At 35.8% G+C, this 64,442-nt stretch overlaps 4 protein-coding genes, 1 long non-coding RNA gene and 1 pseudogene across 5 annotated transcripts; all 6 read left to right on the top strand.

The window, feature by feature from the left end:
* LOC109132914 overlaps positions 1 to 655 on the top strand; it is a 5,535-nt pseudogene extending 4,880 nt beyond the window's left edge.
* On the top strand, positions 7,965 to 9,437 carry LOC104787586 (E3 ubiquitin-protein ligase SINA-like 4). The gene is given in 4 exon segments (XM_010513192.2): positions 7,965 to 8,302; positions 8,625 to 8,807; positions 8,809 to 8,854; positions 8,857 to 9,437. Coding segments are annotated over 4 exon segments (978 nt in total). The 5' UTR covers positions 7,965 to 8,014; the 3' UTR covers positions 9,318 to 9,437.
* On the top strand, positions 16,188 to 18,277 carry LOC104787584. Its single transcript, XR_767986.2, has 2 exons — positions 16,188 to 16,330; positions 17,911 to 18,277. It is a non-coding gene; the product is annotated as an uncharacterized LOC104787584 (long non-coding RNA).
* LOC104787583 (E3 ubiquitin-protein ligase SINA-like 2) lies at positions 27,592 to 29,104 on the top strand. The gene is made up of 2 exons (XM_010513191.2): positions 27,592 to 27,738; positions 28,263 to 29,104. Exons 1-2 carry the CDS (start codon positions 27,682 to 27,684, stop codon positions 28,959 to 28,961), a joined length of 756 nt encoding a protein of 251 aa, XP_010511493.1. The 5' UTR covers positions 27,592 to 27,681; the 3' UTR covers positions 28,962 to 29,104.
* On the top strand, positions 53,908 to 55,398 carry LOC104787582 (E3 ubiquitin-protein ligase SINA-like 2). The gene is made up of 2 exons (XM_010513190.2): positions 53,908 to 54,220; positions 54,475 to 55,398. The coding sequence occupies exons 1-2, from the start codon at positions 54,044 to 54,046 to the stop codon at positions 55,225 to 55,227; spliced, it is 930 nt and encodes a 309-aa protein (XP_010511492.1). The 5' UTR covers positions 53,908 to 54,043; the 3' UTR covers positions 55,228 to 55,398.
* LOC104787581 (E3 ubiquitin-protein ligase SINA-like 2) lies at positions 59,334 to 61,092 on the top strand. The gene is made up of 3 exons (XM_010513189.2): positions 59,334 to 59,595; positions 59,899 to 60,105; positions 60,240 to 61,092. Exons 1-3 carry the CDS (start codon positions 59,428 to 59,430, stop codon positions 60,900 to 60,902), a joined length of 1,038 nt encoding a protein of 345 aa, XP_010511491.1. The 5' UTR covers positions 59,334 to 59,427; the 3' UTR covers positions 60,903 to 61,092.

Raw genomic sequence — 64,442 nt, 5'->3', positions numbered from 1 at the left:
ACTTTGTTTCATTTACTCTGTTTCTATCGGTTTATTGATTTACGTTATCAGAAACGTATAAATCAGCCATCGGAGAGAGAGAGAGGATTTTGAAAATGGCAGCAAGACGGGCGTGAAATCGGGGATATAAGATGCAGAGCCATGGAGAAGGCTATTGAAGCATCGATAGTCCCATGTCCGAATGCAAAACATGGGTGTGAAGAAACCACCACGTACTGTAATGATCAATCTGTCCATGAGAAAGTTTGCTGTTTCGCCCAATGTTCTTGCCCTGTACCAAACTGCAATTTCGTTGGCACATACACGAATCTCAAAAGCCACGCTCGTCATGCACACATTTTGTGGTGATGATGATAATGATGATGATATTCTCATGCCGTTTAGGTTTGACTGTTATGCTATCTTTAACATGAACCTTTGTAAGCAGAAGAATCTCGTTTTGAAGGAATTGAAAGAGAGCTATTTGATAGTAGTTCAGGCTTTCAAGGGATCGGAGGGCGTGTATGTGACTGTTAACCGTATCGCACATATGGCTCCGGGGATACGCGACGTCTCTTGCATTCTGGCTAAACTCAACCAGCATAACACTCTTAACAATTGGAACGATGGTGAATAAATTCAGAAAGTGAGAGAGCAGATACACATGCAAAGATAACATGGAATGGCAGATAATATTAATACCCGAAAAAATACACCAAATAAATTTTTAATTATTTTAAACATTTATGTTCAAATTTAAGTTCTACACAACAGTAGTAGCTAAAAAGAACAAGGATTTTTCAGTCATGGCTGACGTGGCGAGAGACAAAAATGGCGATTTAGGGTTTTGGCGTTCAGTGCAAGAATCATGCCGCCGGCAGCTTCTCCGACTCTAGGAGGGGCGGTTCAGGCGTCGGAGGAAGGGGTTTCATCACAGGTGGTGGTGGTTTCCCACGAGATTGGTATTTCAGGATCGTCGCAGGAGTCTAAGGAAAACACGTTGGAGCAGGGTGGTGTAACCAGCCCGAGTGTATCTGTGGGGGATGATAAATCAAAGCGTTCTTATGCTAATGTCGCTGGCAAGCATGTCTTTACAAAGCAACCGTTTAATGTCGTCGAAGTGGATGGTCAGCAGAGGGTGATCGTACCAAAGGATGTTCTGCTTGGGGCTAAACCTCTTTGGGAGGATTTTCTCCTTGGTAAGTTTTTGAGCACAAAGGCACCCCATGTGGGCAAGATCCACATGATCGTTAACAAAATTTGGCGTTTGGGAGATACTTCTTCTCATATAGATGTTTATCAAGTTAATGACACAACGGTGAAATTCCGGATCCGCAATGAAAATATGAGGCGCAGGGTCTTAAACAGAGGTATGTGGAACATTATGGATATTCCAATGGTGATATCGAAATGGTCTCCTAATGCGGAGGACACTCAGCCAGCTTTGAAATCTATACCTATGTGGGTGATTTTAAAAGATGTCCCANTGTGCGATATAACAGCTGGAGGAGTAACGGATCAGAGTTTGTCAACGTCACGAAAGAGAAATAAAATGGGTTAACGCTGTTTGTCGGTTTGTTAGCCTTCTATAAGAGCACATGTTAGTCCAACTTTTTCGATTATGCAAATTATCTGAATTGGTTTTCTATTTTCTGGGTTCGGTGATCTTTGTTCCTCATCATTGTTGCTGGAGATCTCTCTTTGAGACTCTTGCAGATGAGATGATAATGCTGCATTTCTAGAGAACGTTGTGTTATTTGTTTTCCGATATCAATCAATAAAAACTTTGTTTCATTTACTCTGTTTCTATCGGTTTATTGATTTACGTTATCAGAAACGTATAAATCAGCCATCGGAGAGAGAGAGAGGATTTTGAAAATGGCAGCAAGACGGGCGTGAAATCGGGGATATAAGATGCAGAGCCATGGAGAAGGCTATTGAAGCATCGATAGTCCCATGTCCGAATGCAAAACATGGGTGTGAAGAAACCACCACGTACTGTAATGATCAATCTGTCCATGAGAAAGTTTGCTGTTTCGCCCAATGTTCTTGCCCTGTACCAAACTGCAATTTCGTTGGCACATACACGAATCTCAAAAGCCACGCTCGTCATGCACACATTTTGTGGTGATGATGATAATGATGATGATATTCTCATGCCGTTTAGGTTTGACTGTTATGCTATCTTTAACATGAACCTTTGTAAGCAGAAGAATCTCGTTTTGAAGGAATTGAAAGAGAGCTATTTGATAGTAGTTCAGGCTTTCAAGGGATCGGAGGGCGTGTATGTGACTGTTAACCGTATCGCACATATGGCTCCGGGGATACGCGACGTCTCTTGCATTCTGGCTAAACTCAACCAGCATAACACTCTTAACAATTGGAACGATGGTGAATAAATTCAGAAAGTGAGAGAGCAGATACACATGCAAAGATAACATGGAATGGCAGATAATATTAATACCCGAAAAAATACACCAAATAAATTTTTAATTATTTTAAACATTTATGTTCAAATTTAAGTTCTACACAACAGTAGTAGCTAAAAAGAACAAGGATTTTTCAGTCATGGCTGACGTGGCGAGAGACAAAAATGGCGATTTAGGGTTTTGGCGTTCAGTGCAAGAATCATGCCGCCGGCAGCTTCTCCGACTCTAGGAGGGGCGGTTCAGGCGTCGGAGGAAGGGGTTTCATCACAGGTGGTGGTGGTTTCCCACGAGATTGGTATTTCAGGATCGTCGCAGGAGTCTAAGGAAAACACGTTGGAGCAGGGTGGTGTAACCAGCCCGAGTGTATCTGTGGGGGATGATAAATCAAAGCGTTCTTATGCTAATGTCGCTGGCAAGCATGTCTTTACAAAGCAACCGTTTAATGTCGTCGAAGTGGATGGTCAGCAGAGGGTGATCGTACCAAAGGATGTTCTGCTTGGGGCTAAACCTCTTTGGGAGGATTTTCTCCTTGGTAAGTTTTTGAGCACAAAGGCACCCCATGTGGGCAAGATCCACATGATCGTTAACAAAATTTGGCGTTTGGGAGATACTTCTTCTCATATAGATGTTTATCAAGTTAATGACACAACGGTGAAATTCCGGATCCGCAATGAAAATATGAGGCGCAGGGTCTTAAACAGAGGTATGTGGAACATTATGGATATTCCAATGGTGATATCGAAATGGTCTCCTAATGCGGAGGACACTCAGCCAGCTTTGAAATCTATACCTATGTGGGTGATTTTAAAAGATGTCCCACCGTCGATGTTCACGCATAAAGGTCTGCAGTTCTTGGCTAGTGCTGTAGGAAAACCCACTCGACTACACTCAAAAACTGATGCTTGCACAAGTTTTGATGTCGCTCAAATAATGGTGGAAGCTGATTTAACTAAACCTCTTCCACGAGAGTATGTGTTTATGGGGGAGGAAGAGGGGGAACTTGATGTTGTCATTAAGTATTCTTACCCTTGGCTACCGCCAAAATGTGATACCTGTGGTAAATGGGGCCATTATAAGGATACTTGTTTGGCTTCACCTATCACTACACCAACAATTAGCAGTCCAGCGAAGGAAATTGAAACCGAGCCGGTGCAAGTTCCGTCAACATCTCCTGCTCCTGCGGCCACAGTTGCGCCAGACACTGAAGCATCTGCTGCACTCAAAGATGGTTCTTTGAATGCCGCTGCAGTGGAAGAGGTTTGGCAAACGCCTAAGTCGGTCCGCAGTCCGGGGAAATAGAAACCTTTTGAACTTAAATATGATGATCTATCTCTTCTCTCTAATGCATTCTCCTGTCTCATTGGCAAGGGGGATGCAGATGAGGATGCCTCAGAGGATGTTGAGAACTTCTCTGACGCGGATACAGAAGAGGCGACCAATAAAACAGAGACGCAGTCGGGGGCTTCTCTCATCCCTCCGCTTCGACCATCTCTGCCTCGTGGTCCCAAGACTGCACATAAGATTCTTTCAAACCCTTCTACTCAACCCCCTAATACTCTTAGGGATCAGAGTAAAAGGAACCCCTCCAAACGTGCTTAATGTCCGGGTTCTTTTGGAATGTTCGCGGCTTAAACAGAACTTCAAAACATTCCATCATAAAGAAGTGGGTTGGTGATTCGGGACTGCGGTTTGGTTGTTTATTGGAGACGAGGGTTAAGGAACGGAAGGCACAGTGGTTAGGTGCAAAGTTATTTAAGAATTGGTCGGTTCTGTCAAATTACGAGCATAATGCTAGAGGACGCATCTGGGTGGTATGGCGTGACAATGTCAGACTTACTCCGGTGTATAAAACGGGACAACTCATAACTTGTTCCGTTAAACTAGAGGAAGATGCGACTGAGTTTTTTTTGCTCATTCGTCTATGCGTCAAACTTGGTGGAGGAGCGTAAAGCCTTATGGGAGGATTTGCGTCATCATAAGGATTCACCCTGACTTATTTTTGGTGATTTTAACGAAACACTGGCTCTTGATGAGCACTCTCGCGGCACACGGTCCAGGGATAACGGAGGGGATGGGGGACTTTCAGTCCGTTGTCAACTACTATTCTTTCTCGGATTTGACTGCCCAAGGTCCTCTGTTTACTTGGTGCAACAAAAGGGAAAACGATTTAATCTCTAAAAAATTAGATCGTGTGTTGGTTAATGATGATTGGCTTGGGATTTATCCGCAGGCTTACAGTATTTTTGAAGCAAGGGGATGCTCCGATCACCAGAGGAGCCTAGGCAGCATCGTAAGCCTTTTAAATTTGTAAATGCTATGGTAGACATGCCTGAATTTGTGCCTTTGGTGAAGGAGTTTTGGGGGGAGACAGAATCTATTCACATGTCAACTTCTTCTCTGTTTCGGTTTACAAAGAAGCTTAAGGCTTTGAAGCCAAAGCTAAGAGATTTGGTGAGGCATAAGGTGGACCACTTAGTTAAGAAAACTAAGGAGGCATATGCACTGCTTTGTGAAAAGCAGGAATTTAACCTCCTGCACCCCTCTGATATCGCGATGGCTGCAGAAAAGAATGCATACGATCGTTGGTGTTTTGTTGCTGGTCTTGAAGAGAAATATTTAAAGCAAAATTCTAAGCTTCACTGGCTGCAAGTTGGCGATCAGAATAATAAAACTTTTCATCGTGCGGTTCAGGTTCGAGCAGCACAAAATGAAATCCGGGAAATTATGACACCAGATGGTCGGGTTGTGTCGGATGCAGCAGGGCTCAAACAGGAAGCAGAGAGACATTTTTGAGAATTTCTACAATTCGCTCCAACAGATTTTGAGCCCAATTCGCTCCAACAGCTGAGCTGCAAGATCTTTTGTCCTTTCGGTGTTCCGTGGAGGACAAGGAGAGACTTGTTCGACCAGTCTTAGTGGAAGAGGTGAAAAAGGTTGTGTTCTCTATGCCCTCAGATAAATCCACAGGTCCTTATGGGTTTACAACAGAATTTTTTAAAGCGACTTGGGACATCCTCGGTGGAGAGTTTGTGACTGCAGTTCAATCTTTCTTTGTCAAAGGTTTCCTCCCCAAAGGTGCGAATGCTACTATTTTTGCTCTGATTCCAAAAAATCTTCAAACTCGGGAAATGAAAGACTATCGCCCAATATCATGTTGCAATGTGATATATAAAGTCATTTCTAAGATCCTAGCTAATCGACTGAAGCTGCTTTTGCCAAAGTTCATTGCTGGGAATCAGTCGACCTTTGTGAAGGACCGTTTACTGATTGAGAATGTACTTCTCGCTACGGAGTTAGTTAAAGATTATCACAAAGAGTCAATTCCAAGTCGATGTGCTGTTAAGATCGATATTTCAAAGGCCTTCAACTCTGTTCAATGGCCTTTTCTGCGAAATGTCCTCTCCACATTGGATCTTCCACCTGTATTTGTGCAATGGATAATGCTTTGTGTAACAACGGCCTCTTTCTCGGTTCAGGTTAACGGGGAACTAGCCGGTTTTTTTAACAACACCAGGGGTTTGTGACAGGGATGCTCACTTTCACCTTACTTGTTCATCATTATAATGGATGTCCTCTCTAGGCGGTTGGATAAAGCGGCATGAGTGCAGTTTGGTTATCATCCAAAATGCAAAACTCTTGGTGTCACTCACTTGAGCTTTGCTGATGATTTAATGGTTCTCTCTGATGGTAAGGTTCGCTCCATAGAAGGCATTGTGGGAATTTTTGACGTTTTTGCTAAGCAATCGGGGTTGCGAATAAGCATGGAGAAGTCTACTATCTACCTCGGGGGTTTGTCTGCTGCAGCCACTCAGGAGATTACAGAGAAGTTCAGTTTTGAGGTTGGTCAGCTACCAGTTCGGTATTTAGGCCTGCCATTAGTCACCAAACGTCTTACTCTCTCCGACTGTTCACCACTTCTGGAGCACTTGAAGAAGAAAATAGGTTCCTGGACAGCCCGTTTTCTCTCATTTGCAGGCCGTTTAAACTTGATTCAGTCAGTATTATGGAGTATATGTAATTTTTGGTGCTCTGCTTTTCGACTACCAAGACAGTGTACAAAGGAAATTGATAAGTTGTGTTCTGCTTTCCTCTGGTCAGGCCGGAATTTGAATCCTCATAAAACTAAAGTTGCTTGGGAGGACGTTTGTAAACCCAAAAGAGAGGGAGGTTTGGGGTTGCGGTCTCTTAAAGAAACAAATGATGTTTGTTGCTTGAAACTGATCTGGCGAATAGTTTCATCAGATGACTCTTTGTGGGTTAAATGGGTGAAAAATACTCTCCTCAAACAGGAAAGTTTTTGGGGTATAAAGCAGTCTTCCACAGCTGGCTCATGGATGTGGAGAAAACTTCTCAAATTTCGACAATTGACAACTCCTTTCTGCAAAACTGAAGTGAATAACGGTCAACACACATCATTTTGGTTTGATAATTGGTCTTCTATGGGGCGTCTGATGGATGTGACTGGGGAACGAGGCATCATTGATATGGGGATTAGTAAGAATATGACGGTTGTAGATGCGTGGGATAGACATGGTCGAAGAAGGCACCGCCTGCATCACTATAATCAAATGGAAGCTGAACTTTTGTTGAAGTTTACTGCAAAAACTTCTTTGGCCGATGTATTCCTTTGGAAAGGTACAAATGATAAATTTTGTTCACGGTTCTCCACAAAATAAACCTGGAACAGCATTCGCACTGCAACAGCCGAGGTGCCATGGTATCATTGTGTCTGGTTCACTCATTCAACACCTAAATTTTCTTTCTGCACTTGGCTTGCAATCAGAAACAAGCTCTCAACGGGAGACCAGATGGTGAACTGGGACAGGGGAAACCCTGCAGAATGTGTTTTCTGCAATAGGGATATTGAAACCCGAGATCACTTGTTTTTTTCCTGCACCTTCAGTTCAGAGATCTGGGAGGGCATTGCAAAGCGTTTGTATGGGACTTGCTTCTCCACTAACTGGTCTTCCATCATTACATCAACCTGTAACTGGAATGATCGATTGGTGCGGTTTCTAGCCTCCTCTGCTCTTCAAACAACCGTTTATACTCTATGGCAGGAAAGAAACGGGCGTAAACACGGAGAACACCCCAAACCTGCTCTTCGACTCATCCAAATCATCGACAAGCATATCAGGGATCAACTACTGGCAATCAGTGTTAAAGGAGATAGGCGCTATGAGACTGGTCTCCTCACTTGGCTTGGCACTAGGCATTAAGCTTTACTTAATAGCAATTTCTCTCTAAAATTTTCTCAACAAAATGATGCACCAGTTGTAAAACAGTATTTTTACTTTTGAATATAATTTAACATTACATTCAAAAAAAACCAGTAGTAGTAGCTAAAAAAAAGTCGGGTGGTACGCAGGTTAGTCCGGAACCCATAGTATTTTTCGGGTCTAGAACCCAAAAGCAATCGGACATTTCAAATTCGGGTTTTTCTAAACACCCTTATTTGGTTTTCGGGCCGGGCTTTTTAACCCACGCAACATCACTATACGCATACATAAAAGCCAATCGAAAATGGGAACTCGATCAGTCAGAGTGTGTTGTGACTTGTGAGCTGGTGCCGAGAGAGAGAGAGAGAGAGAGAGAGAGAGAGAGAGATGACGATATTGTCGAGGCGCAACGACGGAGGAGGAAACAGCCACCGTAGCTCCACGAAGAGGCAACGACTTCCGTCTGTTTCCACCGACGACTCAAGTTCTGGGGAAGAAGAAGAAAACGAAAAGACACTTGTGGTGCTTAGTGATGATAGTGATTCTGACGAAGATATAACTCTCCAATCAAGCAAACGCCGGATTAGTACATCTCCGAAATCCGTAACTCTGCCCAGTTCAAATGTTCTTGACTGCCCCAATTGCTTTGACCCTTTGAAAAAACCAATCTTTCAGGTTCATTCCGTTTTTTTGTTAAGCTAAGTGAAAAAAAGGTCACAACTTTATCTCCAATTGGTTGAGCTATAAGGTCTACAACGTTTTCAGCTAAGTTTAATAGTCACAGTTTCTGTATCCTTCTATGAATTGAGCTAATATAGTTTGTTCTCTAGCTACTGTTGCTATTTGTTTGTTAGAAATGTTTTTAGGTCAATGAGTTTCACTAGAAAGTGGAAAAGTCGATTCTTTTTCGCTTTGTGTTATTGCGTTCAGTTTTATTTTGGGTCAGTGAGTTTGTTTTGGCTTAGCTAACACTTTCGTGTTATTATTGCGTTTTTAGTGTAATAATGGGCATCTAGCTTGTTTCTTGTGCTGCATCAAATTGAAGAAGAGATGCTCGTTGTGCAAATTGCCTATAGGGGATGTTCGATGCAGAGCCATGGAGAAGGTCATAAAAGCAGGGTTAGTCTCATGCTCAAATGCAATGTATGGGTGTAAAGAGAGCACCACGTATGGAAACAAATTTACTAAGCCATGAGAAGATTTGTGTTTTTGCGCCATGTTCATGTCCGTGAAGGATTGTAACTACATTGGCTCCTACAAGGATCTCAACAGCCATTTTCGTGATGCACACAAAAAGAGTCCTGGTGAAATCATGTCGTTGGTGCTGAAACGTCCTATATTATTCGGCTTGGAGCTGGACGATAGTGATAACATAGTCATTTTTCAAGAAGAGAAAGAGGGTGATGTGTTTGTAGTTCAAGGTTTCACCGCATCACACGGGGTGTATGTGACTGTGAGCCATATTGCGCCTATGGTTCCGGGAGTTCGCAAATTCTCCTGCAGCCTAGCCAAACTCAAACAGTATAGCACACTAAGGCTGGGGTTGCGGGTGAAGAATATTCAAAAATCGAGAGAGCAAGAAGAGCAGCCTGAAGATGACTTCATGTTGATTCCATCTTTTATGCTGAGTGGTGATAATATAAAGATGCAGATTAGCATCGGCAATGAAGATGCCTATGTTCATATCTGAGCTATGTTAGGCCAGTAGAAATAAGGGACTATGTAAGCTAACACAATTAGAAATTGTGTAATGGGTCATTTGAGTTTGATTTTGTAGTTTCATGCATTGCATTTTCAATGAGTAATCATAATTTATGGAATAGACATTTCCATCCTCTTATAACAGTTTCATGCGTTGCATATATTAACTTCCGTAGGACCAGTACCAAACAACAACAACTCCACAATTTCTTGTTAAGCAGAGCTGCTTTTCGAATCAATACGCCGAAGCATGAATTAGATGAAAAAAATAAAATATTACATTAGTTTTTCATTGCAATCAAAGAACAAATTACAATCATTAAATTAAAGTGCTAAATTTTCTAATCTTTAGCTTTATATTAACATAAGTATCACAAAAATTAATCTACCGTCCATGTAAGCAAACACAATTTTTAATGATTATCAACAACAACAGAAAAAATGATGTGAAGGAAATAACAAAATTTAGTATATAAGATTTGTTTTGCTCTGTTCTTAGAATTGAGAGGTGGTTGGTTGGATCATAAACCTTCACTAAAAGTGAGCTTTTGGTTTCATTTTTATCTGTTAGCTGCTTCCTTTTTCATGTGTATCCTGAAGTGAATTAGATTTTGGATTATGTGAAAACTCTTTTGAACATTTTTCATCCATGAATTAGTTAATTCTTAAGTTTAACTGATTTAGTTGGTCCTTAATTTTTTATTTTGGTGTACAGACATACTATTTAAGTTAAAAGTCTTTGATGGTACTGCTACTATAAACACTACAACTATTTGGTGTGTTTTGAAAATTTAAAAGTTTCAAATAACATGGAATGGCAGATAATAGCTAAAAAATATATTGGGGGCAAAAGCTAGCAGATATTAGTTGTGATTTTTGGCAGAATTTGACGAATTATTAGTTTCTAATTTATTAAGATTTTTGGTGGTATTGGTTTCTAATTTATAAAGATTTTTGAAGAGTAACAAAATCATTAAAAGTGAATAAGTGAAAGATTGTTAAAGATTGCTAGAGAGTTTTGTTGATTAATTTTCTAAAATTTTGTAAAGTGCTCGAAACAATCCATGTGTTTTTGTAATACTTTCCATGACTCTATTTTGTAAAGAAAATGTCTAAAATCATGAACCAATAACATAATAATCGAATTCATTAACAATCATAGATTCTTTTGTTTTAATTGAATAACACAAAACTTTTAATGACTTTATAAAAGTCTGAATCCAATAATCCAAATTTGTTAAAATTTTAAATGACTTTTTACAAATCACAAACTAATAATACTAAACTTTATCAGAGTTTAACAAAATCTTGATGTAATAACAACAGATTCTACATAACATTTGAAATATTTAAAACTCTATTTAAATCTCAAACCAATAATTCCCACTTAACCTTTTATCAAAAAAAAACATGAGATATGCTTGTTGATATCTCATTAAAAAAAAGTTACTGTTTAATTGTAAATTATACTTTAATTGATTTTTGGTAAATAGACGAATAATTAATTGACACATGACAATTTTGTTAGCGATATTTATCTTGATGATTTTGTTTAGCTCCGTTGTGGGGATTTGATCTAAAAAGGTGATTATTGTTGAATTTTCCGAGATGAAAAAGAGGAGGAACTGGCGGAATAATAAGAAAGAGGGCGGTGGAGCAGTGAGGAAGAGATCAAAGATGATTTTGGTGATGGAAGGATTGATGGAAGGGAGAAGATATAGAAGACACTTTTTTTTTAGTATTTTAATTATAGTAATATTTTTAGTTGTTAAAAAAATATATAACGGATACAGATATCCAACGGATATTTAGACTTTCTACGGATATCCAAAACCCGGATATTTGAGATTGGTAGATACAAATTCGGATACCAAACTAATGAAAACGTTAGATACAGATCTAGATCTGAATACCTCTAAAAATTCTGGATATCCGCATCCGTTTCAGACCTAATTTCTAATTCCTCTCACCCTTGATTTTGTACGTTCCATCAGTAAATGACGACACGTCATCATGCACAGTTAAATGAAAGGATTCCACAATAAATATTAAAGTCATCATCACACGCATATATTGTTCACGCATGGTTCTTTGATAAGAAAGTTGATTTTCCGTCCCTCGAGCTGAGGTGTTCCCTTCTGCTATAAGCAAGAAGCCTAATGCTATTTTTGGTTCGGTGGTGTCCCAAAAACCATCCAGTCCGCATATATGAATACAATTGCATGGAACTGTCAAGGGGCAAGAGCCTACTTGACTTCAGAGTACTTAAAAGAGCTCAGTAGATATTTTTTTCCTGCTTTTCTTTTTCTTTCTGAAACAAAAAACAAATTTTCTTTTATGCAAGATATTCAGCTTTCTTTAGGTTATGATAATTTGTTTACTGTTGATCCTGTGGGCAAAAGTGGAGGTTTAGCCCTGTTTTACATGAACTATTCTCAGGTCTCGATTTTATATTCGGACAACAGATTGATCGACATAGAGACCACGGTGGAGGGTCACAAGGTTTTCATGAAATTCGTGTACGGAGACCTGGTGGTTGCGAACCGAGAGGATGTTTGGGAACGACTGACGAGATTCAGCCTTACAAGACAAGGACCCTGGTTCATGATAGGGGACTTCAATGAGATCATTGGAAACCAGGAGAAACAAGGGGGAAAGCGACGTGCAGACTCGACATTTCTTCCTTTTAGAAATATACTGGCTAATTGCGGCATGATCGACTTTCCTTACAAGGGAAATTCCATGTCCTGGGTTGGAAGAAGGAGAAACTGCAAAAGAGTCCGCTGTAGACTTGACCGAGCTGTTAGTAATGAAGACTGGTATAGCCTCGTTTCCCACACCAATGTGGAGTATCTGAAACTTTGGGGATCCGACCATCGGCCCATGTTGGCTAGAATTTCCTCTAATAACCGGAGAAGACAAAAAAGTTTCAAGTTCGACAAACGCTGTTTTGGAAAACAAGGTTTCAAGAACGTTGTAAAGGCAGGGTGGGGAGATCTTACAATGGATGGTCCTATTGACATTCATTCAAAGTTAGTTGCCTGCCGTAAGGCAATATCCCTCTGGAAACGAGAGAATCCTGGTAATGCTATGCAGAAAATTGAAGCCTTAAAGGACCAACTGGAAAGAGCACAGGAGAATGATTCCCTCACCACTGAGGAGGAACTGGAAGTGAAATGGCAGCTCTGTGCAGCCTTTCGTGAAGAGGAACTTTATTGGAAACAAAAAAGCAGAGCAACGTGGCTAAAAGAGGGGGACCACAATACCAAGTTCTTCCACGCGACTACAAAACAACGACGGGCCAGAAACCGCATCATAAGTTTAAAAAATAAAGAGGGCTCTCTGATAGAGTCGGAAGCTGGAATAGAACAGGTGGTGACACAATATTTCCAAGAACTTTTCTCCGCGTCGCCTGCAATAGGGATGGAGGAAGCCCTACGCTATGTTACTATGAAGGTCACTCCTGAAATAAATGCTTCTCTTACTCGACCACCATCGAATAATGAGATAAAAAAGCGGTGTTTGGTATCAATCCTGATAAAGCCCCGGCTCCAGACGGAATGACAAGCCTCTTCTACCAGCGCTTTTGGAAGTCTATTGGATCAGATATCATCCGAATGGTTAAAGATTTCTTCGAGACAGGAGCCTTCGATCCACGACTAAATGACACAAACATATGCATGATCCCCAAAAATGAAAGGCCTAGAGTTATGGGAGAGTTCAGACCTATTAGTCTTTGCAATGTAAGCTATAAAATCATCTCCAAAGTTCTATGTAATAGACTGCGGAAGGCACTCCTGAAGCTGATTTCGGAGACACAATCAGCCTTTGTGGCTAGACGTCTGATCACAGACAACATCCTACTCGCTCAAGAGAATTTCCATGCTTTAAGGACGAACTCAACCTGTCGTTCAAATTTTGTAGCTATAAAAATGGATATGAGTAAGGCCTACGATCGTGTAGAGTGGTCTTTCTTGGAGCAATTGATGAGAAAGCTAGGATTTGATGAGAAGTGGATCTCTTTGCTGATGTGTTGTGTTTCTTTAGTGTCTTATAGGGTCCTCATTAATGGAGAGGCCAAAGGAAATATAATTCCCTCAAGGGGATTACGCCAAGGCGATCCGCTCTCTCCATTTCTGTTTATCCTTTGCACTGAAGCTCTCATAGCACAACTGAATGGATCAGAGAAGGAAGGGCGCATAACGGGTTGAAAATAGCCCAAGGTAGTCCACCAGTTTCCCATTTATTATTCGCTGACGATAGCCTCTTCTTTTGTAAAGCTGACATCCAGCAATGTGCTGAGATTCTCAAGATTATCAATTGTTATGGTGCAGCCTCAGGGCAACAGCTTAATAAAGAGAAATCCGCAATTCTGTTTGGTAACAGAGTGGATCCCAATCTTAAGGCAGAATTGAAACAGGCTATCGGGATCACAAAGGAAGGCGGAATGGGATCATATCTAGGACTCCCAGAGACCATATGCGGGTCAAAACAACAGGTGTTTGCCTTTGTTCAAGACAGATTAAATGCTAGGATAAACACTTGGTCTGCTAAGTTTCTCAGCAAGGGAGGTAGAGAAGTCTTGATCAAGTCTGTAGCACAAGCACTCCCGACTTATGTCATGTCTTGCTTTCTTCTACCCCAACATACTATTAACAAACTTCGAGGGGCTATAGCAAGATTTTGGTGGAGTACAAAAAACAACAACAGAGGTCTTCATTGGATTGCATGGGATAAAATCTGTGTACCGTTAGATCAGGGAGGACTGGGATTTCGAGATCTCAAGGAGTTTAACTTAGCGCTGTTAGCAAAGCAACTTTGGAGACTGTTACGCTATCCAGATTCACTTCTGTGTCGGGTCCTAAAGGGGAGATATTTTCGTTACTCGAATCCCATGGATGTAAAAAAGGCGAATTCTCCATCTTTTGGATGGCGTAGTATGATCGCAGCCAAGTCCTTACTTCTCCAAGGGCTTTGTAAAAATGTTCGTTCAGGTTTTCATATCAGGGTTTGGTCTGACAACTGGGTTCCTACCATCCCGGCACGACCAGCGAGAGACCGTGGCATATTTCGCGATCCAAACTTATATGTTAACCACCTTGTAGATTTTGAAACGAAGGCCTAGAAAATGGACTTACTAAATGAGCTGGTGGATCCATTGGATATTCCTCTCATAACTAGTATTCAGCCTAGCAGAAGTTTTTAGGTCGATGATTATGTCTGGAGTTATACCAAGTCAGGCCAATATTCGGTCCGATCGGGATATGTTCTTGCTACACAAGTAAACCAGGAGGTCCGAGAACCAAGCATTACAACGTTAAAGAAGCAGGTCTGGAAGGTTAAAACATCAAGAAAGATCAAACACTTTCTCTGGCAGGCACTCTCGGGAGCATTAGCAACGAATAGTAGGCTAACAGATGGACACTGCAGGACAGACAGTTTGTGCCCCATATGCGGTGGCGAGGAGTCGATCAATCACCTTCTGTTCGAGTGCCCTCCGGCATTACAGGTCTGGGCTCTGTGCTCCATTCCTAACCCTCCGGGTGTTTTCCCATGTACTTCTCTCTTTACAAATATGGATCATCTCTTATGGAGAGCAAAGGATCAAGGCGTGACAGAGGACCAGCTAGAGGCTTTTCCATGGATCTTATGGTATATATGGAAGGCGAGAAATGAGAAAATGTTTAATGGTAAAGATATTACACCTCTGGACACTCTAGAGATAGCTGCCTCGGAAGCTCTGGCTTGGAAGATGGCTCAGATAGTGGATGCTTATGAAGAATCGGAGGATAGCCATGAGGATGCTGTGGATGAGGACGAGATGTGTATGGGCGAGACTAAGTGTCAAGTAGATGCGTCTTGGGATGAAAGCGACCCTTTCTCGGGCCTGGGCTTTGTTTTACACTGTGCAGGTACCAAGTTCGGGTTGAAATGCACGAGGAAATTCCTCTCGGTGCTTCATGCGGAATTGGAGGCCCTAATCTGGGCGATGGAGTCTGTTCTTCAGCAGGAATAGTATCGGCCCATTTTGAGACGGATTGTGCGAGTATTCCAAAAGTAATCGAAGAGTTTGAGGAATGGCCCAACTTTTCCACGGAGTTAGATATATTCTTTAGTTTAAGAGATAAGTTTTCAGTGTTTTCAATCTCTCATATTCCTAGAACTGTAAACGTCCGTGCATATCGCCTTGCAAAAGATGCTCGAGCACGAGGTTTACTTTTCTCCCATGTAGACTATTTGGTTCCGGAGTGGTTGGCTGTTGAAACCAACCTATTCGAACCTGAGTAATAAAATATGGTGTCGTTTGAAATCAAAAAAAAAAAAAAAAGTTCGATTTTCCAACTCTTGAAAACATGAATTGTTTTCCCAAATATAAGAAATTACCAGGTTATTTTACGAATTCTCCTTTGAAAAATCAATTAAAAACATTTGACCAAAATACATATACTTAAAATGATTAAAGATAATAATGGCATATTGACTAAAATCAATAACAAATCAGTTTTAAATGTTATAGTCAATATATATGGAAAAATATAGATGATAAAGTGCCCACGAGGGCAACATTTTTGTATCTATAATTCTAAATTTTAATAGATGTTCATTCGACTTAGCGTTTATTAAACAAGTTAGTGGTTCTAATTGATTTGAATTAGTCTTGGCTTTTGATTCATTTATAACGTTGATGGTAGAGACACTCGATCGATGTCGACATGTCCCTTATCGTACTCTATAGGATTAGTTTACACAACGTGTACCAAGAAATTTCATGCACAGAAAGTCATAATTTGATTATTGTAAAATATTAAATCTCAATAGCTTATATATAGACCGGTCCAGCATTATTGCTAAGAAAACAAAAATTATATGTACATGCGTAGTTAACTAGATTAAGAATGGGTTTGAAAATGTCAAGCAATGCTCTTCTTCTATCTTTATTTCTTTTACTTCTTTGTCTCTTTTCTGAAATTGGAGGAATTGAGACCACTCGCCAAAGGATAGGTTAGTGCCTTTTATATCTGTTTATATTCTCTTGTTTTTTTTTTTCATATCACAAACAATTTCAATATATATAAAAAAAATCTAGAGAGGCTTAGAACATATTGATATATTCTTTAAGCAAGTAGTTTAGAATATATTCTTTAAGAATATATTCATAAAAATTGTAAGCTGTTTAAATATTTTTATCTACCAATCAAATGTTCAATTGGTATGATTATTTTACTTCCTAAAAAAAATGCTAATAGTTTTCGTCTACAAAAATCACTTTAGAATAAGATTTAGCTTTAAACAAAATTTAGTATTCTTTGCCTCCTCATTAAAAAAATTTAGTTTTGTTGGTTAATATATAATTTTTAATCTTTCAAATATGAAAATATAAGAAACAAAGAAGGTATTGTAATAAATGTATACATATAGATATAAACAAACCCGTCCTACGTGCGGGTACTCATCTAGTGTAATATGTGATAAGTTTAATAAATTTTTGCACTCAAAAAACATAAAAATTAGTCTACCCTTATCTTTATTTTTATCTTTTAACAGCTAGTTTATAGTCTTATTTATAAATTTTTCGTTATTTTTTCACTCTCATACTAGATTAAGACCCGCAGTACACCGCGGGCCAAAATTATTTATAACTAAAATATTTAAATTATAAGTTGTATTTGTTGGTTAAATATGTTATAATTATATAATAATTGTTAAATAAACTATATAATACCGCAATATAATTTATTTTGGACATAATATTTATTTAATCAATTTAATTAGATATGTTTATTCTCTGATACCGACAGTATTAACAAAATAATGAAATGATGTTTTACCCCTATAGCACCGAATTAATGATATTTTTTTAATTTATATAAATATCGATAAAACCTGTCCCACTATATAAACCCGTCCCAAGATATTTTAACTCACACTATATCATCTTAATATTTAATATTTATTGTGTACGGTATAATATTTATCATATTTAACTTTTTAAAAGTTTTAAATATTGTTCATATTTAACCTTTTAAAAATCTCTAAAATAGAACTGGAATAAACCAAATAAAAGTTTTTAAAGTTTGAATGCCTGATAAATCAAGTTTTCTACTCATTTGTGAATCATTTTTATCTCTTTTATAGTATGACTCTGAACCATTGCCTAATTTTTTTTTGATGATGTAGGATATTGTACTCGTATTTTTTTATTCATCTATTGAGTAATATATGTCCGTTTTAAAAATTTTGTATTACATCATATACAGGAAAAAGTCACAATTTTTATTAACTAAATTTATTCTAGAATAATTCAAGATAATTTAAATATAAATTCAAATAACAATGAAAGGGAATCATATATTTATGTTTGAATGAGGTAGAAAGATTTCTTTATTTTTTTAAATCTTACTTATAATTAATTAATTTTGAAGATTTGGTAACTAATATTAAAGTCATTCAATTAAATGTAAAGACTTTCTAAAAAGTATTTTTGAGCAAAAACTGCTGCAAAAATACTAGTATAGATTGTATTAAAATTGATTTTGTTTTATCAGTTCTAACATAAAGTCCACATTGATCCTTAGTAGCAGAACCTATTAGAGAGCTATCTGTATCTCCATCTTGTTCATGCGGAGGAGGCAAAGGAACTGTTTCATATAAAAGTTCATGCCCACGTCCACGTCCTTGCCCACCTCCACGTGCACGTTAGAACCTATAAAAGGACGTAAAGAAGAAGCACAAGCAAATTGCAAATGGATAACTTATTTTATTTGTTTGTGCTTCTATTTTACTTTTTGAAGAAATCTATGTTAAATTTTTACGTAATAAATCAGAAATGATATATTTTGCCAATATGCAAAAGAACATATGGGTTTCTCAAATCCTCATTCTCGTAGGTTTTCATTTGAAAAATCCATGTGTTCTCTCTCTTCCTCTTTATCAAAGTTTTATTTACTATTTTTTTCTTTTGTACACCAAAATTTTATATCATACTAAATCAACCTCAAATGAGGGAAAGTTACAAAGGGAACCAAAGCTAAAGCTCCCTGATCCAAAACAAGATCAATAACCGAATAAAAGCAGATAGATTGATAGAACAAAGTAATCCTAACACATCGACAATAATTGAAATCGTTGAATCCTTGATCTTGATCCTTGATAACAATAAAGCAGAAACGTGAGAAGACACCTTGGACAGCACCACACCCATGAGATGAGATGTTGCACGAGATTGAAACTACCACATGGGCAGATAAAACAATCCACAATTAGGCTACCACATGGGCAGATAAAACAATCCACAGGACACCACACTGACGAGCTAACGAAACCATCAGAGAAAGAATTCTCTAGGAAGCACCTCTCAATAACAGGTGTTGGCCGCTCACAACAATAGCAGCCGATGAAGCACCACAGAAGCAAATGTGGCGGTTAAGTGCTCTTCTCCACAAACCTGGAAAAAGGAGCAGAAGCAAGATGGAGGATAGAAGTATATCCAGTCCATTCAGGGTAATGGATAGAAGTGTATCCAAACCACAAAGATCTTCTATCACCGGCGACTCCTAACCAAACCGGTGTCTTCCATTGCAGACGTAGACATACCCCGAACGGCCAAACACTGAGCAGACAGGCACAGTCAAGACAAGCTCTAAAGGCTTCAAGAAGTATTGGACCAGGCCCACCAAGAAAACAACTTCAGGGGCCTCCGCACAGGACCTACCACGGTCGAGACACCATCACGGCGGCAGCGGCGAGGGGAAAGAGCAAAGGACATACCAAAAGACACCAACAGAAACGGGTACCTTGGAGTGACTGATACGGCGGGAGCGGAACCAAAGGAGGAAATATGGAGAGTGGAAACAGAGCTACGAGCAGTCCCAAAACACATTGAGTAACAGCCAGATCCAGATCCAGATCTGAGAAGAGACGTCGCTTCATCTGAGCAAACGCTGGAGAGGAGACCGGTACACAACTCGGCTCCAGAGACACCAGAAAGACGGAATCCATACACGAACGGAGAAGACAGAGAACGACGGAAGTAGCGCCAACAAGAAAATCGGATGCACGGTCTAGAAGAGAACAAGAGACGATGAAAACTTGGATTTTTCGGGAGAGAGACTAGGCAGCAAAACATCGTCAGGGTCCGACGCCGGTGAGCCATAGCTACACCGACTCCGGAGAGCGGAAGCTCTTTCGTCGGCTGGAGAATGGCGGCTAGGGCGAACTGAGATGAGGAGAAAGAAGAGAGCTTTTAAATTTGACGAATGTTAATCTATAAGTTTTTCTATATAGTTTTATTTATTATTTTAATAAACGAGATTTCCATTAGAAATGTTATAAGAAGAAAATAAAATGAAAACTATTAAGACATGATAATATAAAAAAAAATCAAAGAGATGTAAAGGATTGCATAATCAAATATGCGTATTAAAAGGGTTATAGGGGTTCTCTGTGACAACAAATTAAAGTGCAGGATTATTGAAAACAACCCAATTCGTATTTTTTTTAATAATATTAATATAATTAAATACCCCATAAATCATAATATTTAATTATAATCAACAAACAAAATTTTTTTTCCTCTCTCCCCCCTTCCCAAGGCAACGAAGAAAGCGATTGTTCATAGAACCTAAACTCCTCCATTGTATTCTCCGGCCGGCGTCGACTCCGGCGTCAGCCGTACTACTTCTTCTCTATGCTTTTCCTTTCCTTTTACTTTTACTTCATGTATTTGTTTTTTTTCTAGCTCACAACCGTTTTTTAGGGTGATCGGAAGGTGATCATGGCATTTCCCTTACGGTGGCCGCTCATATCTTCCCGTGATCCTATGAATTCAATTCTCAACGGTTTCTCTCTAAAATTCCTAACTACTTTATTTGTATTCCTCACGGTGTTTTTAAAGTTTTGAAGGCGGTTTACTTCGATTTGTGTATTCTTCTCCTGTTTTTCCAATGGATGCGAAAAGTTTTCCCATGCGTTGGTGTCGGCGAGAGAAAGGTTATTCCTCACCATTTGGGTCACAACTGGCCGGCCCATTAGTCAAATTTCTACATTCGTAGGAAGCGGGACTCGATCCCTGGTGTGATGGTACCTTCTACAAATGGACTTATCTCCTGCCATTGCACTAAAATCACATCATGTTTGCGATATTTATCTAGAAAAAAAGATACAGGGAAAAATGTTTTTCAAATTTCTATGCAACTTTTATATTAATTTATAATTTTATTATTATTTATTTTATGCAATCTTATTTATTTATGATTCCTTGAATGTTTTAAAAATAGACAATTTTTTAAATATGAATGTTTTTTGATAAACTATTTTATAGTTTGAAACGGAGAGAATATACGAAAAGAATTTCTTAAGAATAAAAATATTAATTTAATTATTATTATATTTATGAATGTCTTAGTGGTGGTCTTACTGGATACTAGACGTAACTACGCAACTACGTAAGAAGAATCAGCCACCGTATATCCACGAAGAGGCAACGACTTCCTTCTGTTTCCACCGACGACTCAAGTTCTAGGCAAGAAGAAGACGAAAAGACACTTGTGGTGCTTAGTGATGATAGTGATTCTGACGAAGATATAACTCTCCAATCAAGCTAACGCCGGATTAGTTCATCACCCAAATCCGTAACTGCCCAGTTCAAATGTTCTTGAATGCCCCAATTGCTTCGACCCTTTCAAAAAACCAATCTTTTAGGTTCGTTCGTTTTTTAAAAAAAATTAGGATTTGGTGAAATTGCAAATGAGAACCATTCACTTATGATAAAAGGTCACAACTTTGTCTCTTAATTGGTTAAGCTAAGTTAAAAGGTCACAAGTTTGCTCTCTAGCCAGGGGCGGATGCAGAAATATATTTAGTATGTGGCACTAGTGTAACTAATAATTAAATTAGAGGGCACTTAACTAAATTTTACACTATATATTCTGCTTGGAGCTGGATGTTAGTGATAAGATGTATTGTTTTAGAGCTTGATTTAAGAACTCAAGATCGAATCAAAGAACACATTTTCTTTATTGCGTAAGAAAATTATCTCAAAACTTAAGCTCTCTCAAATCTCTATCTCTCAAATCATAAGTTATGTCACAAGTAGACATCTCCTTATATAGAAAAACCTTTGTCCTAATCCTACTAGGAAAACCTTATGTTAGATAGCTCCTAACATACTTAGTCCTTATCTCTTAACCATAAATCGGTTTAGATAAGGCTTATCCTACTTCTTAAGTTGACTTCATGCTTAAGCCAACAGTCTCCCTTCTAAGCTTGAAATCCTTCTTGCTCATATCTTCCACACCGATGAGATGCCTCATTTCCTTGTACTTGACTCTTCCCAAAGCTTTTGTCAAGATGTCAGCCCTCTGTTCTTCCCCAGGAACATGCTCAACTTTGACTTGTCCGTTCTCAACACATTCACGAATGAAATGGTACCTTGTTTGAATATGTTTACTCCGGCCATGAAAAACGGGATTCCTTGTAAGGGCAATTGCAGACTGGTTGTCTATACGAATGACCACCCGTTCGCATGGTAACTCGTTGATTTCACTGAGAAGTTCTTGAAGCCAGATCGCCTGTCTTGCTGCCTCGGTCGCGGCCATGAACTCTGCTTCGCAGGACGACAGAGCCACTGTATCTTGTTTTTGCGAGCACCATGTGATCAAGCTACCACCGAGATAAAAGACATGTCCTGTTGTGCTCCTAACATCATCTGGGTCTACATTGTGACTACTGTCACTGTATCCAACAAGCTTCGTACCAGATGACGAAGATCTCCCGAAAACCAAACCGAGAGTAGTAGTACCTTTCAGATATCTCAGGCAATGTTTCATGGCTGCTCCGTGTGACTCCTTTGGATGTTGCATATAACGGCTTAGTACATCTACACAATATGACAAATCAGGTCGTGTGTGTAACAGATATCGCAGAGACCCTATGATTCTTCTGTAGCTTGTTCCATCAATGTCCCTTTCTTTTAGCGCTTTTGATAACTTTAAACCTTCCTCCATTGGTGTTTGTGTCGGATTACAGTCGATCATTCCAGCTTCTTGTAGAATTTTCAACGCATATCGTTCCTGATTCAGAGTTATCCCTTCTTGTGTTTGAGAAACTTCTATCCCAAGATAGTAAGTCAATTTTCCTAAATCACTCATCTCGAACTTCAACGCCATCTCCTTCTTGAAACTTTCTATGATACTAAGACTCGTTCTAGAAACAAATATGTCATCAACATATACTGCAACAAGAAGAACCTCATTACTCACCTTCTTTCGATACACTGACGGCTCCTTTGAACATTTTCTGAACTGCAACTCTTTAAGAACTTGGTTAAGCTTTTCGTTCCATGCTCTCGAAGCCTGTCTCAAGCCGTACAGTGCCTTGTGGAGCTTGTAGACTTTGTTCTCACTCCCTTCTATCACGAAACCCTCTGGTTGTGAAACGTATACCGTCTCCTTCAATACACCATTGAGAAACGCTGTTTTAACGTCGAGGTGGTGTATTTCCCAACCCCTAGATGCAGCAAGGCTAATAAGAAGATGGATAGTTTTGATTCTTGCAACTGGGGCAAACACATCTTTAAAATCTATCCCATATCTCTGAACATATCCTTTGGCCACAAGCCTAGCTTTGTATTTGTTTATAGTGCCATCAGAATTTATCTTGAGCTTAAAAACCCATTTTAGGCCTATAGACTTTGCTCCATGTGGAAGCTCAACGAGATCCCAAGTCCGATTCTTAGTAATAGAGTACATTTCGTCTTTGTAAGCCTGCAACCAGTCCTTATTGTCTTTAGCCTCATTAAAATCCCTTGGCTCGTTGTCTAGACACATCAGCAACCTCTCTGCTTCCAATTCAGCAAGTAACACGTAATCATTCAGGTATTTCGGTTTTGACACCACTCTCCCTGACCTTCTTAAGACAAGCTGTCCTTGACCATCAGTGGAATCTTCTTCACCATTCTCAGCTTCACCTCCATTGTCATTGGTATCTGATTCTGCAATCTCCTGATTTTCGACAACAACATCCTTTGTTTTGACCTCTGTTTCAGAATTTCGTGTTGCATATCCTCCAGTATTACTCTCCTGGGTATTAGCCGGATCAATCCCTCTATTTCCAAACTCTCCAAATTGGATTGTAAAGCCTGCTCCGCTTGTTTCAGAACTGTCATGATTCCAATTCCACCCTCTAGTCTCATCAAACACAACATCGCGACTTACCACTATCTTGCGAGTTTGAGGATCCAGCAACCTGTAGGCTTTTGTCCCTGGTTCTGTCCCTAGATGCACCAGCCTGCGTGATCGATCATCCAACTTCCTTAAGTGTGGCCTGTCTACTCTCGTGTATCCAATACAGCCGAATATACGAAGATGACTGAAATTAGGCTTCTTCGAACGTAAAACTTCATAAGGAGTTCTATCCTTGACTGCTCTAGTGGCTACTCTGTTTAGCAAATATGTTGAATGTCTAATTGCTTCTCCCCACAAGTAGCTTGTGACATTCATGTGCTTCATGATGCTTCTGGTCATTTCTAATAAAGTCCTATTTCTTCTCTCAACAATGCCATTCTGTTGTGGTGTGTACGGAGCTGTAAGATGCCGTTTTATCCCTGAAGTAGCACAAAAAGAATCGAATTCATGCGAGACGAACTCTCCTCCTCTTTTCGTCCTGAAAGTTGTGATCTTCTCTCCCGGCTCTTGTTCTACCACAGCCTTAAATTTCTTAAATTTGTTGAAAGCATCGCTCTTTTCCTTCAGCAGTATCGTCCACATATATCTTGAATATTCGTCTATGAGCACAAAAATGTATCTATTCCCAGCAGTTGTGCTTGGTGTTATAGGACCACATAAGTCACCGTGAACAAGTTCTAAAACTCTTGAAGCTCGATATGAAGATGCTTTTGGGAACACCTATCTAGTCTGTTTGCCTAGAAGACAAGAGTCACAGATTTCCTTTTCAAACTTCAAGTGAGGTGTCCGGACAACAAGCTCTCTCTGCATCATCGCTTTCATTGTTTCGTGATTGATATGTCCTAGGCGTGCATGCCACTTACTAGAATCACTCATTGTTGTTAAACTCAATCAGACAGTATCTTTTATCCTCATACAAACCTTATATAATCGATTCCTTGCTCTTGATGCTTTGACAAGCAATTTCCCGTTACGATCATACATGATAAGAGTTTCTCCTCTCATCCTTACGTCACAGCCAGCTTCTGTAGCCTGTCCAAGGCTAATTATGATGCCCTTCAGACCCGGGATGTAGTAGACATTGCTCATTGTTCTTGCCTCACCATTCATGTCAATAAGTTCGATAGATCCTTTGCCTTTTATGTCAATGCGTGAGTCATCACCAAATTTTACTTTTCCTGTGATGGTGTTGTCCAAAACAGAGAAATATCTTCGATTCCCGGTCATGTGGTTGCTAGCCCCATTGTCTAGATACCAAGTGTTATCTTCTTCATTGCTCGCTTCATACTTGCTTGGTACCACCTTCTGCTCGTTCAAGTAAACTACCTCTTGTAACATGAGTTCATCCGCATCCTCAGTGTCCTTTGTGTCATTCTCCTATGTTTCCTGCAGTTTGAGAAAGCGATCTGGACACTTAGAAGCATAGTGTCCAAATTTATCACACCGAAAACATTCAATCTCAGATAGATCCCTTGTTCCACCTGCAAATCTTCCACGGCCTCTTCCTCTGAACCGACCTCCGCGACCTCTACCTCGATACCCTCCATAGTATCCACCATTGAAGTCACGATTTGCAGGTGGAGCTTGAGACTCTGAGTTGGCATACATTAACTTGCTTTGATCTTCTTGTGCCTCCTCTTCCTCAACGATACGTTCCTCATATGTTTTTAAGCGACCCACAATGTCCTCAAAGCTTGTTTTGTTAAGATCCAATACCTGCTCAAGTGATGCAACAATATGGATATATTTCTTACGAGGAAGACTCTTAAGAAATTTCTTAACAATTTTGGGTTCCTCAATATCTTCTCCTAGAGCAGCTGACTTTGAAGAAATCTCAGATAGCTTCCCAACAAAATCATCAATAGACTCTGCATCTTTCATCTTAAGTCGGTCGAATTCTGCCATTAGGGTTTGTAATCTAGCCTCTTTGACTCGTTCTGCTCCAACATGTCTTGTTTTGATGGCTTCCCAAACCTTCTTTGCGCTATCAAGTTCGCCGACTTGAAGAATAAGAGATTCAGAGATAGATTGGAACAGTAGGGCCATCACCATATCGTTCAAGTTAGCATCATCATCCTCTGTCTCTATGACGTCCCAAACTTTGTTCACTTTCAGTAGGATCTTCATCCGCATAGGCCAAACGGTGTAGTTGCTTGCAGTCAACATCAGACACTTGATTGAGGATTGACCTCCTCCGTCCTTTTGCTTGCTCAAAGTAGCCTCAACTTCTTCATTCTTTGTCATTGTTTTATCCTCGCTCTGATACCAAATATTGTTTTAAAGCTTGATTTAAGAACTCAAGATCGAATCAAAGAACACCTTTTCTTTATTGCTTAAGAAAATTATCTCAAAACTTAAGCTCTCTCAATCTCTCTCTCTCTCAAATCATAAGTTATGTCACAAGTAGACATCTCCTTATATAGAAGAACCTTTGTCCTAATCCTACTAGGAAAACCTTATGTTAGATAGCTCCTAACATACTTAGTCCTTATCTCTTAACCATAACTCGGTTTAGATAAGGATTATCCTACTTCTTAAGTTGACTTCATGCTTAAGCCAACAAGATGGTCATTTTTCAAGAAGAGAAAGAAGGTGATGTGACTGTAGTTGATAGTTTTATCGGATCAGAAGGGGTGAATGTGACTGTGAGCCATATAGCGCCTACGGTTCCGGGAGTGCGCAAATTCTCGAACAGCCTAGCCAGAATCAAAGAGTTTAGCATATAAAGGATCAATCATATCAATAATTGTGTCAATCAAATATTCAATATAGAGTTACAAGTATATATACACCTAAGGATTCTCCTAGGGTTCTATACAGAGAGTAATTACATGATCTACTTAACAGATATAGAAGATTGACAAGAGTAATGAGAATATTTGATTGACACAATCATTGATATGATTGATCATTAATATAGCACACTAAGGCTGGGGTTGCGGGTGAAGAATATTCAAAAATCGAGAAAACTAGAAGATCAGCCTTAAGATGACTTTCTGTTGATCCCATCTTATATGTTGAGTGGTGTTAATGTGAAGATGGAGATTAGCATCGGCAATGAAGATGCCTATGTTCATATCTGAGCTATGTTAGGTCAGTAGAAGTAGGGAACTCTGTTAGGTAATGGGTCATTGAGTTTGATTTTGTAGTTTCATGCATTGCATTTACAATGAGTTATCATAATTTATGGAATAGACATTTCCATCCTCTTATAACAGGTTTTTTGCATTGCATATATTAACTTCCGAAGGACCGAACAACAACATCTCCTCAATTTCTTGTTAACTGGAGCTGCTTTTCGAATCATACAATGCGCCGGAACATGAATTAGATATTTAGATGACAAAAAAATATTACATTATGTTTCATTGCAATCGAAGAACAAATTACAATCATTAAATAAGAAGTGCCTAAATTTTCTAATCCTTAGCTTTATATCAACACAAGTATCACACAAATTTCTCTACCATCCATGTAAGCAAACACGATTTTTAATGATTATCAACAACAACAAAAAAGAAGGAAATATTAATATTTAACATTTTGATGATTTTTTATTATATTTTCTATGATTTTGATGATTTGGGTGAATTTGGTGAAACAGTAATGATTTATTGTAAAATTCTCCCAAATCTCATCTAAATTTTTTAGATTTAAATTTTTGCATTTTTAAGTAAGCATATTTACTAACATCTCTTACATTTTTAAGTCTCCTTTACTGTTTCGTTCCCAAAGTTAGGATCCGTTTAACTCACTCAAATTTGATTTGTTAAACTGACTTAAATTAATATTTTGTTGAATTTATTTGATTTTATATGTTAAATTGAAAACATACAACAGATTTTTGTGCGAGTAAAAGAAATATATAATACACCACTTGTCTGAAAAAAATAACGAGTGGGTTATTTTATTTGATTATAAAATATACTTTTAAAAATATGAAATTAAGGAAAAAAAAAATAATAAAACATTCAAGTGCATAGACGTTACGTTGTGAATGGATAAGGGTTAGAAAATTTGCTGTCAATAAACGTTTTAAAGTCTGACCCAACCGGTGCGGTGGAAAAAGACAACAAAAAATAAAAATAGGGCTTATCTCCTTCTCACATTTCCAAGGGCAAACACAAACGTCGCTAGAGACGCATCGAGCAGCCACCCTAACTAGAAAAAATGTCTGAAAGTTTCGAGATTTCCTGCTGTGACGAAGTCATGTCTCCTATCTTTCAGGTCATTCACGCCTCCTTCTTATAATCCGATATATATAGTTGATTTTAACAGTGATTTGTGATACATTTTCCATTTGATTGAATTTTCAAATGACTCCTGTGAAAGATTGGTAGAAGAGACATAATGAATAATCTCTTTTCCTAAGTATAGCCTAGAAGTTCGAGTTCGAGATCCATACATTTTCTTAGGTTCTGGACTAGATACGGATTATAAGACCAAGACAAATGTGTGGGAATTATACCTCCCAAAAGAGGTTCAATTATAATAAAACCAACTCAAGTGTTTACAACTAATCTCACCATTCCTTTTGTCTTACTGATGGTAATTTCGTCTCTAGAAAACATATGGGTTACAGATTAGGGTTGGTTAGTTTTCTTTTCTTTCTGTTATTTGTGAGTTGACAATTTCCACTAGACAAGGAGCAAGTTAAATATGCATTGGTACATTTCTTTTCTATAGACTACTCGTCGCAACTTTCGGCAAATATATTATTCTTAACTAACTTTGTGAGTTTTGGATTTCAGTGTGTTTGTGGACATATAACTTGCTCCTTGTGTTGTACTACTAAACTAAGGAACAAATGCTCTAACTGCAATTTGCCCATAGGTAGAAACCGATCTGGAAATGTGGAGAGAATCATGGAAGGAAACTCTTTCCTGTGCCAAAACACCCAACATGGCTGCACCATGAAATTCAATGATTACAAAGAACTATCAGTTCATGAGAAGGAATGTTGTTTTGCTCTGTGCTATTGTCCTGCACCTTACTGCTACTACAGGGGCGTGTACAATGATCTCAACAGTCACTACTCCGATTATCACAGACACGACGAACCTAAACAGTTCTGGTGTACAAATTCCATTTGTGCATGGCGATACTTTGCAGTCATTCAGAGGCATATAGATGGTCCATTGGTTGCTGTCATATATTTCAAGGCGAAAGAAGGTTTATATCTGACAGTGAACTGTATTGCCCCTTCTGCTCCAGGAGTTGGAGAGTTGACCTACGAGATCTCATGTTCCATGGAAGGTAACACTATGACTTTTGGATCGTCGGAGATGAATAGGGTTCAGAAATTGAGCTTCAAAACTCCGGAGAAGGACTTCATGTTAGTTCCTAACTTTCTGTGGGTTGAGTGTCCTACATCGAATATGGTGATTCGCATACGCGAGAAAGATGAAGAAGATGTTGATGACGAAGTAATCATCACATACAAACCATAGTAGGTCGTTCTTCTGGTACCCTTATGATAAATTTATGATGTTTCTTCTAAACAAATGTTTCTCATGGCTCATTGTTTAACTTAATTGTAAACGAGTACAACCATCACTATGCTATGCTACATGTTTATTTAAAGATATTCTTGTTCAAATCCGTACTGTGCTTTCGTTGTAGTATTTATTGTGTAGTTTATTTTAAAAATATAAAAAAACTCAAGATATATATATATATATATATATATATATATATATATATATACTAAAAATTACTCACTGAAGAATACAAAACTTTTATCTCATGTAAGGTCTCCTCCTCCAAGAAGACATCTTAAATGCAATGTTGTTGATGTCTGGAATGAAAGAACATGTTTATGAGTGGGAGTTGGGATAAGTTTCTTTGGTTGGAGTACGAACCATTTCAAGGGTTTTAGCGGCCTTGGATTTGGAAGATGATGCAGTACAATAGTCTCAACATACGAAATTTATATTTCATTAGTGTCATATTCGAATCTGATGATAAGTGGTTAATTAAACACGAGCTTGTAAACATTCGTCAATTTCATATTTTTTAATCTTTTGATATTTGAATACCAGATTCGTTACAACCTACTGTTGGGACTGATGAACCTTAAAAAAAACTAATTATAATACGAGTTTTACTTTTCTACAATAACTGAAAAGAAGAACCTGTTAATATGATATAGAGTCATTTACACGCCCTAAAAAAGGCATGAAATGTTAATGGTTGAACAAAATTTAATTAGATTTGAAATTAAATGGTATGGACAAAACTGAAAACTGGGAGATACAAAATTAATTTTTATATTAAAAATGAGAAACATGGATAAGATATAATTAATTATGATAAGATATAGTGATAGCCTTAGAAATTTATTAACCACAGAATCTAATCTAAACTTAAGAAAAAAACATTGCATGTAAGGAAGAAGGGTTTACGCACTGCACTCTTTCTTCTGTACGTATATATAAGTAACGAAGCACACATGTAAAAGCATCTACCACCAGATCTCTTATACTCCAATAGGAATGGATAACGGGTCGAACACCAAACAACTCCTCTCAGGAGAAGCATCGTGCAGCCGCCCAAAGAGGCAAAGACTCGTGGCCATGGAGAATGCTTTAGGAGCTGCTAATGGTGACGTGATGGCACGATTTGGGGTACTATCCGATCTTGATCTTCTGCACTGTCTTAATTGCTCCAAGGCACTGACGAGTCCTATCTATCAGGTTTCTCTTCTTCCTGGTTAATTTGTAATTTTGTTTTGGTGGTAAAAAATAATGATTGCATGCAGTTACGAGTCCTAGAAAGATGATTTTTGTTGATATGAGACTTTAGGATAACAATGATTAGTGTAACAGTGATTCGTATAGGACAAAAGAAACATAACGGACGATTGTTTGGATTTCTCAAATGTAATCTTGATTGCTATTTCTTGGTTTCTCTTCTCTATACAAGTTAATTAGATAAAATAAACTAACTCTAAGTTTTACATCTCAGTGTGTAGATGGACATATGACATGCTCATCTTGCTATAATGATCTGAGGAATCAATGCCCTTCATGCGGTTCAGCCGTCGGGAACTATCGATCCAGAATAATGGAGAGAATTTTGGAATCGGTCATTGTCCCATGCCGAAACGCTGAACATGGCTGCAAGGAAAAGTTCTCTTATGGCAAAGAATTAGTCCATGAGAAGGAGTGCTGTGTTTATCTCTGCTATTGCCCTGAACCAGGTTGCAACTACAAGGGCATGTACAAGAATCTCTACAGTCATTACTATGCTAAACACGAGGCTAATTGCTTAAGCTTCACGTGTGGCCAGTACGATGCCGCATGGGTACGCATCAGTAAGAAGATATTAGTCCTTCAGGAATATGAAAATGGTCCACTGGTTGTTGTTCAGTGCTTCAAGGCGGCACATGGTGTGTACGTGACTGTCAACTGTATATCACCTTCTGTTCCAGGTGTTGGAGAATACTCATATCGTCTCATCTACCGGAGGGGACGTGAAAGGGTGTCGTATGAATCCAAGAAGATGAACAGGATTAAGAAAATAAGCTTCGAAACTCCTTTGGAGAATTACATGTTCATGCCTTATTGGTCCCTGGGTGAAAGCCCTATACTAAAGATGGTAATTTGCATTCGCAAATTAGGAGAAGAAAGATGATGATGAGAATGAAGACGCAGAGGAGTAATTACCATATGATATGTTGTAGTAGGTCGTTGGGTTCATCAGTGGCCTAGCTAGTAATGTAATTCCGATGTTTTTTTGGTTTTTGTTGTTGCTGCTTTCATCCATGAACTCTAAAGTCTCTAAACTCATATTTTAATGGTCTTATTGTTTTACTTAATGTTGGTTTCTTTCTCTAAACTCATATTTTAATGGCCTTATTGTTTTACTTAATGCTTGTTTCTTTCTCTAAACTCATATTTCTTCTCTTTGTTCTTATAATTAATTAAACAGTATATATATGTATTGTGGGAGGGTTGTATATATGGATGTTGGCCTATGGAAAGGTAAAGGAGATATATTCAAACATATTCAGCTCAAAGTACACAAATCACTGGCCATCGATCTTTCTCTATTGTCTCAGACTCTACTCACGATAGAACACGGAGCTTCCTTGGCCGCTATGTCTTTCAAGCATGGTGACTATATATCCAAACTCAGCAACTACTTTAACCCGATGGATTGACAAACTAGTAAGGAGTCAGCTCTCATCTATTCAAACTTTAGGAGACAAACGTTATATCAAAGGACTACAACTGTGGTTTGACTCTAGAAGTTAAAACTTGTCAAGTTTCATTTCATTTTTTATTGATTTTTTAATATTAAATGTTAGTTTTTCTTTGAGTTTAATTTAACAATACATTCAAAAATATACGTATATTTATATTAATGACATGCAAATGAAACTTAACCTTATAGATTGCAAGTAGAGCCGAGATTGCTTGCATAGACTTTAAAATCTAACACTTTCGCATTTTAGCTTCTACAAGTGAACATTGAAACATATAATCAAAATTTTAAAAGAATCCTGTGTGATATATATTTTTTATATACCATGTATAGTCGGATTCTTTGGCTAAATTAGCCATTCATTCCTTTGTTGGCAATATTGTGTTCTTAAAGGTTTTGAAATAATTGTTGACCGGAAAAAAGAAAGAAATTCTTTTCAAATAAGAACAAAAAGTTATTGTATCTTTGTAAAAAGTATGTGTCCTTAAAGATTTAAAATTATTGTTGGCCAAAAAAAAAAAAAACTTTTCAAATAAGAACAAAAAGTTATTTATGATTTTCCGAAACACTTCCATATTATTATTATTACAGTATTAATAATTTTTTTTATCTCAAGCAGGCCAATAAATTTTGAAATCCCCGACATTATAATTACATTGTGTCTCCCATAGAGATACCTACAATTCAGAAACACAAACAATTGGGATTCTACTCAATATGACATTCTACGCCTTTGAAGACGAAAGATGTGACCAAAATAATTAAAGGGGAGTGTTAATGATGATTGAGTCTAGGTATAACTGTATTATTAAACTAGAAGTCATCCCGTGCTACGCACGGATTTAGTTTACATTATTTTTGAATTTTAGTAATTTGGATATTATAGTTCTTTTATTTGTTTACTCAGCAATTGTTCTTTTAATGGTTTTTAAATATACTGATCATTTCAATTTTTTTTTGGGTTCTTTTGTTTGGTGTTACTTGAATTTTCCTTTTATAGATAGTAATAGAGTATTTCAATATGTGGAGAAATTTTTGATTATATAGTAGTGTGTTTATGGTTTTTTCTCCCTTTAGACTTTCAAGATATATTAAGCATTCTCCATCTTTTTATTTTCTCTCTTGCGTTTGCACAAATTATATTACCACTGACATCTACAAAAACATGAAATTTTGGAATATAACTTACATGAATACAATCTAAATATGAAATTTAGGTAAACAACAATGAACTTAATAAATATATTTTACCAGCTAATTTTTGGTGAGGTAAAAAATGCAATCACATCCCTCAATATAATTTATTCTTTATACATTCTAATACAAATTAAAATTGCTTTTACGAAATTTTAATAATGTAAATGAATCCAAGTAAATAAAGTTAAAAAAATTACTCTAAGTTTTGGTTGAGTATAAAAATGCAATAGTTTTGTTCCATCACCGAAATGAATTTTTATATATGTCTATTTAGCTTTATCATAAATGCAATTGAATAAAACAAATATTTGTTTTGTCGTAGCTACTTAGAAGAAAAACCGCAGAATATTATAATATCAAATGTCATAATAAAAAAGTTTCTTAGGAAGTAAAATATTATATGTGAAAGTGGAAAATGTTATGAGAATTTTTGTTGATCTTTCCTTTTTAAGATGGTTAATTCTAAAGCTATTTGATACTAAGATTCCTAAATATATATGATACCAATATACAATTAGCATATATTACTCAAAACTATAGAAGTCAAATTAATTAGTATAGAAAAATGCAACTCATATCAAGCTATGATATAAAAAAACATCACAATCTTAACAACATGATTTTTTAAGCATATGATAGTAACATCATAAACTAAATTTATAATGGAGAGACTCATATGCATCGTCTAATAAGAAAAAGTTTTAGTCTACTTTACACACTATTAATTATAATATAGCAAATTTAAAATGCTACCAATAATCTTAATATAGCGATAATAATGCACTATTATAGCGAGACAAATAATAGCAAAGGAAAAAAAACTCTATTGTATGTGTCCCCTCTAAGATGGCACCAGCAAAGACAGCGTTTACAAAATCGCTATCAAAACGAAATGATAGCATTTTTCGTGTGCTAAAAATACGCATATTTCTTGTCGTGATGTTGAACATATTAAATCATGATAGTTCATTTTTTCATTATGTAGTAGTATTACCATAACCAACAAACACGACAACCCTAGAGTAAATATAAAATATGGTTCAAGGTCCGGACTGAGGCCCAACCCATAGGGTAAGCAAATGAAGCCAAGCATTAGGACATCACATTTTTTGGAGCATATTTTAGACCAAAAGTTTTTTTTGTCTTTTGTATAGAAAAAAACAAAATTATAAGTTCAGTTATTATTATATTTTTTTTATAAGTTCAAATTTTATATAAGAGAAACATATATTTTTCATGTAGATATATCCAATTTACGGATGAAGTTTTGTTAGGTTTATGTAAAAACTATTTTGTCTTTTGAATTGTTGTTGAATGAACATTAGATTGATGTTAATTAAACTTGTTGCTGATGAATTTTAAAGTNTAAGAATAAGAATGTCATCCGGCTTAAAACAAAATAAAATCTGGCTTATTATATAACTGACACATGTCCTCTCTTATTCTTAAAGGCCATTGTTTTTACATTTTTAAATTGGGCCTAACAAAATAAAATCAGTTACAAGTCCAGCAAATATAATTGACAGCCCTTACACCCATCAGGAGGATATGAACCAAACGATGTCAAATTCACCTATACTCACTTTTTCACAATCATCGTTCCCAGCAGCTACCACCTCGGATGTACCTTCACAAAATCTCCTAATCCTTGGGTTTCTTTGGTTTAATTTTCCTACTCCACCACCAAATTCTAAATCATTTTCGGTTTAATGTCTGTGTCAAGATCCCGAACACCTATTTGAAGTTCCAAATTGTATGTAACATTAATCATGTCCAAAATCGTTTTTAAATTGCTTGGTATCAAATTTAGAAATATTAAGAAAGGGGTTTAGATCTTCACTATCAATTATAATCATATAAACCATTATTATGACGTTATTTGTATTACTTATTACAATCTTTAAGGTAATTAAAGAATTCCATTGAAGTATATCCTTCATTTTCATCTTTACGTTTACCACCCAATTATAACGTAATGAAAATAATACCAAACACCTATGATTTCATGGTCATTAACATTTCATTCCAATCCCTGATTACTCTCCCTCAACCATTGCATTAAGTTTTAGTCTACTTTACACACTATTAATTATAATATAGCAAATTTAAAATGCTACCAATAATCTTAATATAGCGATAATAATGCACTATTATAGCGAGACAAATAATAGCAAAGGAAAAAAAACTCTATTGTATGTGTCCCCTCTAAGATGGCACCAGCAAAGACAGCGTTTACAAAATCGCTATCAAAACGAAATGATAGCATTTTTCGTGTGCTAAAAATACGCATATTTCTTGTCGTGATGTTGAACATATTAAATCATGATAGTTCATTTTTTCATTATGTAGTAGTATTACCATAACCAACAAACACGACAACCCTAGAGTAAATATAAAATATGGTTCAAGGTCCGGACTGAGGCCCAACCCATAGGGTAAGCAAATGAAGCCAAGCATTAGGACATCACATTTTTTGGAGCATATTTTAGACCAAAAGTTTTTTTTGTCTTTTGTATAGAAAAAAACAAAATTATAAGTTCAGTTATTATTATATTTTTTTTATAAGTTCAAATTTTATATAAGAGAAACATATATTTTTCATGTAGATATATCCAATTTACGGATGAAGTTTTGTTAGGTTTATGTAAAAACTATTTTGTCTTTTGAATTGTTGTTGAATGAACATTAGATTGATGTTAATTAAACTTGTTGCTGATGAATTTTAAAGTAAAATTTAATTTAGGAAAAAAAATTTGAAACTCTAATAAAAAAAGTTTCTATATTTGAAGAGTTTTAAAACAATAATAAGTTATTAGGCAATATAATAGAGTGTTTATGTATGTATTTCCTAATTTCCTAATTTTGTCTTTTCAATTTTTATATAATATGAGAAGGTTTTTCTCAACTTTTGCTAAGAAGATGACACTTGGCCTATTATTTATCTGACACCTGTACATTTTAGTTGTTTAGACCTAATTAACTAAATTCATTTATACTTTGGACCTAATTCACTAAAAGCCCATAAAACAAAAAAAAAACTCTTATCATTTCCTTCTCCCTTTTTTCAGTTAGGCCCCTTTCAATTAATCTAAACCCACCATTTATCAGTTTGTGGTTTCATCATAGGAACAATCTGCTTATAGGTTATTTTGAAATTATAAAAATATGCTTCAATCTTATGTATGATTCACGGGCAAGAACATATTCTAAATTATGTTAAAAAATTATTTATGGGTTTCAATCTTATAAATGATTCATAAGCAAGAAAGGAATCTAAATTATGTTAGATTGTAGATGTTTACGTGTTCTCAAAGTTCTCTTATAAATTCATAAATTTTTGACTCAAATTTTAATTTCTAGGTTTCCATTACTGGGTTTAGTTTCTGGCCTTTAATCTTATATAATCTAATGGTGGGATGTTTTATGTATGTAATTTGATAATTGCTTACTCATTTATTTCCCATTAGATATTACCAATTCGTTTTCCATAATATTAGAATTCAATTCGTTTTCCATAAAATTAAATTTCAGTCCCTAATTACTCTCATTTTAAGAGAATTTTTTCAGTCATGATTATTTAATTTCAGTCATTAGGTTCCTATGAAGAATTATATTATTTTTATATATCTTTCCATATTTCAATAGGTATTCTTGAATAATTTTAAATATTTTTTTGCAGGTTATCATGTTTGTTGTTTGCATTAAAACTACATCATAAAAATATAATGTGAGAATGTTTGATAAATTTACTTATTCATTAGAGTGTTTATGTATGTATTTCCTAATTTCCATGGAATGGTCCGACAATTTTGGATGACCTATGCCAATTTGTTTTTAAAAACCCATTTTCACTATCGTAAATAAAATTATAAGAACAGTAATATAAAAAATTATTTTCATAAGATAGTTTCTAAGTCCATAAATCGAAATATGTTCGTTTTGCTTGCTCACATTTTTTTGTCTTTTCAATTTTTATTTTTGTATAAATATTTAAATGAATATGAAAAAAATTGAAAAGACAAAAAAATGTGAGCAAGCAAAACGAACATATTTCGATTTATGGACTTAGAAACTATCTTATGAAAATAATTTTTTATATTACTGTTCTTATAATTTTATTTACGATAGTGAAAATGGGTTTTTAAAAACAAATTGGCATAGGTCATCCAAAATTGTCGGACCATTCCATGGAAATTAGGAAATACATACATAAACACTCTAATGAATAAGTAAATTTATCAAACATTCTCACATTATATTTTTATGATGTAGTTTTAATGCAAACAACAAACATGATAACCTGCAAAAAAATATTTAAAATTATTCAAGAATACCTATTGAAATATGGAAAGATATATAAAAATAATATAATTCTTCATAGGAACCTAATGACTGAAATTAAATAATCATGACTGAAAAAATTCTCTTAAAATGAGAGTAATTAGGGACTGAAATTTAATTTTATGGAAAACGAATTGAATTCTAATATTATGGAAAACGAATTGGTAATATCTAATGGGAAATAAATGAGTAAGCAATTATCAAATTACATACATAAAACATCCCACCATTAGATTATATAAGATTAAAGGCCAGAAACTAAACCCAGTAATGGAAACCTAGAAATTAAAATTTGAGTCAAAAATTTATGAATTTATAAGAGAACTTTGAGAACACGTAAACATCTACAATCTAACATAATTTAGATTCCTTTCTTGCTTATGAATCATTTATAAGATTGAAACCCATAAATAATTTTTTAACATAATTTAGAATATGTTCTTGCCCGTGAATCATACATAAGATTGAAGCATATTTTTATAATTTCAAAATAACCTATAAGCAGATTGTTCCTATGATGAAACCACAAACTGATAAATGGTGGGTTTAGATTAATTGAAAGGGGCCTAACTGAAAAAAGGGAGAAGGAAATGATAAGAGTTTTTTTTTTGTTTTATGGGCTTTTAGTGAATTAGGTCCAAAGTATAAATGAATTTAGTTAATTAGGTCTAAACAACTAAAATGTACAGGTGTCAGATAAATAATAGGCCAAGTGTGATCTTCTTAGCAAAAGTTGAGAAAAACCTTCTCATATTATATAAGATGTGTTATAAAGTCAAAAGGTATGCGTTAACCATTTACAAACCGTTGTTAGTTTAGGAACTTGCAATCGTTGTCTTTGTGTCTTTTAGAAAAACTATATAACTTGGATGTTGTTTTTTTGTGAAAGGATGTCGTGACTAATAGAGAATTTTTCCCCTTGAAGCAAAACTCTAACAGGCAGGAACTTGAGATGTTAGGGTCGTCGTCGGAAACAGTCGGAAGTTGGTTCCTCCTCGTAAATATCATGCCTTGGCAGTATCTTCATTTCTCTTTGTATCAGTTCATATGGCTGATCGAGTTCCCTAAAGCGTCATCTATAATTGAACCTCATCAATCCAGAGTCTCTTTTTTAGGTATCAATTATCAAACCTTTTTTTTTTTGGTAAGAAAACGGGGAAAACCCCGTATTATTTAAAATGAAAGTAAACGCATTACACATGCACTAAACGTGACCTTGAAAAACCATCAATATCCTCTCGGTAGATCGGAACAAGCTCTTTCAGGGACAAATTAAAGGAATGAAAACCTAAGGACAAAGAAAAAGCATAATTTGCCAATCCGTCTGCTAGACAATTAGCCTCTCTATACACGTGTGAAATCCGGACTATCCAATCTCTCGTAAGAAAGCCATGACACAACCTTACCAGGAAAGACAACGGGTGAGATTCACAAATCCCCGCTGTTAAGAAACCAACCACCACCTTTGAATCCACTTCCAACTCCAAACGCACAATCCTCCTTTCCCAAGCAATGTGTAGACCATAATAAACTCTTCCAAAAAGTTCAGCCAAAAGAGCCGAACACCGTCCTATATTCAAGGCGAATCCACCACACTAATTACCATTCTCATCTCGCAGAACACCACCATCAGACGCTAACCCCGGATTACCTTGTGAAGCACCATCTGTATTAAGTTTAATCCAACCACTGGGAGGTTTAACCCAGCTTATTTGTCTTTCCACTCTACCACTCCTACTCATATAATCCCCATTCCTCTTGTTAGCCCGAGATACCTCCTTCGCTATTATCAAACTTTTTTAGAATATGCCACTTTTGTTTTACCTATTTCCTGATTTATCTATAGCAATTAAATTCAACAACCTAGCTATAAATTTAAACATTTTTGTAATAAGGAATTGAGCGAGTTAAAGACACTTCATAAGTATTTTCCGGAATCTGTCCTTACACACCAAATTCGAGAACTAAATAACAAAGTAAACATACTAAACAGAACGCAAGAAAGCACGCAAAAACTAATTTATTTCTTTCATTAGCATTTCCGCTCCTTTTTTTTGTTGGCAAAATGACTATTATATTCGGAATTTGATGTGTGAAAATTCAAGAATTGATGTCAAGTACGTGGTTATTTTCAAAGTAGGTATTTATGTTTGTTTGATTAGTGGAAAGACTCCATTGATGATCAATTGATTATAGTGGGCGACATGGGGGATCACGGTGAAAGGTGATATTAAAGATAAATTGTATGGCGCTTGACGAGCGTCATCCTCGAGTAGGTGAGTTACTTTTCACATTGGTGACCTTTAAACGAGAAACACAATAAAGTAGTGTTGCACTTGCATTTCCGTTTCCTGAAACAAAAGTGTGCACGTGGGAAAAATGATATGAACTCTTACAAAAAGGGAGTCTAGTTCTTATAGGCTAGTTGTTCGTATTTCACAAAGTTAGCTTTCGAGGTTAACTCAACATGTGAACCTGTGAGCATATAAATAGTGTTGCGCAATGCTTATTATACTGGTCTCATAAAATACCATCGACAGTGCTAATTTACCATGTACTGGATCATGCTTTAAAAGAGACAATTTGAATATGCAGGTGAAATGAGAGTATATATATATAGACGGATCATGCATGATGACTCCTCTCTATGTTGTGCTTTGAAGCTCAAGATGTGTTGCTTAAATTCAAGCTTAATTATGATCCAAATTCAACACTAGTATGAATATATCTGAAGCTATAGTGCGTATACCTCTTGGATATATGCATTCATATGAGGAAAAATAATGGCCAATACTCAAGTGCTTCTAAATATTTTCCTGAATGTGAGGGTTTTTGTCCCTTATGCAATATTGCAATAGTCGTCAGATGTATAGTAAATCTCCCTCATCAAGATGTACAAATTAGAAATTTAAAGAAGATGCCAAAAGAAACTCTCAACTTGTATATCCCTTTGATGAAACTGAAACTTTCTCATTTGATCAGATCATAGCATCAACAAACTCTAGAGATTCCACTCCACCAATTTTTACATGGCAATGATCGATGGTGTTTTGTTTTCTGTTTTGATGATGAGTAAACCCAGTTTTCCTTTTTATGTTCTACAAATTTCTCAAGATCACCCTAAGTTTCTTTCTCTTAGATTTACACCGATAATGTAATATATGTAAATTTCAAAACTCTAAGAGATACAAATATAATTTACATTAAAAAATGAGAAACATAAAAATATAAGTGAAACAGAATGTAAATATCCAACTTTTCGTTTATGTAAAAGGAAACATATCAAAATGAAGAGACTAGATAAGATTTAGTGATAACGTTAAGAGGATTAGTCATCCACAGACCACATACGAATTGTGTGATTCTAATCTTAACTTCAAAAAACGTAGGGGCGGGAAGTATAAGGAAATAAGGGTTTTCAACGCACCCTTTGCTTCTGTATGTATATATATATATAAGTAGCAAAGCACAACCTGATCTCTGGAGAAGCATCTAGCAGCCGCCCAAAGAACAAAAAAACTTGTATCCATGGATAACGCTGGAGGAACTTCAAGTGGTGACGTGATGGCACGAAATGGGATGATACTCGAGCTTGATCTTCTGGACTGCCCAATCTGTTGCCTGCCACTGACGAGTCCTATCTATCAGGTCTCTCTTCTTCTTCCTTGTTTATAATTTTTTTGTTGGTAAAAAAATAATGATTAATTGCATGAACTTACGAGTCGCCCTAGAAAGATTATTTTTGTTGATATGAGACTTTAGGATAACATTGATTAGTGTAAACAGGGATTCGTATAGGTAACATAAATGTAATCTTGACTGCTATTGCTTAGTTTCTCTTTCTCTATACAACTTTGATAATATTAACTAACTCTGAGCTTTTACATCTCAGTGTGAAAATGGACACATAGCATGCTGCAGGTGTTATGTGAGACTGATGAGGTATAAGTGCCCTTCCTGTTCTTTGCCGATCGGTAACATTCGATCAAGACTCGTGGAGAGGATCGTTGAAGCTGTTATTATCTCTTGCCCTAATGCTAGACTTGGCTGCACCAAGAAGTGGGCTTATAACAAAGACGGCAGAGAATCATCCCATGCGAAAGAATGCAGCTTCACTCTCTGCTACTGCCCTGACCCAAACTGCGACTACGCCGGGGCTTACAAGGATCTCTCCGCTCATTTCATCGCCAAACACAAAGCTAATTACTCAAAGTTCAGGTCTGGCCAGACCGATGACGCACCGGTACGCATCAGTGAGAAGATACTAGTCCTTCAAGAAAATGAAGATGGTCCATTGGTTGTAGTTCAGTGTTTGAAGGGAGCACATGGTTTATACGTGACGGTGAACTGCATAGCACCTCCTACTCCAGGTGTTGGGGAGTTCTCTTATCGTCTCCTCTTCCGGAGTGGAATTCATGATGTCACGTATAGATCCAACGAGATGACCAGGATCCAGAAACTAAGCTTCGAAACTCCTGTAAACAATTACATGTTAATTCCTTATTATTTACTGGATGACGTCTCTATACTGAAGATGGAAATTAGCATTGGCGGATTGATAATAGAAGAAGTACAAGAAGTAGAAGAAGATGAATATACAAGCGATGATGAGGATGATGATGATGATGAAGGAGAATATGAAGATGATGAAGTTGATGACAATGATGATGGCAATGACGATGGCGATGATGATGGCGATGGTGATGGCGATGGTGATGTCGATGATAGCGATGATGATGGCGATGATGATTGCGATGATGATGGCAATGATGATGATGATGATGATGGCAATGATGATGAAGTAGAGGAGTAATTCTCAGTTCATATATGTTGTATTAGGTCGTTGGGTTCATATATCAGTGGCCTAGCTAGTAATGTATTTCCGAGTTTTTTTTTCTTTTTTCTTTTTTTTGTTGCTGCTGCTTTCACCCATGAACTCTCTCTAAACTCATATTTTAATGGCCTTATTGTTTTATTAATCTTTGTTTCTTTCTCTAACCATCCATTATACTTATAGTTCTCTTTGTTCTTATAATTAATTAAGCAATATATTTTTATTGTGGGAGGGTTGTATATATGGATGTTGTGCTATTGAACGGTGAAGGAGATATATTCAGCTCAATGTACACAAATCTCTGGCCACTGATCGTTCTCAATTGTCTCAAGACTCTACTCACGATCGAACACGGAGCTTTCTTGCCCGCTATGTTTTCGAAGCCTCAATCCACACAGTTTGGAAAGAGAGGAACAGAACGTGGGTTTCTGCTTTCAGGCTTCAGCTCAATCAAAGGATTCATTTCGGTGGCTTACAAAGACTTATCAAGGGAATTTGATATTAGAAGTTGCTCTCTTAGGTTTTTTTAATATTTCTTTTGCTAAACTAGCCCTTCTTTCCTTTGTTGACAATGTCCTTAAATAATTCAAATAAAATAGGTTGTTGACCAACCAAACAAAAAAAATAATATATATATATATATATACACTTGTTTTAGTTTGGGCTATGCGCTGTATGATTGGGGCCGATAATCAATCTGTTACTTTTCTTACCGACTGCTCCGATTTAGTGAAGATGGTGTCTTCGCTTTTCGAGTGGCCAGCCTTTACATCTTATTTGAAGGACATTCAAGCGGATAAGAAGGAGTTTGTTTCTTTTTCTCTGGTCTATGTCCCACGCATACAGAATGGTAAAGCGGACAACCTTGCGCGACGTGTTCGCACAATACCGCATTTAGTTACCTATGTAAACAATGTTCCTTCGCATTGACTCGTTTCTTATTCTTTGTTGTCAAAAAAAAAAACAAGAAGTTATTGTATTGTTGCAAACTGCGCACAAATTACTGGTACTCTTCCATATTAGATAATCTCTTAGTTTTTACTTCTTCTCATCAGCTAGTTTACTGGTTTCTTAAAGTTTTATGATTTGAAATTAAAAAATATATATGAGAAACAATAATTTTTGTATCTAACTGATATCCTATATATAAAATTAAAGGTAAGGGGAATCTCTCCATGGATGACACATCATCACCTCTTCATTAACGTTTGATTTGTTATAGACGTTAAAGATTCTCTTAATTTTAAAGTGGAGAGAATCATATAAGATATATGAGTAAATGATAGACTTACAAATTATTTAATGTTTCGTGGAATGGTAACTAGGGTTTAGTCATTTCTTTATGTAGCCAAGTCCAAGAGATCCAAAATTTAATATGTAAATAATAGTGGTATGTTTGTATTATTGAAAACTATATATATATGAACAAGTGAGTTATATTTTTGAAGCGAGTTTTGTATCAAGTATCTCAACAGACAACTTTTTAATGTCAAAAAATATAAAATATCGTGGAGGTGGAGAGGATATTAGTAGGGCACACGGATGTCTAACCAAAGATAAAGGAGAGAGACGAAGACGATTTGTTATGAAAAGAACATGTCAAATAGCATAACTATTAACTATACCAAAATAACTTTTAATTTCTATATTTATTTAGATTGGTAAAGAAACATTGTTGGTACACATTGTTTTTTAATTTATTTTCTCAAAAAAAAAAATACTTCCGCTCGCGAGCAATATGTAAATTGCTTTGCTTTTTTGTTCTCGATGTTGGTGTGTAAAGACCAATTCCGAAACAAAATATCATCATAAAGTGCCTTCAAGTGATTTATTAATTGAACAAAATGGTGGTAGTTTATTAGTTTTACATTCAGATTCAGATAGAATTACGATGTAGGTATATGTCGGATCAATTTCTTTCAGAAAGCGCAAAATTTACTAAATTCACGTGATCACTTTACTGTTTTGTTTTAGGATTTTGTGTGTAAGGACGAGTTCAAAAAAGTATTTATGAAGTCTCTTCAACTCGCTTAATTCCAAATTTAAAAACATTTCATTTTATAGGTTGTTGAATTTAATTGATGTAGATAAATCAGGAAATATATAATTAGTCTTACATTGAAAAAGAGAAACAAACATACTAGTTATGAAACAAAAATAAAAATAGAACATTTGAAAATTATTAAAATGACTAGCTAGATCTAGTAGAGTGTAAATGTCTAATAACCTCCAGTGTTCAGATACTATATAAAAAAATAAAAATAAAAACATTTTTTCTTTTCGGAAAATTTTGAGTAATGCTACCTTTCAAAAATACCAAACTTTTTTTTTGGGGGAAAGATAATTTTCTAACATATTATACAAAACCAACCTTATAAAAAGTTTCAAACATTCGTCATAAAAAGAACTAATAGAATTTTATAACTTTTTCTTTATAACATGAATGCGTTTTATAAAATTTTACAAACAATGCATTATAAAATTTCAAACAATGCATTATAAAATTACAAACAATGCAAATGTCTATTGGTGAGATCCGATGCAGAGCCATGGAGAAGGTTGTTAAAAAGCTTAGTCGCTCATGTTCAACTGCAATATACGTGTGTAAACATAGCACCGCGTATGGAAACATAGCACCGCAGTATGTTCATGCGCCATACCAAACTGTAATTACATTGGCTCTGATACCATATTAAGAATGGGCCTAACTCATTCCCAGAAGCTAGCTCAAGAGAGGAGGGTTGCCACATACTATATATATTGCTCAAGAATGAAAAACCCAACCGATGTGGGACAATATTCTAATTGTAGGTTGAAGATTGTTACTATGCAGGAAGAGAAAGAGGGTGATTTGATTGTAGTTCTTTCAAAGGATCGGATTTGGATGGCGTGTATGTGGCTGTAAACCGAATTGCAACTATGGCTCCGGAAATACACAACCTCTCATGTAGTCTGGCTAAACTAAACGAGTTTAGCACACTAAGACTTTGGATTGATGGTGAAAAATTTTCACAAAGTGAGAGTACAAAAACATCCTAAAGATGATGGGCTCATGTTCATTCCGTCTTATATAATTAAAGATGACCATTGGAAATTACGGATTTTCATCGGCAGTGAAAGAAAATATATTCAAGTATGAGAAGATGCGAAGAGTCTTCTCATCTTTTTACTCAGTTTTAGAGGTTTAAAAAAAACCTTTTTAAACGAATTGGGATCATGCTATGTTCTTTTCATCCCTTAGCGCGCTGTTTATTTATTTGTTTATATATCTACCAAACTAAGATGAATGCTTTGCATAGAAAGAGATGATGGCATGTGTTTGAAGTCTCTTGTAGTGATTTTGCATAGTTTTAAATTTGAATTGTGTTTAAAATGACACCATCGGAGTTTGGGTACAAAATAACTTGAAAAATAGTGGATTTGATGAGAATTGATGGTAAAATTTGGCAGATTATCAAATGCTATAAATAAATGATTGTTAATAATAATGGAGTTTAAGTAAAAAAAATATTTGAAGGAATAAATACAACTTATATGAATAGGTAAAAAAAAATATATGTTAAAAAACAAAAAAAAATTATATGGAGAAAGAAACAAAAGCTTATTTTTTGATTACAAAAAAAAACAATTGTAATTTCTTTTTGGTTGAAGACTAGCGAAAAATTGATGTTAGTGAAATATGATTAAAAAAAATTGATAAACAACATAAATCATCTAAAATTGATAAACAACATAAACCAGTTAGAGAACCAACATGTAAAATTGGTTCTCTAACTTGTAAAAGATTATTTGATGAAAAATTTTGGTGCCAAAATTACATCTAGATAACCGAAAGATTTTGCTAAAAATAAATTTATTACACGTTCGCATAAACAATAAGTTATACCAACTGAATGAGAGGATGCCTATCCAGCACAAGAGAGAATGTCACAAAGAAGACGAGGATGACTGGATAAGTCAAAGACAGTCACAAAGTAATAATCAGGCCTTTGATTTTGAGCTATAAAGTAATTTAAGCCCGATTATAAATGGGTTATGTTTAGCTTAGTATATAGCTAAAGTGGAGACAAACAATTGTTTTGTGACTTAGGATGATGTCTCTAGCATTTGTCTCCTAGAAACAGTTCTATGACTACGATCGATGATGTTTCTAGCAAGTCCAAAAGCTAAAAAAACGTTCTCTTACATTTATATATGTAATGAGAATAATGAAAGAGTAAGAAGATGTTATCTGAAAATTCAATCTTTTGTGGGTAATTAATTAGTTAAATTGTATATGCAGATTGTTTGCGTTAATATGTTTGCTATACAGTTGTTATAATTAGCTGGACTAATTGGAATTCTTCTATGTGGTTCTGGAGTTACAGACATTTTTCAGAAAAATGTTTTAGAGTCCATTGGCCCAATAGCTAAGCCACTAGACGCTTTATTTGGTAGCTAAGCTGAAAGATTGTTATAATCATGAAGATGGGTTAATCATGAAGTCATATGAAGTCTTTTCAGCCAAGTTAACGTCTTAAACTTATCTACAGAAAAATAATTCTACATTATGACTTCATGATACCACCTTCAGAGCCGACCCTGAATATTTATGGGCCGTAATCCCAAATACTTTAACCTAATTTTTATATTTATTCTTTTAAAATAGAAAAAGTTATTTAGGAAAAAATAAAAATTTTATTATATTAATTGGGAAGTACAAATATTAAACTAAACTTAAAATGTGTAAAAAATTACATTCAATTGCCATTAGAAAATTTTATTTAAGATTAATTAATTAATTAAATATAATTAATTAATTAAAAAAACAGAAAACGCTGAGAGATAAAAAAAATCTAGAAAAGTAAAAAAAAAATCTATTCAAATGAAAACTAATTTATGCTTGAAAAAAATAAAAAAAATAAAGAATTAACAGCTAAGATTTTTTTCAAAATACAGATAATTGTTAGTTAAAAAAAATATTTTTTTTCTCTAATAAAATTATGGACGAAAATTACTAAATATTAAAAAAATATAAACCATTTAAGACCAGCGGAATGGCGTCCTTTCTCTCTGAAAAGGGCGATTACAATGGCGATTTACAGTTATTTTCTCGATCGTCTTCTCCTTATTGGAGTGCTCGTCCGATTGAATCTTACTCCCTTTTGGTGTTGAGATTTGTCGGTTTTTCTCTGTCTAAGCGGTTACATGGCAGTTTCTCGATTCCGTTTATCTCGTTAGATAACCGCTCAGAGAAACCGCCATGGCCAAACAAGTATAAATACCTACTTCCCGGCAATTTTCCTAACCCAATTCTGTTACATCTTTCCCTCCTTCTCATCTCTGTTTCAGTCTCCGTGAAAATGAGTGACTATATTAGAAAATCTCTCCAAGACCTCGATTTGGGAATCAATGAAGCGCCGGTTCCATTACCACCCCAATTCATTGCTAAGGCGGTTACCGCAAATCGTTTCTCTTTAGTGGTTCAGACCATTAATCTGCGTAAGCAGAATCTGAGGGGCTTAATAGGTCACATGCCACGGGTTTGGGGCTTTGAAGGTTCGGTTGTTGGTTGAGTCTTAGGCCCGGGGACGGCGTTGTTTGTGTTTCAATCTGAAGAACCCCTTAATATGGTTTTGCGTCGAGGTCCTTTGTCCTTCAACGACTGGATGCTTTCTGTCCACCGTTGGCATCCTAACATCACAGATGAAACGCTGAAGATAATCCCCTTTTGGGTTAAGATAAGAGGAATTCCTCTTCTCTACCTCTCTTCTGACATGGCCAGGTATGTTGGTGATCAATTAGGACCTGTTGATACTGTGGACTTTGATGAAAATGCTCATCTGGTGGAATTTGTTTGGGTTAGTATAGACTGGAACATAGATTGTCCTTTACGCTTTCAAAGAAACTTTCAGGTTACTGTAGGCGATAATACCATCATTGAGTATCATTTTGAAGCATGTGGATGTCGAAGGTTTTTACCAACGCTGGGAGGCTGCTGAGGATCAGGCGGTCTTGTGCCAGATCCGCAAGAAAGAGCGTGTGGAGTCCGAAGGTTCCTGCTCTGCAGGTAATAAGATCGACAGAGGCACGGGGGACCGGTACCCCCACAGTTAATATGACGATCATTTCATGGAATTGTCAGGGGCTTGGTTGATCACTTACTCAATCACGACTCCGTGGCATTTTTCATATGTATAAACCTATTCCTAGTAGAAACTCTAAATATATGTAATATGGTGTGTGACTTTGCTTACTCTTTAGGATTCTCTAATGTAATCACTGAACCCCCTCATGGTAGGAGTGGTGGTTTAGCGTTAATGTGGAAAAATAATGTTTTGGTGTCCAAGAACTTTCAGGATGCTCGAATCATTGATGTAAACATTAAGTATTATGGCTTTGATTTTTTACTTGTCCTGTGTTTATGGTCACCCGAATCCAGAGCAGCGACATCATTTGTGGGAATGACTTGAAAACGTTTCCATAAACAGAGATGGTCCTTGGGCTCTAATAGGTGACTTTAACGAAATTATTTCTAATGATGAGACAATTGGTGGTCCTCTGCGTGCTGTGTATACTTTCAGAGATTTCAAACATATGGTTTCTTGTTGCGATTTATCATACTTAAACTTCACCGGTGATAGATTCTCTTGGGTGGGAGAAAGATATTCCCACACGGTCAAATGCTGTTTAGACAGGTCTATGGTAAATTCAGAATGGAATGCAACCTTCCCAAGAGCTAATTCTGAGTTCCTTGATTTTGCTGGTTCTGATCGTAAACCAATCCTAGTTCGACTAGGGATCCTCAACTTAACCAAACAAAAGCCATTTCGATTTGATAAGCGACTGATAGGTGTAGCAAGTTTCAAAAACTATGTTTATGAAGGATGGAATGTCTGCAAGCTACAACAACACCATACAATTGGAGACCAAATAAGCCATTGTCGTTGGTATATGGCCAGATGTAAACGCAAAAATAACTTGAACTCAGCTAAACAGATTGATGTTCTCCAACATCGGTTAAACAGAGCAATGTCTAGTCTTCATAGATATGACATAGATTTAATTCCTCGACTGCGTCAAGACCTTGCCTCGGCTTACAAGAATGAAGAAATATATTGGAAACAAAAGAGCATGAATCTCTGGCTACTAGTTGGAGATCGAAACACAAAAAAAATTCATGCTTGCACAAAAAATAGATTTGCTCAAAACTTCATTCATTCCATCAATGATGAGAAAGGAAACACCTTTAGTGGAGAGACAGCGGTTGGTCGACATGCTGCAGAGTACTTTCAAGCTATGTATACCTCTACTAAACATCAAGTCTCTCCTATGTATTTTGCAGACTTTTGCCCGACACACTCCTGAAATCAATGATGAACTTACAAAGGACTTCACTAATGAAGAAATATTTAAAGATTTAGCGTTGATTGGGGACGATAAGGCTCCAGGTCGCGATGGTCTTACTGCACGATTCTACAAAGAGTGTTGGGATGTTGTGGGAGAAGATGTTACAAAGGAAATCGAGCAATTTTTTCACTCTTCAATAATGAAACCAGGACTAAAAAATACAAATATTTGCATGATCCCAAAGATTACTGAGCCGGTAACACTTTCTGATTGTCGCCCAATAGGCCTGTGCAATGTGATCTATAAGATCATCTCTAAATGCTTGGTCGTCCGTCTGAAGCACCATCTGGATGTTATCATTTCTGACTCCCAAGCGGCATTTATACCCGGACTATTAGTTACAGATAATATCTTGATAGCTCATGAGCTAATGCATTCTCTAAAGGTAAGGAAGCGAGTCTCTCAAACATATATGGCCATAAAAACATATGATCAAGTGGAATGGGATTTTTTAGAGACTACTATGCATCTGTTTTGTTTTTCTTCGACATGGATCAAGTGGGTTATGGCTACGGTCAGATCAGTCGAATATGTAGTATTGATAAATGGGACTCCATTTGGTAAGGTGATTCCGGAACGTGGAATAAGACAAGGCGATCCCCTATCACCTTATCTCTTTATTCTTTGTGCTGATATCCTAAGCTATTTAATTAAATCACAAGTCTTCTCTGGACATTTACAAGGAATTAAAATAGGCAATGGAGTCCCTACTATAACCCACTTATAGTTTGCTGATGACAGTCTGTTTTTCTGTCGAGCAAATAATCGAAATTGTCAAGCCTTAAAGGATGCTTTTGATGTCTATGAATATTATTCAGGACAAAAGATTAATACTTTCAAATCTCTTATCACATTTGGTTCTCGTGTTTATGGACATCGCCAAAATGCTATGAAAATAATCTTGCAAATCTCCAATCTGGGAGGAGGAGGAAAGTACCTTGGTTTACTTGAACAATTCGGTCATAAAAAGAAAGAGATGTTTGATTATATTGTTGCAAACTGGAGTGCCAAATTTCTTTCTCCAGCCGGGAAGGAGGTGTTGTTAAAATCAGTTGCAGCAGCCATGCCGGTTTATGCTATGTCATATTTCAAATTACCCATGGGTCTTATTTCAGAACTAGAAACAATTCTAATGAGATTTTGGTGGAAGAAGAGTGCATCTTCAAGAGGCATTTCGTGGATTGCTTGGAAAAGACTTCAATATTCAAAAAAAGAAGGAGGTTTAGGGTTCCAGGACTTAACGAAATTTAATGATTCTCTCTTAGCTAAACAAGCATGGCGGATTCTTCGTCATCCAAATACATTGTTTGCCAAGGTAATCAAAGCTAGATATTTTCTAGATGTCTCTATCCTTGATGCTACACCCAAAAAATCACAGTCTTTCGGTTGGTCCTCCATCCTTTCCGGTCTAGCTTTGCTTAAAAAAGGAGTGTGATATATTGTTGGAGATGGTTCTACCATACGAGTTAATATGGATAATATTATTGTAGTACCATCCACCTCGTCCTGTTACCTCTATAGACCCTTCTAAACAATGTTTGATATCTGACTTAATCCTTACCAATGGACCTGCTCCCTCTTGGAATATTCAAGCCGTTGAAGACATTATTAGTCCTGCTGATATTCAGAGGCTCACCCGACAATATATCCCTCAATCACGTTAAGTGGATAAATTAGTTTGGCACTATAATAAATCTGGAGAGTACACTGTTAGATTGGAATATTGGTTGGCTACTCATAACCCATTTGATAATGTTCCTGCTCCACTTGTCCCACATGGCTCTATATCTCTGAAAAATCAAATTTGGAAGTTGAAAGTGCTACCTAAAATTAAACATTTCCTTTGGAATATTTTATCCAAATCTGTGGGAACTGCAACAAGATTGGTTACTCGCGGGGTTTCCATTGATAAGGTTTGTCAACGATGCAAGAATTCTGAAGAATCTATAAACCATGCTCTGTTTACATGCCCATCGTCACAATCTGTTTGGAATTTGGCAAATATTCCACTATCTTTTCCCTTCCCTGCAACAGATTCAGAGGCTAATATCTCAACCTTACTGGACATTTACAAAGACAAGTCGTATTCTGAGGAAGTAAAACTACTACCGTTCTAGCTAATATGGAATATCTGGAAATCGCGTAATAACTTTATTTTTAATAACACCTCTGAAGACCCTCAATTCTGCTTCCATCAAGCTAAGGGTGATGTTTCAGAATGGACTCAGACTACAGGTTTCCAAACACAAGATCCTCCTATGAAGATACATCCTCATCATAATTCTTGGGTACGTCCATCGTATTCTTTTATGAATTGCAATTTCGATGCCAGTTACTCTGTAGTCTCCAACAAAACCACAGGAGGATGGGTCATCCGTGATTAATTAGGTATTGAGTCTTCATGGGGTTCGTCCGTTCTCAGAGATGCACAATCTCCATTAGAAGCTGAAGCTGAAGCTTTACTCTTGGCTATGCAACAGACTTTGCAACACGGATTTAATAATGTTTGTTTCGAAGGCGATTGCAAAGTATTGATCGATGCTATAAATGGTTGTTGGATGGATATCTCCATATTTGGCTTACTACAAGATATTCATATCCTTGCAGGCCGTTCAGATCGGTTTCTTTTGCTTTCACATATCGTTCAACTAATGAAGTAGCTCATTTGTTAGCACATTTAGGCTGTCTTAATATAGATTTCTATACTGATTGTACTAATCCACCTATTTTGGTGATGGAACCTTTGTATATTGACAGAATTTATTCTTAATAAAATTATATTTGCCAAAAAAAATTTTAAAAAATATAAACCAATCAAAATTTCAAAATTAACATTTTATTTCAATAAAATTATTTTTAATAAGTAGAGTTCAAAGATTTTATTAAGATTTCAAATTATGATTCTCCTATCATCTTTCTTTTATTTTATTTACAATTTGTTTGGAATTTTCATATAACACTTATGATTAATAAATATGCAGAATTTTTTCTGCATATGTTGTGATTTGAAATTTTTTAAACGAAGATATATTACTCTCTTTTTTTAATGTAAAAGATATATTACTCAATCTATGGTAAAAAATGTTTGTTTTAATTTCCACATTGGAAAATTAAACTTATATAGTTGATAAATTAATAAATTTTATTTGCTCACAATTATAATATCAAAATTACTACTTCATATTTCATAAAATATTGATGCAAATACAACAAACAAACAATATGAAATTGTTATATACATCAAAAAATAAAATACTATAATATTTTAAAATAATTAGTATTAAAAATACATATATAGATTTATAGAATAATTTAAAAAAATATTAAAATAATTTTTTTAAATAAATATGAAAATAATTTTTATTATTATATTATAATTTTTTTTAAAATATTGATCCGTGCTTTAAGCACGGGATATCTCCTAGTATATTTATAAATTAGTATCACAGCAAATGTCTTTCACTTTAATAACACATATCTCCTTCATACAATACATGTCTTTAGGCCGTAAAACTTGTTCACCATTTGTCATCAATCCTTTGTATTTGTCTGTATCTTTTTAAATGGAGTATGATTCGTAATATTCACTTCTCCATTATAAATAGGGGTTATGTATAAGAGATTTGTAGAAGAATAGAAACATAAGAACAAAAAGTCTTTCATGTAGCCCAAATTGTTACAAATCAATGAAAGTATGTAGATGGAGCCCACATTTTTTTATTTTTGTTATATTTTGGTTTAAATTAACCGAATTAGAAAAACAATCGGTTAATTTTGGAAGTAAATTAAATGTCTATAACCGAACCAAAAAACTTGAGATTTACATTGACCCGAATTGAATTTTTATTTGGCTCAATTTGGCAGAATTTTAAATAATCGAATAACCTAGAAAACCGAATAAACTGAACCGTTTAAACCGACCAACCTAGTTTTTCTCTCTTCTCCCTTGATTCTTCTCATAATTCGCAACTTGTTATCTCTTAGATGAAAAAAAGGTAGAATTTTCATCTTGTACAAATAAAATGTTGTATTTCTTAAAATTTGTTAAAAGAAAGGTTAAGAATCTTTTTTTTTTGTCAAACCAAAAGGAAAAAAAAAAAAGAATTTTGAGCGAAATAGTGTCATTATTAAATATATATATATATTTGAAATAAATTTGAAATAATATAAGAAAAAGATTCATAACTAAGAGAATTGAGTTCAACAAAGAAAGAGAAAAACTATAAATCAAGCAAAACAAGTATTGATAAATCTCCTGAACCCCAAACCTCTTGATGTGGAAGCATTAATCAACCACGGGATCAAGTGGCCTTCCACCATTTTGTTAATTTGTTTCAACTAAAATCCAAATTATTATTAAAAATAAAAATCTCGGTATATGACTAATGATGAGTAAACCGGTAAATGATAAAGAGTGTTAGTAGAAACTAAAATGTTCACAAACAAGTCAGTCACCACAGATTCTGAATTGTGATCCTAAAAACCTCTGAAAACGTTCCGGCGGGAAGATAGAAAAAAAGGGGATTTAGGGTTTTACTCCACAAAATAGCGAATCCAATCTCCATGGATGGAGAAGCTTCGAGCAGCCGCCGTAAGAGACAACGAGCTCCCGCCGTTGCTGAAGAAGAAGCCGAGAATGGTGGAGGAGGAGATGAGGTGACACGATCTGGGACAATGTTCGAGCTAGATCTCCTCGATTGTCCCATTTGTTGTTACGCACTCACGATTCCTATCTTTCAGGTCTTGTTTCTTACTTCATCCCACTGTTACTTCCTTCTTCTGGATTTGATAATTGTATTGTGATTTAGGGTTTATGGATGATGATTTTGGTGATAAATGTTGCATATGTGTGAGATTAGAGGCCTTAATAGATGTTAATCTGATTACAGTCACTGAATTGTGGGTTACTAGTGTATATATATGACTGTTCCTTCCCAGTTTTAGTTTTGTATTATAGTTTCATTGACATGTGAGTTTTGCTTTCGCTTTCTCAGTGTGACAATGGACATATAGCTTGTTCGTCTTGTTGTACTAAAGTGAGGAACAAATGCCCTTCTTGCACTTTACCCATTGGTAACTTTCGATCGAGAATAATGGAGAGAGTTGTTGAAGCTGTCATTGTGCCATGCCCAAACGCCAGACTTGGTTGTACTGAGAAGTTCTCCTATGGGAAAGAGTTAGCCCATGAGAAGATATGCAGGTTCGCTCTGTGCTACTGTCCTATACCAGACTGTGACTACAGTGGCGTGTACAAGGATCTCTATAGTCACTACTATGCTAACCACGACGACGAACACTCATGGAATAAATTCGTGTGTGGCCGTTCCTCTGGCGCATGGCTGCTCATAAGTGATAAGATTCTTGTTCTTCAGGAATCTGCAGATGGTCCCTTGGTTGTGCTTCAGTGTTTTAAGGAGCCGCAAGGATTTTACGTGACTGTGAGTTGTATAGCACCTTCTGCTCCAGGAGTTGGTGAGTTCTCCTATCATCTCTCCTACAAGTCTGGAGGTAAAACTATGACGTTTGAACTGGAGGAGATGGAAAGGATTCAGAAAGTGAGCTATCGAACTCCTGAGAAGGACTTTATGTTGGTCCCTTACTATTTCCAGGAGCAGGGGATTCGTTTGAAAATGAATATTTGCATCCGCCGGCTACAAAACAATGAAGAAGAAGAAGAAGAAGAAGAAGAAGAAGAAGAAGAAGAAGAAGAAGATGATGATGAAGAAGATGCTGATGAAGAAGAGTAATAATCATCATATCATATCCATTGTAGGTCCTTTTGTTCATAACTTCATTTACCCTTCTGATGTATTGCTGCAGCTACTTTAGTTTGTCATCTATGCACTCTAAACGAATAAGTTTCATGACTCGTTGTTTTACTTAATGCTGATTTTTCTCCAACAATCTGTTATACTACTTACCTGTCTGTTTGTTCTTTGATTCTAGTCGATGTTTTAGAATTGGAATCTTTGACTACGTATGTTCCTATTGGGATGGATTACTCAATCATATTCTTACTCTACCGTATCCGAATGTTGTCATCATTTTTGTTTGAGTTATGTTCTATGTGGTGGGGTTGTTATGGACCTATGGTTTTTAAGTGTTTCTGTAGGACAAGGTTTGATTCCTCTAACTTGTTTCTGGTAACATTCACATTTGATGAGATTGTGTTTGCTAGTCTGAGAAAATTAAACATCAGAAAGGATCCAAGAAGATGATATCTGTTGGAATTGGTTCTGCTTTCTCTACCTCTATGTTTCATTCGATTTTTTGCCTAATCTTATCAGCATTTTCTCAGTTGTGCTGTTCTCTTTTCCATTTCTGGATATTTCTTTCATTTAGCTCAGATGTCAATGTATGATCAATAGCTTCTTGCACTACTTTCTTCTCTGTTTCTTCATCCCTTTTGATATGCATAATGCATTGATCTACGAACAGACTATTTTCCGAGAACTATACAGGGCTTTATCTCATTCCGCAAGAATCATTACCCCGCTTTTAAAAACTAACTCGGTTTTGTAGTTTCAGTGTATGGTTAGATGTTACAATAATCTGCATAATGTGTTTTGCTGATGATCCATGAATTTGAGGATCACTGCATTTTGATAATTGAGATTCGGTTTCAGTTATACTCATTGCTATAAAAGTTAGGAGCCACAACTATTGTACTCTGCTAATGAGGTTATCAGTATGGTCCAGTCCAAGTATATCTTGTCTCTTTCGACTTGCATCTATTGTACTCTAGCATTAAGATAAAAGGGAGACTTCAATAAACTGGTCATATTTGCATAGCTCAAGCTCTTTTAGCTATTACTTGAGCAATCAAGAGTTGTCTACTAACATCAGCATGATTAATTTGGTATGGCACATTTTCTGTCGTAAGCCTTGCTCGTTTTATGAATCTTCCTCAATTTCATTGGCAGTCAAATAGTATTACTTCTTTTTTTTCTTTTGACTAAACGCAAAAATTAAAAATACATCACGGATCAAACTTATGGACACTGTAAACACAGAAGAGAAAACTATAGTAACAAAAAATACTTTGTTTTTCTATTGCACAAAAAAAATGGAACTAAGCTTTCAACTAATATATTTTAAATTTCTAAATTTAAAAAATATAATTAACTAACGTATTTTTAAGGGAGATTTGCATTGAGACACACTTTCTATGAAAGTATGTTCATTTGACACACTTTTTGTCCATGGGACACTTTTTGCCAATTTCACATAATTTTTAGACTATTTTAACCTTCAATCATATAAGTTGAGTTATAAACTTCATCACATTTTTTTTTTCTATTCTTCACTTTTTTTCTCATATTCTTTTTGTAATCACTTTATTTAATTATTATGACATATTTTTTTGATTTTGTTTTTATCATTCATTATAATTTTATTTTTTCGACATTTTGAGATCCATTTTACTATATTTAAAATGAATAATTATAATACATATTATCCAATTATAGTTGAATATTTGTTGATTGTTATGTGGATGCTAAAAATTTCTTATTATGTGGATACTATACTTATTCTAAACTCAAGTCCACATGGACGATGAGTTATACACGTCCACTAAAAACTATTTTATGTTTTGGTGAAGTAGTCATTGTTAACTATCATAATATGTTAACCTCATCATATCCCCAAAAAACCTAAGCATGAAACCGTTCATCATATCATATCCTAAACTCTAAACCAAAAACTTCTATCTCTAATGGTATCCATTATGTATTGTATATGTGGACAACATTTTTTACAAAATTGGTGTCCATTAATTTGTATGGAGCAGATTGTATTTGTATCTTAAAAACTATGTTTATATAATGAAAATTTGATGTCATCATGTGGATGAGGTGCTATGGATACTGATTAGTTATACATTATCTATTTATATTTGAATAATTGCTCGCTATTATGTGGATGGTTAACATATGTAGACGAATACTTACTTTTGGATGATTAGAGAAAATATATGATTACCTAATTATCCAATTATAGTTGAATATTATTTGTTAATTGTTATGTGGATGCTAAAAATGTCTTATTATGTGGATACATATTTGTGGATACTAATGTCTTATTTGGGGATACTTATGTGGATACTTATTCTAAAATCAAATCCACATGGATGATGAGTTATACACATCCACTAAAAACTACGTACTTGTGTTTTGGTGAAACAATCATTGTTAACTATCAAACAATTTTGACCTCATCATATCTCCTAAAAAACTAAGCATGAGACCGTTCATTATATCCTATCCTAAACCCTAAATCCTAAACCTCTAAACCCTAAACCCTAAACCCTAAACCCTAAACTCTAAACCCTAAACCCTAAACCCTAAACCCTAAACCCTAAACCCTAAATCCTAAACTCTAACACCTAAATCCTAAACTTTAGACCTTAACCTTAGATCATAAACCATAATCATAACTTTAATTTCATAGAAACTTTAACAAATGTAGTCAAATATGAAGATCTTTTACTATAAAACATGAAATTGACCTACCCCAACCTGTAAACCCTAAACCTTAAATTAGGGCAAATTTTTTACTTCTTGCATTACATTCTTTATAAATTTCCAAATTCATTGATGTTGTTCGCCATAGAAAAAAAAACATATGAATACCTAATTAGTTAAACAACTTGTGGCTTAGTAAAGTAGTCATGGTAAACTATCAAACGATTTTAATCTTTCATGTCCATAAAATCAAGTCCACGTGGACGCTAAATTATACACGTCCACTAAAAACTACATGTCCATAAAATCAAGCCCACGTGGACGCTAAATTATACACGTCCACTAAAAACTACTTGTGTTTTGGTGAATTAGTCATTGTTAATTACTAAACAATTTTAACCTCATCATATACCCTAAAAACCTAAGCATGAAATCGTTCATTATATCCTATACTAAACTCTAAACCCTAAATCTCTAAGCCCTAAACCCTAAACCCTAAATCTTAAATTTTAGATCATAAATTTAATCTCATAGTAATTGTAACAAATGTAGCCAAATCTGAAGATTTTTTACTAGAAAACATAAAACTGATGATCAATAACATATGAAAAAGATTTGATGGATGATATTATATATATTGAACATGAAACTAAATAATCATAAACATATAAGCATCTAGATTTGATTTTGTAGATGATAAATATATCAAAATGCAAAATTTTAAAAAGATATAAATGTGGCTAAGGAATATATATATTGTTATCCACTACTCAAGATTATTCAAACATTCTTAGTAATTCAAAAAAAAAAAAAAGATTATTCAAACACATATATCAAAGAAAGGGAGTAAAATAAACAACTAACATAAAAGTTATTTGGAAATAGAGAGAGAGTTAGAGAAGGTGAGAAAGAAAGATAAAGGAAAGAAAATAGAGTAAAAATAAAAAATAAAAGAAAGATGTGTGTTAAGAAGTAATGTGTTTGGAAAAATAAAGTTAGAGGGTAAGAAAGTAAAATACTATAAGAAAAGTGTGTAGTGGTCTAAAAGTGTGTTAGAATGCAATTTTTTTATAGAAAAATGTGTTAGAATGCAAATATTCATATTTTTAATAGGTTGTTACTCCTTCAATTTTTATCAATCACATCATTTAAAAACAAAAAAAAAACTCTTTTATGTTAATTAAAAAAATGAAAAGAAAATGTTTTAAAAAATCTTATAATTATATAATTTAATTCATTCCATTGTTTAACAATCAATTTATTAATTTGTTTCAATTAAAATCCAAAATTATTTTTTTCCTTTAAAAAAAAACAACCTCGATATGAGTAAACGGTACATGATAAAAGAGTAAAAAAAAAAACAAAATATCCTCCACCACAGATTCTGATCCAAAACTCTGAAAAAAACGTTTCGGCGGGAAGATAGAAAGGCGAACTAGGGTTTACATAGAGTAGCGAAGCATAGAGTTAATTCCAATAGCTATGGCCGGAGAAGCATCGAGCAGCCGCCAAAAGAGGCAACGACTTGTAGAAGAAGAAGGCGAGAATGGTGGAGGTGATGCGGCGGTGGCAAGATCTGGGACATTGGTGGACCTAGATCTTTTCTATTGTCCCGTTTGCTCTGACTCACTCACGATTCCTATCTTTCGGGTATTTTTTTTCTTACTTCTACCTTCTCCTTTTTCAACCATTTTAAACCCTAGCTCCTGCTATAGTGCTCTGTTAGGATAAATCTAATTTAGTTAGAAATTTATTCCTTAAATGTTAATTTGTTTTTCCCATTAGATTGAAATAGCAAACTTAGATGATGATAGTGAAATTATCTGTTTAGATTTGTATAACCTTACTATATATATATCTGTTTAGATTTTTATAAGCTTACTATATATATCTGTCAAGATTTGTATAAGCTTACTGTATATATTTAACCAACTGTCTGGTTTTGAAACTCAGTGTGACAATGGCCACATAGCATGTTCTTCGTGTTGTACTAAAATGAAAAACGTATGCCCTGATTGTGGGGATTCCATTGGTGACTTCCGATGCCTGATAATGGAAAAAATCTTGGAAGCCTTCGATGTTGGTAGAGGGTTCCTGTTCGACCTACATCTTCTCGATTGTCCTGTTTGCTCTAACGCACTCACTGCTCCTATCTTTGAGGTATTGTCTTCCTATTTCCACGACTGTTCTCCTTATATTCGCATGTTGATTGAAAAGTGATTATGGTTTATGTTTATGGATGATTTTGAGTTATTATGTTTAATAATAACTAACTGTGTGGTTTTTAATCTCAGTGTGACAGCGGACATATTGCATGTTCGTCGTGCTGTAAGAAACAGAGGTATAAATGCACTGCTTGTAGTTTACCGATCGGTAACTACCGATGCCGAATAATGGAGAGGCTTGTCGAGGCAATCTTTATCCCATGCCCGAACGCCAAACATGGTTGTCGTGAGATGTTCTATTACGGAAAAAAATTAGTCCATCAGAAAGAATGCATTTTCGCTCCGTGCTATTGTCCTGCATTAGGCTGCAACTACAGCGGCTTGTACAAGGATCTGTATAGCCACTACGAAACTAACCACAAGTGTGGCAAAAAACATTTCAGAAGTCGCCATGACGCTGACGCATGGGTACACGTCGATGATAAGATTCTTGTCCTTCAGGAATATCGAGATGGTCCATTGGTTGTGATTCAGTGTTTCCAGAAGCCAGAAGGAGTGTCTGTGACTGTGAACTGTATAGCACCTTCTGCTCCAGGAGTTGGGGAGTTCTCTTTTCTACTCTCCTACTCGCGTGAAGGTGAATATTGGGCACTTGGATCAGATAAGATGAATAGGATTCATAAAGTGAGCTTCCAAGCTCCTGAGAAGTACTTCATAACAGTTCCCATGTCTGATTTTAAGATGAAGATTCGTATCAACCGGATAACCGAAGAGATAGAAAATGAAGTCTAAGAGTAATTATCATATCAGATCCTTTGTAGGTCGTTTTGTTCATATGTCACTTGCCTGCTAATGAGAATGCATTTCTCATGTTTTTGTTTTGTAGCTACAATAATCTATGTACTCTAAACCGAATATTCGTATGGTTTATCGTGTTACTAAATGACGTTTGTTTCTCCATCCATCGATTATAATTTTGATATGTGTGTTCTTTGAACCTTGTCTATATATAGTTTGATATGTGGTTACTTCATATACTGTATGTCTATTTTTGTTAGTGTTTATTACTACTCCGTCTCCTAGACTCCTCTCTTCTGCAATTTCCAACTAGATTGAGTTCAGACGGCTTTAGCTTCACGCACACGTGTGATTGCTAATCCAGGCTATTGTTCATGTCCACCATGTACCCTGTTGCATTGAAGTTAGCTCATATGGTTCATTGATGTCCGAAAAGGATTCTAGATGATACATGTGTTGGTATTTGTTTTGTTCAATTCGATTTGGTCTACTTTATCAACATTTTCTCAGCTGTGTTGTTGTCTTTTCAATCTCTAGAAATTTCAGTTAGCTCTGATGTCAAGGCAAAGCCAAGTAAGAAGAAGCTCCCCAGGTCTTGGAGGACACTATAAATTCCAATCCGTGATGCATAATGTTTTTGTTAGATTTACGATACCGTAAGCTCCACGAACACACAATTACAACTAACTGATAAGAAGAGAGAGAGACTAGCACATCACTAGCTCAGCTCCTAACACACCATAAGAGAGAGACTAGCACATCACTAACTCACCTCTCCAAACACAAGCACATCGCTTGACCAACATTCACAATACTCGACATAATGAGGAAGAAGAGCTTCAAAGCTCTTTTAAGCTGATCCCGCCAAGCCTCCTCCACAATCAGAGTCTTTTCTCTCTTCTTTATCACTATCCACGTCATCCTCTTCTTCACTTACTTCCTTATGAAGAATCGTATCAGTTTTTGGCTTTTTGAAGAATAAATTTACTCATTGCTTATAAAGTCAGGGGCCAAACTATATGTACTCTGCTAGTGAGATTATTATTCCTGGTCTGAAATATCTTTTCAGTGTGGACTAGATTAAACTGGTAATATTGGCATAGCCAAAGTTGTTCCCAGCAATTGAAGTGATGGCAACGTTTGGTGATAGACGTAAGATGGCAATACAGTACTTCTAGTTCTAGTATATGAGTATGAATAGAAAACATCAACATGAAAAGAAGTAAGGGAAGCTTCAGACACAACTTTGTCCAGTCTTGTCATTTTGTATCATTAACCGCAAAAGCTGCAGATGCACATGACATAAGAGGTTTTGTCTTTGAACCTTTGATCTTATGCACCCGTTTTGTAGCGTTGCAGTTTTGGAATATTCAATATGTACACTGATTGTAACAACCTGAAAATATCGCACTACAAATAAATAAGTAAAAGACCTACACGACTTTCATAGAAGATAGAACAGAGAGGAGCATTCGCTGTGTGTTTGTAAAAACAGAGCACTGGCTCTGTATTTCTTGTCTACCTAATTAACTAAACTTTTAGTGCGGAGAGGTTGTGATTGTTTTTTGTGCATATTAGGAGGATCCACAAAAGATAGAGCAAGTAAGAACGAATCAAATCAACAATGGTGTTGATAAGTGACTTTGTTGAAAATAAGCTTACTTGCGGATTTCCAGGAGCGTCTCAAGGCTGTTAACGCATCCTTGGCCAGAGAGGAGGAGTGCTGCGACAGCCTTGTGTTAAATGTTGAAAACTTTTTTCTTTTCTTTTCTGTTTGAGGGATTTAGTCTGAGTTCTGTGCCATTTTTTATTTACACGTTCTCATGAAAAGGAATCTATTTTGTAAACAACATGGGATTAGTGATCATCATCATCATCCTAGAGTGCAACATCTTCTATAAAACCTTAAATAAAGACCAAAAATCTTCTAGACCCACGTGAAGAAGGTCCTCCACCCTCTTTTTTTTTAAGTTTGTGACCTCAATAGTTAAAAATTAAGAGATACTAATCAAATAGAAATATTAAATTAATTATCAACTGTATACCTTCTGGAAAAAAATATTATTTTTACTCTTGTTAAGTTTATCAATTATGGGAGAATATATCTGAAGTATTAATATTTGTAACTCTGTAATTTTTTTTACTACAGAAAATAATAATTTCTTGTCTATAATTCTCTTACAAACACTACAAGAAAAGTCCAAGAAAAGTCCACATTGATAGCAGTAGATTATAGCTCATTTTCTCCAACTGCTATGAAAAATATACTTTTTTTTTTAATTACCATATAATAGCACTAGAAAAACGCTAAGATAAAAATTCATTAAACGAGAACCTAAAATCGTTTATTCCGCCAATACTTAGCTGAAAATTTTCGTTTAAGCGCATTTCAGATCCAATTTTTGTTTTTGTGTCAAGAACCAAAAAATTTAAGTGCCACGTTTACAGCAAAAATAAAACATTATCCCTTCTCTGTACGAGGAGACGAACAAAACTTCTAGAAAATTTTTCTTGCCCCAAATTGAAATCTAGGTCTTTTTGAGTCCACCATAGACTCCACCGTGAAGCTCGTCGGTGGCCTCATTTCGCGTCCATTCCGATGTCATATCTCGGCGAAAAAGTGATTAACACGAAGAGATCGAGAGCTTTTGATTCTCGTTGCTGATACCGGCGACAAAGACGATGGTTCTTCTTTCGAAGCCTTCTTCTTCTTCCTCTGCTTCTTCTCTCTTCTGTCTCGCTGAAACTTGATTCGAAACCCGTTCTGAAACTTGATTCGAAACCCGATCTAAACTCGATCCCAATTTGTTTGTCACATCTTTCACTCTCGATCCCTCTCAGTTTACAATCTCTTCTGAACTCGTCAAGGTTTCCCTTCTTCTCAATCATATTTTGCAAAGTAGTAGCTCGATCTCTCTCCGTCGGGTCGTCGCACGGTTTCAGATCCAATTTGCTTTTGATTTTCATGTTCGATTATTTGCCTATCACTTATCAGTCTTGCTATTGTAAGAACTCTTGTTGATTAGAAGTGATGACATGCCTTTTAGATTCTGTATGGAGTTGTAAGATGATATATTTCATGAGTACAATATCTATTGAAAGTGACTTGTATCTTGTTGCTCATGTTTCTTCTTTGAACCTCTGATTTTGGNCTGTGAAGCAGGGTGATACATTCAACAATTCTCATTTCACAGACTCAAGGAACAAATCTCGGTGATTCTTCTTCTTTTCCTGTTGAGAAAATTAATCGCCAAATTATGTGAAGCTTTGTTATATGTATTCTTGATGGTGAAAAACTGATAATGTAAGCCATGGCTTAAACCGTGAGTCTAGCTTTGCTGATTGAGAATTTTCTGGATTTTGTGGTTTCTCTATTCATTATTGTTTTTGATTTTAGTCAATGATTCCGAGTTACTATCCAAAATTTGGCAACATAAGTTTACTGAGCCAATGAGATGGCAATGGCTATGATATATGTTGTAGTTTCTAAAATTTGTGAAAGTTGCTGTCTGCTGACTCTTGGAATTGAGAGTT

This window comes from Camelina sativa, chromosome 5 (assembly GCF_000633955.1).
Source record: "Camelina sativa cultivar DH55 chromosome 5, Cs, whole genome shotgun sequence".
NCBI lineage: Eukaryota > Viridiplantae > Streptophyta > Magnoliopsida > Brassicales > Brassicaceae > Camelina > Camelina sativa.
Note: the sequence above shows the minus strand (reverse complement) of the source record. Positions and strands in the feature narration are given on the sequence as shown.

Excerpts from the sequence above, each read along its gene's own strand:
- LOC104787582 (XM_010513190.2), top strand. The coding sequence starts at position 54,044 with ATGGATGGAGAAGCTTCGAGCAGCCGCCGTAAGAGACAACGAGCTCCC. Across the intron at positions 54,221-54,474 it reads TCACGATTCCTATCTTTCAG|TGTGACAATGGACATATAGC; the intron begins GTCTTGTTTCTT and ends TCGCTTTCTCAG.
- LOC104787581 (XM_010513189.2), top strand. The coding sequence starts at position 59,428 with ATGGCCGGAGAAGCATCGAGCAGCCGCCAAAAGAGGCAACGACTTGTA. Across the intron at positions 59,596-59,898 it reads TCACGATTCCTATCTTTCGG|TGTGACAATGGCCACATAGC; the intron begins GTATTTTTTTTC and ends TTTGAAACTCAG. Across the intron at positions 60,106-60,239 it reads TCACTGCTCCTATCTTTGAG|TGTGACAGCGGACATATTGC; the intron begins GTATTGTCTTCC and ends TTTTAATCTCAG.
- LOC104787583 (XM_010513191.2), top strand. The coding sequence starts at position 27,682 with ATGTCTGAAAGTTTCGAGATTTCCTGCTGTGACGAAGTCATGTCTCCT. Across the intron at positions 27,739-28,262 it reads TCATGTCTCCTATCTTTCAG|TGTGTTTGTGGACATATAAC; the intron begins GTCATTCACGCC and ends TTTGGATTTCAG.